At 42.0% G+C, this 63,035-nt stretch overlaps 1 long non-coding RNA gene across 1 annotated transcript; it reads left to right on the top strand.

Moving 5' to 3' along the window:
* Positions 1 to 13,494: 13,494 nt before the first annotated feature.
* Positions 13,495 to 48,514, top strand: LOC125427015. Its single transcript, XR_007243624.1, has 3 exons — positions 13,495 to 13,548; positions 47,061 to 47,148; positions 48,384 to 48,514. It is a non-coding gene; the product is annotated as an uncharacterized LOC125427015 (long non-coding RNA).
* Positions 48,515 to 63,035: the final 14,521 nt, after the last annotated feature.

Below are 63,035 nucleotides of genomic sequence, written 5' to 3'. Positions count from 1 at the left end.
GCATGCATGTATATGAGTAAGTGCATGACCTCCCTTTTTCCCCCTTCCCTTTTCCCTTCTTTTTCCTTCCCCTTTTTGCTTTCTTTGTCCCCTTTGTGTTTTGTCCATTGCCTTTTTCCATTATTCCTAGTTTCTTTAATTAATTCTGCCTTAGTTTGGAATTGATTTTATAGTGCCATTGGGAAATATACCATGGAAATGGATTGCTGATTGCTGATTTCAATTATAAATTTCTGTTGTAAGCTGCCCTGAACCCACCATAGAGAAGGGTGGCCTATAAATCAAATTATATATTTTCTCATATATATGAAAATACATTAATTGACCTTGTCCACTCACTCCTAGGATCTACCTGAAATCTGCAGTCAGGTATTTCAATGAGATATCTTCGAAGCTACGATAATACAATATAAGAAAATTTTAAAAAGAGGGGAAAAAACAACATGTGCGTGGGATTTCCAGGAAAAACTAACTTTATTAATTAATTTTATACACTGAAATTATGCACAGATGACCTGCAAGCAGAGAAAACTCTGTGGGAACATTCTGTAAATGGCTGTGGCAGCACCGAGACTCTTGAAGAGGACAGAAAAATGGCAGGTGCAAGCTGCTCAGAAACTGAAAGTAAGAGCTGGGGGGAGGGAAGGTGGGAAAAATAAAATGTCTCCTTCTCTCTACACACCAAGTAGCAGACATTTTCAAAGTGACTTTAGGAAAAAAAATCACTAGCTTAGCATTTTCATTAACAGCCAGGTTGAGCTGAAGTAAAACATCCTTGGAGAAAAACTGTGCAGAGTTCTTCTGCAAAATCCTTCTTTTAACACCCTCAAGACATTTAATTTATTTTGTGCAGAAAGGACCAAGAGAATCCTTTCAGCTTTACACTTTGAAGATATTTTGTGGAAGGAACCAGAGAGAACAGATTCGGCTAGGCATAGAATAGACATAGGATCCCAAGGGCTTATCCAGTGATCCCCTTACAGAATAAATGGTAAGGTGCTGGCAGATGTTTGGAAGGAGGTGGAAGAAATGTTGAGGTTGGGAATGATCCAGCACTCATTTAGGTTTTGGGCGGGCTATGAAACTCAATAGTATCACAACCCCCATTCCACAGTGGCAATTGAAATCTATGTATGTGCAGCTATTTTTGCTTATATGCATTCCTGTCTTCTTCCTTTGTTGCCTTTCCCACTGTCAAAATTTAGATTGCAACATCTGTGGGGTAGGGATCTTCCTTTTTCTATTTATGTAACTCTCCACAGTACCAGGTGCAGTGACAGTGTTAGAGAAATGATTTTTTTTTTGCCATCAAGTCACAGCAGACTTATGGTGGCCCCATAGGGTTTTCAAGGCAAGAGATGTTCAGAGGTGGTTTGCCACTGTCTGCATCTGCATCACATTCCTGGTATTTCTTGGAGGTTTTCCATCCAAATACTTTCCAGGGTCAACACTGAGAGTGTGTGACTGGCCCAAGTTCCCTCAGCAAACTTCCATGGTAGAGTAGAGATTTGAACCTGAGTTTCTCAGATCTTTGTCTGATACCTTAACCACTACATTACGTTGGCTCTCGATACCAATTAATAATATTCAAAACAAGTGTGGGCTGAAGTGAGGAGAGAAATAACAATTCATAGCATGCTTGATGGCTTTGGACTCACTCTCTTCAGTTATCATTTGTCGAATGATCACAAGGACCATAGTCTTAACTCCTGCAGGGTAAAGAACTCCACTCTTATCCAGTCTGAAACACACTTTTGGTAAGGAGATGCACACTTTCTTTTTTCTTCACCACAGAAAGGAAACAGTGGTTGGTGAGCTACATTAGAAAGCAGAGTGGCACATAAGAGGGAAGGAAAGCATCAACAGGAGATGGTGCACAGAAATAAGATAACAGGCATGAGGTGCTGTGAAGGAAATTAGGCTTATGGTGTCGCTTCTAATAGCAAAAAACCCCAAACAAACATGTGCTGTATATGAGGCATATCCTGCAAACAAAGTATTTAGACGAACTGGAGAGTGCACATGCTGTGACAAGAAATGGCCTATACGTGCTTCAGTTCCTTAAAGAGTTGCTTTACAGGGCAATCCTAAGCAGAATTACTTCAGTCTAAACCCAATAAAACCCAATAGGCTTAGACTGGAGTAACTATGCACAGAATTACAGTTAGAAATTCAAAGAGTCATGCATTTTTCCTTGGCCTTTTGGGTATAGCAAAAGTAGGTTAACAAGATAGAGCTAGAGGTTCCCTAGAGTGAAGACCTCATGTTCTCTAATAAATGAAGAAAATTGAGAGACCTCCCTAAGGTAGATTATTGGTACAGAATAAAGAGGAAGGGAGGAAGCTGGATGATACAGTTCCTGCTGATGGTGGATTAGGTTGGCAATTGACACACCAGTCTTCTATGAGGCTATTATGTCTACTCCTGCCTTGCTGTTGAATACACCCACTCCACATGGCAGAAAACCTCCTCAGGCCTGAAACATGATGCTTATTAAGTAGATAAGAATGAGTTCACTGGAAACACACATTCACTGGGTGACCTGGGTGGCGGTGGAGAGGGGGAGGATGCCACTATTGCCCTCAGTTCCACATGTACAAAATGTGAATATTAACAGCCTGTCTTAAAAGAATGAATGAGGTTATGAGCTGCATAGCTCCAGGATAGTCTAATCTTGTCAGATCTCAGCATCCAAGCAGGGTTAGCCCTTGTTAGAATTTGAATTGACAAACTCCAAGGACTACCAGGGTCATGACATGGGGGCAGGCTACGGCAAACCACCTATCAGTGTTTCATGCTTTGAATCAGCTGTGACTTGACAATACATCAACTGTGACTTGATTACACACACTGTAGAAAAGCTGGCATGCTAGAAGTGATATGTGTCAACAAACACATTTCTGACTATGACAACTTCTTTCAGCATGGGTGACCTAAGTGTTTTTAAGCTACATGAGTTCCTCAATAAAACTGGTATTTCTTTTTATTTGGGTGACTTTAACCCTGGCACTAAAGAGACATCAGCTTTTCACTCAGATAGGAAATCTATATTATGTATTATTGTAGTGTTAATAGCAGAAGGCTAAATCAAAGGTGAATTGATTTCTTGAAGGTGAATAGACTATCAGCCTTAGCAGATAAATGGCTTCTAGTCAGTGAAGGAATGCCCCTTTCAATTTAGCTCTGTTGCTGTTGATGTAAATAAAATTGCTCATGAAGCAAATTGCAGCCCCTTACTGTATGTGCTTGAAACCATCCAGTTCTTGATAATGGTCATTTATGTTAGCAATGGAATTAGGGGACTGTATAAGTGCTTCAGCCAAATGCAAAGCACAGTTTACTTTGAAGGTCAGTTGAGCATCATAATGGGGTGCTTAAAGATTTCTGTGTCACAGCTAAAAGTGATCCAAATATATCACCTAAGATTAATCTCCAGCATTACTAATATAAAGACTACCACATATAAAGAACCAAATTCTGCTCCCAAGTAAGGGCAAAGAGCACATAACAATGGTTTCATAAGTTGTTACTCAGCATGCTTGAGTGCCATTGTTCACACATCATCTATTGGCTATCTGCAGATCATGTGAGACATCAGATAAAGTGAGTGATGGTACAGTGACTAGGGATGAAATCAGGTGAGGCTGATCATTTGGCCGCTTCCGCCATCATCGGTAATCGCGGAGAACGGCTGGGTCGACGCTTTCCCAACGCCGACCCGGCCGACGCTGGGACCGGCCCGGCCAAGATCGGTGGATGGTCCTGGAAAGAGTACCAGCAGCCGGGCGCTTCATCGGAGCGCCGGCGCCCGGCCGCACCTTCGGGTGATGTCCCTCGGCTCTTTGGCGTGTCGCCGAGGCCTGGGGACACGCCCCCCTGGCCCTGCGTGCCTGCTCCAGGCGATATATGGGCGTGATATATGGGCGTGTCCCCAGGCCCCGGCGACGCGCCGGGGGCCCAGGGACAAGGTAAGTGCCGGGTGGGGGAGGCATCTCGCCAGCTTTCGCCGCTCGCCGGCAGCTTAAGCTTCGGTGGCTGCTGCTTCCCCAACAAGAGCGCTCCGAGGGCTCTGGGAAACGCCAGCTTCGCTGGGCGGTCGGGCGTTGCGCGAGGCGAAGCTGCCGCATGCAGCTGCGCTTCTCCTGTAGGACCGATGGCCCTGGAGACGGCATGTTGCCGCCCTCTCCAGGCCGCCATTAAATGCCTGTGCGGAAACGGCCTTACAGTTGGGAGATAGCCAATGCTTTTTATGTGCAATGGTTGGATTGGAGTGCTCAAACACCTCTTGCTCTTGCTATTGGCTGTGGGGATTTTCCTGTAGTAAGGCTGTCCACTGCGCAAGGCTCAGGACCCCATGTTTGAGTGGAGTGCGATAATGTATGGGAGAAAGTAGCTATACCCTCCCTATGGAGAAATAATAGAAGTGATTGCCTGGTTCAAAGGGACAGTTGTATAGAAAGGGGGATTATGACAGATGTACTTAGTCATGAAGGAATGAGAAATACTGCAGATTTTGCTTAGGGTTGCTATCTCCCAGGTGGGGCCTGGAGATCTCTAGAAATGATAGCTGCTCTCCAGATGACAGAGATCAGTTTCCCTGGAGAAAATGGCTAATTTGAAGGGTGAGCTCTGTGATGTTATACTCAGCAGATCTTCATCCTCTCCCCAAACCCCACTTTCCCCAGGCTCCACTCCCAAGATCTCCAGGAACTTTTCAAGCAACTCTAACTTTTACTATGCACCTTATAAGGAAATAGAGTGAAGCAGTGGTTAATGTGTTGGAGGAAGATGTTGGCAGCCCTTTCCTAATTTCACCGTCCACTAACTTCCTTGAAACTTACTGGGACAATAACTCCGCCTAAGAGGGCTGTTATGATAGAGGGGAGAACTATGAGCTTCTTGGGGAAGGATGGAATAACCAACATATGATAATTACAGGTTATCTTCTGCATTTGGTCACCCTGAATAGGCTGGAAGTGTGGGATTTGCTGGCTGACAGGGATTGTAGATGGACTGATAAAGATTTGATCTTTCACAGAGAAGTGAGCAGAGTGTTTTCCCAAGCCCTGTTCTGTTTCTTAAAGAGGTTTTGGTTTTTTTGACTGGCTAGAAGAAGCATTTGAAATGAAATAAAATGGTTTCCCCTTTATGTAAAAAAGTCTAAATTATCCTTTACTGTGCTATCATTGAGTGAATGAATTATTTATTATGGTTAAAGACTGGCACAAATTGCTCTCCTTTTTACTAGTGCAGCTTTCTTGAGGCTTAAAAGCTATTTATGTTTTAAGTTTCCTTTGGAAATGTTTTATTTAGAGCAGAGGCCATAAGCAAAGTCTCTTGTCATTTTTCAGGATGAAAAATTACAGATCAGAATCCACATATTACATTCGACCATACAATAATAAAAACCCATATACTCAGTGCTAACCAGATCTGTTGACCAGATGAGTTCATACTGCTCATACATTCTAATAGTTATTTAAATAATTGTTCTCCTTACTGAAAGAAAATGAGGTAAGAGATGGAACAATCATATGCTTTAAACACGTCTGTCTCCGTGTCAAGGAATTATTTTTTAACTTAAACCACAGTGCTAAATTTGCTTATGAAACAATGTCTTAGTGAGCTGATGTGACCACAGACTTTGCTGGACACATTTTTGTGGGTATTCAGAACTTGTAGGGGCAATTCTCCATTTGCTATATTTTCTAACTGCCAGCAATATAGAGTTGTTTCATAATGCTCAATTCATCCTGAGGATAAAATTTCATGCTGTGACCTTGAAGGTCCAGGCTAGCCTGATCTCAGCAGCTAAGCACAGTCATCTCTAGTTAATATTTGGATGGGAGAATACCATGGAAGTCTATGGTCATTATATAGAGGCAGGCAATGGCAAAATTCCTTAGTTTATAACTAGACTTGAAAGCCAAATGGATGAAAAAGCCCACAAGGAGAACAGTGGCATACAAATATAATAAAAAAATTTTTAACAATTAAAAACCCATCCCCCAGAGACCTGCAAAAATTCCCTATAGTGTATAATGGACTCCAAAATATTCAGTTTTCTGGGGAAAAAGCCAGAAAATGTCTCATATCAATAGGAACATTCAGCTTTTTCTGGTTTCCACAAAAAATAAGGCTACTATACCTGAATTTTAAAAAAAATTGAGCAAAGTTCAAGAACATGCAGTGTCACCATTAGCAACTCCACAGACACCATCACTCTTTTCTTGACCAGCTGACAGTCAGAAGGGAAGTGTGATTCTCTGGTTTGGGCTACAAATGGCTGCTGTGCTAAGTGCGGAAGGAAGGAAGGAAGGAAGGAAGGAAGGAAGGAAGGAAGGAAGGAAGGAAGGAAGGAAGGAAGGAAGGAAGGAAGGAAGGAAGGAAGGAAGGAAGGAAGGAAGGAAGGAAGGAAGGAAGGAAGGAAGGAAGGAAAATGGCCCACTGCTATACTGGTGAAGAGTTTTCAAAAAAATCACAAAGGCCAATCACAAAGGCATGATTGAAGTCCATGAGGTGCGGAATAATGCAACCAGTCATGTAACAGGGTAAGGTACTTCCTGTAATGCACCAACAGGTATGACATTTGTAGAGATATACAATCTCAAACCAGTACAGGGAGGGATAGTTTAGGGGGTGGGTGGGTGCATTGCTTTTAATTTCAGAATAGTATCACTAGAGTATATGGGCAAAGGAAAAGGGATAAGTGGTCCAGAGCTGAGACACTATTGACTGCAACATCATTGGTGCACAGCGACCTCCCTAGAAACTCCTAATTATTTGGCCATATGCAGAAACATAAACTGAATGCACAATACAGATGTCTATGGAGAGAAAGTATATGTTCAAAATCATCTGGCAAAGCCAAATCTAGTACTTGTAAAATAAGTGTGAGTAATAGGGCTTTGTATACGTGAAATATGCATGTACATGCAAAGTATTATCATCAACAGCATCATTATCCTAAAAGCGTTATCTGGCTCTGAGGTATTCATAACACTCAAATAACCAGCATCACCCAGAGGGCAAGGTCCTCCTTCTCAGCCATCACACCACTATATCTTCAAGAGTATGCATCCCACTTTTGCCTTTCCAGCAGGCCAGCTTGATGCCTCCAGTCACTTCTGGGCTTCTGAGAGCAGGCACTGTCATCCTCCAGTGTCCACATCCTCCTCAGCCTACCTTGAGCTGTCAACACCCAGCTCTACCAGAGGGTCCCAGGCAGGTGGCCTGCATGTCTGCCTGCTGTGTAGAATGACTCCATGGCTTTGTGAATAGAGGAAAAGTCCTTCTAGGTATGGGGGATGTTGCCATAGCATTCCCAATGGTTGCTGCAGATTTCTGTGGGAAGGAGTGTGGCAGAACAATAATATTGTGCAAGTCCAGTTTCCCATGAGTGCCAAGTAACAAAACTTTTACTGTTTTAAACTATTGTAGCACTTCTGTGTACTTAACAAAATGATAGAATGACTTCCTTAGTTAACTATAAATCCTTTTAGCCTCAGTTTCAAGCCTTCTACAGCCTTGTGACTTTGGAGAACTGTCTAATAATATTAGCATGCATCCTACGAAGTGCCAGCATAAACTGAAGGAATTTTCCCTCCAGTTTCTTTCAGCTTCCAGATAGATTATTCATGAGTTGTGGGCTCAGCACAAATGAACAGCTGCACTGATTGAGGGATTTTAGGGAGCAGGAACAACAAGGCACAGATTGCCCCTCCTCTCTCTTCCATTGGTGGAGCTTGGTTGATGGAAGAGCAAGGAAGGGTGATTTTTGTCCTCTTATTCCTCCATATGTGATGGATCATTTCTTCGTGTCAAGTCACTGCCAACTTATATGAACTAAATGGGTGCAAAAAAGCTATACCTCACAGGGAAGATGCCAAAAATACTGGCTGTTGTGAGTTTTCTGGGCTGTGTGGCCATGGTCTGGTGGCTCTAGCTCCTAACATTTTGCCCGCAACTTTGGCTGGCATCTTCAGAGGTATGTCACGGTGAGATGTGTTTCTCTCGGTAGCACAGTGTGGATGTGGTGGGTATTTGTTTTGTCCTCCTCTTAGGTGGGAGTGGAGGTGCATTTGCAGGTGTCCAGGTAGTTTATTCGCAATTACTTTTGTATGTGTCCTGATAGTTTGAATGTACATGACTCATCTTACATGACTCATCTTAGAATGAGCTTAGGTGGTGGTATGGATGGCAGGAAGGGATGGAATTTGTAATATATTTGTTGGATTGTTGAATGGTGTTTGAAAAGTCCCCAAGCTTGGGTGGTTTTTTTAGTACCAGTAAGCAGACTGCTGATTTTCAGACTTTCTTCCTTTTTGTTGAAACTGTTCTGGTGTTTGTGGATTTCAGTTGCTTCCCTGTGTAGTCTGACATAGTAGCTGTTGGAGTTGTCAAGATTTTCTATGTTCAGCTTGGATAGAGCATGTTCAGCTACTGCTCATTTCTCAGGTTGGCTTAGGCTGCAGGAGACAGAACTCTGCATTTTGTAGTCACAGCTGCATGGTATACAACAGACTCCAGCAGAAATAAGGGGGTCTCTCTTGTCCTTTGCTGACTGTAGCATTTGAACATTTGTTGCATTTTTCTGGTGGGTCTAAAGACTGTTTGAAAGTTATGTTTTCCCAACAGTTTCCCCTTTTGGTCAGTCATTCCCTTGATATGCGGTAGAAATACCTTCCCAAAGGGGGTGGGGAGGTTGTTTTTCCTCAGTAATATGTTTTTCCTTTGGGTTTATAGCTCTTCTGATTTCTGTTGTAGATTAGCCATTTTCTTGCAGAGACTAGTCTAGGTGATACAGTTAATCAGTGAGAAGGTGAGGGTCACAGATCCACTTTACACAGTGAGCTTTTATGGAGGGAAACAGGACCTGATCCACGCAGGCAATAAACTTTGCAAAAATAGGGACAAAAATATGTTAAAAAGTCAATGTTGAAAGGAAACAACAGATTTTACTCTGGAGTGGAATTTAAAAGAAAAAAATATTTCAGTAAGTTAAACTTGAGAAAATATTTAACAGGTCACACACAACTGGCAACTTATCCTTGTCTTTTGTGTTGAAGAATCTTCAGCTACCAATCTGTGTGCATACAACATCAACAAAACCTTCTGAAAATGAAACTTATCCTTATACTGAATGTGATAAATGTTTCAGTGTGAAATCATCATTGACACAGCACCAGAGAATCCACACAGGAGAAGGGCTGTATTGTTGCATTCTCTGTAAAAAAAAAAGTTTTTTTGTCTTATCTGTTTAAACAGCATCTTAGAATCCACATGAGAGAGAAGCCTTACCATTGTGTTCAGTGTGGAATGAGGTTCTGTACCAAATTAGCATTTGGTCAGCATTGGTGGACCAACTTGGGAAAGAAGCCTTATCGTTGCCTTCCTTGTGGAAAAAGCACTAGGGACAACTTGACCTATAGGAACCATCAGTCACAGAGGAGCAAAGCCTCATCAGTGTCAAGAATGTGGCAAGATCTTCATTGACAAATTGATACTGAAGTGCCATCAGAGACAGCACACAGAAGAAAAGTCTGATCAAGAATGTTAAAAAAATGCTCTAAAATATTAACAGTTATATCCCAAAAGATTTGCAGTTAAAGGGCCACATCACTGTCCTCGGTATGGAAAAAGGTTCAGTAAGAAAAGGTAGTACTTTGAATTAATGTATTCAGTGTAGTCTTAAAAGTGTAATCTTAGTATTCTACTACTTGAATAGTGATAGAATCTTAATATTACATTAAGCAGTTAGGAAAGTTTTACTGGACCTTAGAAGGTATACTTAGAAGACAATAGCTTATCAGTGTCTTCAGTGTGCAAAGAGATTACACTGATATTGACAGCCCCTCATTATTGCAGAAAAGAGGAGTAATCCACAAATCCCTAATGCTGCAAAAAGTACCACATTCCAGTAAGCAATGGCACAAAGTTTCTATCTGTCCTGAAGCACAGTCACAAAGACTATCAGAACATACACTTCTTTGCATTGACCCTTGAGAAAGATTGGAATTTAATCTTGTAAGGAAAAATGCTCTCCTGTATCAAGTAACAGTTTAAAAATCTAAATAGGATAAGGGCATTTTTGGGCAAGGCAATACTAAGTATAAACACTAGTTCAAACCCTATAGAATTAGTTATGCAGTGACTGGCAGAAAAAAAATAGTGAGCTTTTGAAGTTTTCTTTAGATGTAATCATGACAGTTTTTCCAGCAACTGTGCTGTTGCATTCTGTGGAGGTGTTATGGTTGAGGTGGCAGGGCTTTGATGAACCAATCAGGAATCACTAGGCATGGGGGCCAAGCCAAGGGTTTGTGACTGCCCAGGGCAGAGAGGGACAGGGCTAGGAAGCCTTGTTTGCTGTCAGTGGAACCCCCCTCCTCATTAAAGGGACAAAATTAAGTCACAAATGCAGCATATAAAACTTCAGAGGGAGCTTTGGAAAGCCCTTTTCACTGCTGACAGGGGTTCTACTGGCCATCCCCTGTGTTTCTCTGTGTTGGCTGGCTAAGGGTCAGAGGCATATGGCCTATAGGGACATGGGGTCACCCATGTTCCCTGGTGCACACCTTTCTGTCATGTGGGTGGGGGGTGCTGGGCACCGGGCCCCCCATGTGATGAAATGGCATGCGCCCCCACTGCACCCCACCGAGCCCTGCCCCCTGCCTCTGTGCAGGCCAGCTTTTGCCCTCTCCAGGCCCTGGGGATGGCAGGAGCCAGCCTGCAGAGAGGCAGGGCGCTCGGTGCAAGCCAGGACCCACCCCCAAGTGTGGGGGGCAGGGGGTGGGGGTACCTGGAGGAAGTGTTGCCCCCAGGCGCCATTTCCCCTGGATATGCTTCTGCTCAGGGTAACATATTCCTGGTCAGGGGCTTGCAGCTACTGAAGACAGTGTACTGGTTCATGTCTTTCACCCCACCAATGAAAACCTCTTGCCCATGTACCTGCAGCCAGGCTGTGTAGGTAACAAGAGAAGGGGACATTGATGAGGGTGGGGCACCATAATCTGGCAGCAAATGTCATGGCTTATGCCTTGAATTTCCTTGTCTGTCACCTTGGATATTATTTATTTGTGTACAAAGAGGTATGATTGTTCTGGAACAATTACGAAATAGCATTTAGAATAAAAATATTAATGAAAAACAATAAAATAGAGGAACAACAGAATAATAAAATCCTGCAGCAGCAGTTCAGAAGAACCTCAAAAGGTAGACAACTACCTAAAAGACTGCTCTATAGGGGGGAAAAGGTTTTCATATTTTTATGATTGTGTATCATAAAAATATGAAAACCTCATGGGAAGAGGTGTTCCAGGGGTTACAATATAGATTACACAAGTGGGAGCTGGTGAAACTGATGTACAGGGAATCCTATCCCCCACCCCCCAGCTGTTGTCCAGTTTGGCTACAGCAAGGGTGTGTTGCTGCTGTGAGTTGGCTCAAAATGGCTCCCAGGCATCATCACAGTTGGGTCTGAGAGTGGCTCTGGGCTCTGCCACCACTGTAGGCGAACCTGGAATTGCTTACAGACTCCATCTTGACAGTGTCTTGGTAGCTGAATGTCCTGTGCCCTGATGAGGTAACTGGAGTTGGAGGCAGGTGATCTGAGCCCAGTTGGCTTCTGGGGATCAGGAGGGACAGAGAAACAGCTGAAAAAGGTAGGTTTGCAGAGAACACTTTTAAAAAGGTATCTGTAGATTTAAGTATCCATAAATAGGAGACACAGTTGGAAATTTGATATATCAATATAAATACTCTCCCAGCTCACATATGTTTACACTAATATGTACTAATTACATCACTAGTTATTTCAAGTTATGCTGGCTGTCTAATAATGAAGTATTTGCAGCCAGATTTGGGGGAATTAAATTAAGCATCTTGTTCTCTTTACAGACAACTTGGGAATTGTTTGTATCTCCCAGCAGTCCCCTGCTTCCAGGAGGTACTGTTAACAGCTGATTCAAGAAATTCTCAAAAGTGACCTTTTGTTACTTGTGTTCCAAGCAAATTTCCAATTCTCCAAGTGACCTGCTGAGATTTGCACAGCAGGAAGGCAGTTTGAATCATCAAGGGTCAGTTTGCACATATCTGGCAGGTGAAGTGTTAACCAGTGGGTGGCCAGAGTTGCTCCTTAGCATCCAGTTGTCATTTCATCAGCCTGAACCTGATGAATGGTTCAGATGCCCTGACAGTTGCGGTCATGCTCCTTTGGACCTTTTTTTGCTTGGATTCATTTATCGTACTATTGGTAAAAGAACAAGAGGGGAAAAGAACAAGATGACAGAAATTCATGCCCATATGAACTTGCTGGTTTCCTAAGTCAAAGAACGAAAAGAAATGACCTGCAAAATTCTATAAACACAGGCCAGAATTGTGCCCTAAGATTTGGTTTGGATCTGTTATAGAAAAGTGGTTATAGTGAAATCTAGTGGGTGAATATGGACTCTTGTCACATTTGACTTCTAAGTTCAAATCAAAGGCTGGGGTATCTCTTTATTATAACATGCCCTTACAAAGTGCATACCTAGGACGTCCCATTGAACTCAGTAGGGTTTATTGCTCATTAAAAAATATGGCTCCATGAAAAAAGCCTACCATCATGAATGTCCACACAGAAAATTGTTCACATGGAAAACTGTCCACACTTTCCCAGCCTCCACGAAGCACTGCAAATGAATGCTGGGGCTGGACTTCAGGCTCAGCATCCAGTTGCAGGGCTGTGTTTCCCAGCCTCTATGCAGCGCTGCAACTCAACCCTGGGGCTGGACTTCAAACCCAGCATTCAATTGCAGGGCTGTGCTCTGCTTCCCAGCCACCACATGTCAATCCATCTCATGCTCGGTCTTCCTCTTTTCCTGCTGCCTCCAGCAGTGTTATTGTCTTTTTCAGTGACTCTCTTCTTCACTTTATGTGACAAAAGTACAACAGACTCAGTTTAACCATTTTAACTTCTTGGGACAGTTCAGGCTTCAGTTCAGTTTCAGAAAATCCAAAAATATTTGGATTTACTGAATCAGATGTTTAATTAATTCAGCTTTAACAATAATTGTAAAGCCAAATAAAGCCGAATCTGAATTTTGCCGATTTTTTTCGGTATTGCTCAAGCCTAGCACCTCATTATATCTGTCTTCATCTGGGTCTGGGTCTAGGTCTAGGATCATGAGAGAGGCAAAAAGAGAGACACTCGGTAGGGCACATTTTTGGAAAATGCCTCCCCCCAGCCTTACAGTTTGACAACACTAGCTGTGCGCTGCCAGAGAGATGCAGGGCAGCACAAAAGGATATCTGGATATATCCTTGGTCTAAAATACCAAATTTTGAATTTGTCATAGGCATATATTTCCTTGTGGGCATTCTTCCTGTGAGTTTTTTTTTCAGGAGGGGGGGGGGTGTCAGCTAAAAATGCATACATTTGATTTGATTGCATTTATGAACTGCACTGTAAGAACGTGCAATATGGTGTTTGTTGATTATCTGTGACATGTTTTTCAGATTTCTTGTCTCCATTGTAATTGCTACACTGATCCACAAAATGCTGAGATTCAGGTAGGCTTGTATTTGTGACTGTACTATTGCCAGCAAGCTCAGTCTGTGAGATAAGCTTTGAATTGTTTATGTAACCAGTGGGTTCTGTAAATTATAAATGTGGATTATGGAAGTGGATTTTTTTATTTTTGAGGCTGCCCAGTCATTTTGCTTCAACAGACACAGAGTTTATCACCTCCAGCTTACTAGTTAAGATAGATCTCCCACACCCTACTCTCTGGGCTCTTGTGTGAGAAGACGAGGTGATTAGGGCATTTTCAGTGACAGCATCTAACATTTGGAGTGTTCTTCCCATTGAGGTTTGTCTTGCACCAACCATACAGTCTTCTAGCTGCCAAAACACTTATTTCTTTCCCAGTCTAACCACAAATTTGTATTATTCCAGCTGTTTTAGGGTCTACTTTTAGTTTGTGGTTTATTTTATGTCTATGTTTGAGATTGCTCAGTGGCTATATTATTCAGTCTGCTCTTTTTCAACTTTTTCAACCATCCCACCACAGCCTCCAGATACCTGGTCAAATCAGGGGTGGTGGCTGGCTGAGTGTCATCAGCATATTGACAGATAGAGCTGAGTGTCATCAGCGTATTGAGGGCAACCCAACCCAAAGCTCCAGACCAACTGAGCCCACAAAAAAGGGGGAACCGCTGCAAAATCTGCTCCACAATTGCCACTCACTGTCCTTGGCCAGGGAGGAATGAAGTTAAACATTTTATGGCTGTACCCCGAATCCCACTGTCAGTGAGGCAGTGAGTCAAAAGATCACAGTTGACTGCATCAAAAGCTGCTGTTATACATTCTACTGTCATGCAATTTGCAATTACTGAAAAAAACAACCTCTCACATTGCACCCAAGTATGCTTAATGGCAGATATTTGACATAGGGCTGCTTCAACCTATATACGTCCCCACAGAAACTAACCTGAATGTGATAGGTTGGTAAAAAGCATGGACAGAACATGTAGAATGTTCCTATTAGTTTGAATTTATCTCTTGCCTTTCCATTAGCATTCTTTAGACAGCTAACATAATTAAAGTTGCATAAGACAATTACACTAAATTAATACAAAATAATAGGAATTTTTATGACGAGCTGTAATGTGGTAGAAATTGAGGGTTGGTCTCTGTCTACCACTGATAATTGCTTCATAGTTAAACGGGAATGGTAAATGGGGTGGTGGTGTTAGTCCTTTGTCCTGCCATCTGCTGTGGCAGTTGATATTTCCTATGTCAGCCTTTGATATGAATCTCCTTTTCTGGTTTCCCCAGGAAAAAATAGGGAGCTTTTTACATTATTTCACCTCATACCTGTGTTCTTGATGGACACTGACAATATTTTCTTGCTGATTTCGATACTAAATAATTTCTATTTCATATTCAACCAGTTTCCATTACTGGGATCTCCATTTTTCTGCAAAGAGGACCAAGCTTATTCCTGTATTTCCATCACAAGAATTTTCATAACATTTGAATCTGGAACATTAGGAATGCATGTATTAATTTTTCATAGGACCCCAAATGGGGGTATGGTGGTGGTCAGAAAGGAAGACTGGATCTTCACTATTAGCTTTGCTAGAGGCTCTGATATATTTCTAGGCTTTAGTCATTGTTTTATCACAGTGCCTTTTTGTTGTGTCAGTATGACCTTTTAAGACACCTTATATGCAAATTTGTGTTTGTCACAATATAGCTTGTGTTTTATAGCTTACTGTTTTATAATGATGGTAGATGGTTGTTGTAAGGTCTGCTGCTCCATAAAACATAGTCTATTTACGTGCCAAATGTACAGTTAGCCATGATGAGATTAATGCAAATTGAAGATACTCAATCTATGCTCTGTAAATGATTGTGTGGGACCTTAAGGAAGGTAATGAGTTCTAGTCTCTAATGTGAAAAAAAGATTTCCCCAATACAGCTGCTTTTGTTGCCTTTACATGGAGCGCCTCCTTATTTGGAGGTTGTGAACCTTATAGCCATGATGTGTTTCTGAGTGAGAGAGAGCAAGAGACAGAGAAAGAAGATAAATCTGCACTGAATAGTAAAAGGCCACAGATGAAATGTCTCATGGAAGCTGCATTTTTCCTGTTAGTTCAAAGTGTTCAAATATAACACCCTCTGTTTTTTTAAAAAAAGCATGTATTGTATTGTAAAAAGCATGTATGTATTTTTTTAAAAAGCATGTATGTATTGTAAAAAGCATGTATGTATTTTTTTAAAAAGCACCCATTGAGGATTTTGGCTATAACAGTGCCATCTATTCTCTATTGATTTTGTTCACAAACTGTTGTCAGAATAGGTCAGTTCTTGATATACTGCTCAAAACGTCTACTGCAGAATTCCATCTAACACCATATAGGAGCATTAGCTTGGTTGCACCCATTCCTTTCAGAGCTGCTGCAGGAAAACCATTGTTATGGAAGTATTTAGCAATTTCAATGACATTCATCTTGGATATCCCTCTTGGATATGGCTGATCTTGTCACTCTGATACATGTTACTGTAACTTTGAGGCTGGATTAAGGTAATGGGCTCCATATAGACCTGGCTTTGAGGATAACTTGGAAACTTCTATTAGTATGGAATGCAGCAGTAGGGTTGCTGGGTAGCAATGGCAAGTGGTGGCAGGTTTCAGTGGTAGGGGCATGCGAATAGGCATTGTTACATCACTACATCACTAACGGCACTTCTGACATGACCCTGACATCATCACATTGGCATGATACTTTGGATTTTACCATAGAGTTTTGGTGGAGTCCTACACTATCACTTTGATGCAATGACATAGTTTCTTGGATCACACCAGAACTTCTGTAATGGTGTTGGAACGATGACATCTGTTACCTCCCCCACTGTTCTACTGAACAGTGATGAGAGACCAGGTCTACCAGATGTGGTTTCACCTGGCAGCCCTATGCAGAAACCTATGAGCAATAAACAAACAAACAAACAAACAGAATATGGCTATAGAAAGTTGGTGGAAGTTAATGAAATTCCTTTTCTTTTTAAAAAAGAGAAAAGAAATCCACATCATCTTTCAATGTTGCCTAAGAACAGAGATATTTTTACAAACTGGATTTATGGTACAACACTTTGTAGAGTTGTTCCATACTGGGACTAGAGTAACTATGCATGAGTTTGCACTATTCATCAACATACCAATCTAGGTGCCTGCTCTTTTGCCTACAGTTCTCTTTCCCATAATGTTCAATAAAAAGCCCACTCTAAAATATCTAAGAAAGTAATTTACAACAGAGAAAAGTGAAGCAACATTATTTGATGCAGGGAATAGAGTTGGATGTAAGGTATAAAAAGAGCAAGCAGATTGAGGGGCGCACAGTGAAAAATGACTTGTGAGTGAAAACTAGATACCATTCAGCGATATGGGGGGGGGGGGGGTTCAGTCAAGCTTCACCAAATGAACAATTTAATAAATTATCACTGCTGGATTTACATACAATACTCTGCTTTCTGAATTTGCTTCATTGTACTAATCTAAAAAGGGTCCTATTGTGAAAACTATTAATTCTAATCTTTGCCATTCACAGTTCTGCAATGAGCCACAAAAATATTAAATTGAGCAGCCAGCTTTAGTCTGTCTCTCAAATAATATCTCATTCCTTTTCAAAATAGAATGAAAGTACTTTTTGATGAATAGTTACTGCATTCTTATTGCTGAGGGGTTCAAGCATCAGATCACTGTTGTTTTATTCCCCTCTCCCACAGTCCTTTTTAACAGGTTCCAAAATAGCCCATCTTTTGCTTTTATAGTTAAGCCAATTCCTTAAGACAACATTTAATGTGTATTGGTGAATCTTTTCTTGCCTTGCCCACCACTAGATTAACTTTCCCTCTAGTTATTTTTAAATAATCTGAAATACATCGAGTCTGACCTTATGTGAAAGGAGAAAATGAGAGGGCTAAGGGAAGTGAGGATAAAAGGGAATAATCCTGGAGCAATAAAAGGTGTGTGTGTGGGGGGGAGAGGTAGCCATATTCTGCCAGATCTGCTAGAATAGGAGCAAATTAAATAGTTTATTTTATTATAAGTTGTGGCCACTGCAGCAGCTTTTTGTTACAGTCTCTTCTTAGACAATGGGGAACACATGAATGCACTCACTCTCACCTGCCACCAAGATGGATATTAAAAGAAACTCGGGAACTCTGGTGTGCAGCATGCAAGCAGATAGCTGAGGGGACCAGATGTTTCCCTAGATCTTTAATTTATGAAGACTGGCACATATTAGTGTGGCAAAGAAGAGAACCTGAATTTCCTTCTGGAATCTAATAGTTTTGTTTTTCTGTTAACCCTCCCTCATTCCTCCTTCAGTTCCCTTTGTTTCCTACCTATTCCACAAATCCAATCTTGCTATTATTCTAAGACATTATTATGCTTACTATGGCCCATCAAGTGGACTGATCCAGTTGGAGAACATAAGGAAATGTCTTTTCTGCTCATTCCATACACAAAGTAATCCTTCCTTCTTTTATTTTATTCAAACCTACAATTATGTGGACCAATTTAGGCTTGAGCACAAAATAAAAAAGGTAAAATTCAGATTTATTTGGCTTTAAATTTATTGAAAAACCCGAGGAACTTGAAAATATTTGGGTTTCCCAAAGAAACAAAAAAATTGGGGTCTGTTTAACCTAATGGGGGAATTTTTTGGTGTTTTTTCAGTTTTCCGCCTGTAGATGGCACATTTTTCAAGGTAGCAGCACCAAACGTTTGGGTGGTTTTTGGAGAAAGCTTGGTGAAGTTTGGTTCAAGAAATCCAATTTTATGAACTCCCAAAGGGGGTGACCCCATCTCCCCATGTTTTCAATGGTTTCTAATGGGAGATGGGGCTACCCTTTTGGGAGGTCCATAAAATTGGACCCCCTAAACCAAACTTCAACAAACATTGGTGCTCTTATCTGAACAAACATTGGTGCTCTTATCAGGAGGACTGTGACTGTGTAAGTTTGGTGCCTCTACCTTAAAAAGTGCACCCCCTACGGAAACCCCCAGAAATCCCACAGATTCTTCTGGGGGAACTGACTTGGCTCCATTGCAACCAATGGGGAATGTCTGTGTGTGTGTGAAGGGATCACATTTTTCAATGCAGAGGCACCAAACTTTCAGGGTGGCTTTAGGAGCCCCTTCTGGTAAGAGCATCCAGGTTTGGTGAAGTTTGGTTTGGAGGGGGGCAATGCTATGGGTTTTCAAAGGGGTAGCCTCCATCCCCCTGAACCAAACATCACCAAAATGGGGTGCTCTCACCAGGAGAATTTCACAAAGTCACCCTGCAAGTTTGGTACCTCTACCTTAAAAATGCACCCCCTGCAGACACCCCAAGAATTTCCCCATTGGCTTCAATAGAACCAAGTCAAGATCAAAGAATTTGGCAAGCTGTTCCTCAACTATATACAACTATATGTCCTCCCATAGGCTTGCATGGTTGGGAAAAAAGTAATTATCATAGATTTACATGGGTTTGCTGTTGTGCCATTTACAAATGGCAGCAGTCTTAAAATTGAGCAGACCTATTATGCAAAGCTAATTAGGTTAGGCTACCTCTACTCTCCCAGGCCCCTCAGTCTGCACCAAAAGCTACTTGGACAGTAACAGACTAGCTGTTCTATCTTTGAAATAAAAGTCAGCAATAATTCACTTTTGTGTCTAACCTGATGAAAAAAATAAATAGGGGTATTGTAGCACTTTAAAGATAAACATATTTTTATTGTAGGAGAAGCCTGGGCAAGATTTTTTTAAAAAAATGTGTTCACCTTTCAAGAGCCAAAAGCTTTCTGTTTGGTTTTGCTGCCTCGATGCTAACATAGCTAACCCTTCAGAACTAGTTAGCCTGAAGAAAATGTCTGTTGAATTTGAAAGTGTGTTCTCTACTTTGTGATGCTTTAGATGGTCCAGATACAAGCATCACTCCATAGTTGCTTTTAGCTATTTTCTCATGACCCAGCATGGCCACTTTCAATGTCTATCTATATCAAAAAATAACTGCTAATTTCCCCCAATGAAACTGCATTGTTATCCGTTGGTACCAAAAAAATCATGGTGATGTTAGGGTCTGGCTAAACCAGCCATCCCAGAAGACAGTTTTTTGCCTGCACATTACATATCTTAGCCTGAAGATGAATATTACGTTGTTGATTTCAATTAGGGTAGAAGAAAACAGTTCCCTTGACAATAAGCATTGGCAAAAATTGTTGGATAAGAAATGCTGGCATGTACAGTGTCAGAAAAAATATTGCATTGTCATTAGATATACATTTGTACAATTAAATGCTTGAATTACTTACATCCTGTAAGCATCTTAATAAGGGTACCTTTTAGGATATGTTAATGCTTTTTCAGAATATGGCCTTTTTTGCATGCAAAATTTAAAATATATTCAGACAGAAAATAAAATGTTCCCTCATGGATCCCACATTGTTTTTTTTCTCTCTCTTTGGTTCCAAAGCAGCTTTTTTCTCCATTTTTTAAAAAAGCCTGGCCTTTTCTACACAAGTCACTGAATGTTTCTGGAACATTTTTTTATCACTTTCCCTTTACCATTATTACCACTAACCAAACATTTCATGGCTGCTGTGAGGGGTTTTTTTAATCGATGCTCTATAGCTCTGTCTAACTGGTGCTTCATTGATTCAACCAGAATATATAAAAAAGAGGGGGGGGGTTAAGGGGAAAAGGAGTGAGTGAGGGATGCAAAAAGCCAGCACTGCCGAGGGGGAAGCTAGGCAATGGCTAAAGTACTGGAAGGCCTTTTTTTCACAAGTTATTTAAAACATTTCCAGGATCGTAATAAATAATTTCTTCCATGGTGTTCTGCACTTCATTTCCCTCCATTTGACTGGAAACATGTCATTTCCCCTTTAATTAATCATATTTGAAAACCCTTTTACAATTATTCTTTTTGTTGAAGGCTTTCACGGCCGGATTCAACTGGTTCAACTGTAACAGACTTTCCTCTGTGATACACCTCTGAAGATGCCAACCAGAGATGCAGGCTAAACGTTAAGAACAAGATCCAACAGACCACGGTCACACAGCCCGGAAAACCCACCAGAACCAATGATTCTTTTGTCTGAAAAGTTTCCAAGCCAGTTTCCCTTGCAGGGCAGTATTCTCGAAACGTTTTCAGTTTCCCATCAAAAAACTGGTCCATTTCTCAAACCCCTGTGCCTTCACTCAACTTTCTTCATGCCCCTTGCCTCACTTCTCCCCTGCCCCACCCCCACTCTCACCTCTTAGTTTTCATCATTTCATGCATTTTATAATTTTGGGCTGTTTTTCTCACTCCTCCCTTCATCACATTTTCTCTGACACAGAGGTAAACTTACTCATGAGTAAACCCAACATTACACAGTCACAATTCAACTGCTTTTCTTCCTGCAGTTTTGGATCAGCAAAAAAATGAAAAGAAAAAAACATTTGGAGGAGGTGAGTGCAGATAAACGTAACGGTAAAGGGGGGGATTGAAAATGTTCTGGAGACATTTTTGTGTAAAAGGCTGAAAACAGCAAAAAAAGGAAAAAAGTGAGGGACAAAGGAGTGAGTGTGAAATGCAAAAAAGAAAAAAACAGCGCTGAGGGGGATGTTGGACAATGACACAGAAGCATGGAGAATGATAGTGGGAAAGATAAAACGTTGTAAAAATGACAGTACAACGAGGGAAGACAGGTTGGAAATGTTTCAAACAAAGAATCATTGTAAAATAGGTTTCAAAGAAACAGAGAAAAAACTGCTTAGAAATATTTTCAGAACTAAAGGGGGAAAAGGCAATGCAGAACCCAACAAAGGAAGCATTTCATCTCCTGCTTGAAAATGCTGTAAATAGTTTGTTTGGAAAAGGCACCTTTTAAAATGACTATTTGTCTGAAAGGTTTCCAAGCCATCTTCTTTTGTTGTGAGGTTATAGCCTGATTCTGCACAACACAAATAAAACTTTTTCAAGTCTCAAGATAAAACCTTTCTTGCTGGAATTCTGCATGGCTTTTTCCTCTAAACATTGCGAGAACTGTTTTACAATTTTCCCTCTCAAATAGACCATATTTACATTTTTTAAAAAATCTTTCCCACTCTGTTGCTCCCCTGTTGGATGCTTGCAACTCAGTTTACTTCCTGTCTTATTAGTGAGAATGAATGCAGATACAAACCGGTTTGGGAAAAACCAGGACCTTTTCAGCATGGTTTCAGGGTCCCCACTGCAGCTTCTGCCCCACAAATGATCCTTATTCCCAGAAACACAGCAGCAATGAAGGATTCCCCACTGAGGTGAATTGATCATGCAATCCGCTCAGGGGCTATCCTGATTAGCTGTTGCGTTGTGTTGGGGCTGGAATTTTTTTTCAAGCTTCCGAATCCATGTCTCTGTGAGCATGCGCAGTATGACCCTATGTGGAGAAATGGGTGATTAAAGCAAAGCCCTGTTTCCCTGCGCCTCCATGTAGTCAGATCCACGTGGATATGACGTGTAGCGCTGCTTTGTATTGCCTTTTACTCAGTCAATCAATCAAAACCGGCCCCATGTTGCTTCATATCCACATGGATCTCTGGTCCGCAATTTTTTTTTTAAAAAAATGAGCATCGCGCACAGCCCACTGCGTTCTTATTGGATGGGAGGCTCCACGTCACTACCAGTGCGGGAAAAACGAATCCGGATTTACCCCCCCCCCCCAACTTCCCCACTGTTCCAGATTACCCACATGTTTTTGAAAAGGTCTACTTTCTTGCAGGTTCTAAAATAACACATGCTGGGGGGGGGGGGGGAGCGCCAGAACCGGAATGAATCTGTGTTTGGCGGTTCAGCAGTGGGGAGTTCTTGCTGAAACCTTGATATTTTGCATGACTATCATGTGATTAATTGATCGTGGGGAATCAACTGTTCTGAGCCTCTTTGCTCTTTGTCTCTGTTTCTAAAACCTTCTGTGGCAGGTCCCTTCACCATCCTATCTATTTGAGGCAGGCTCCTAACTGTGCGGGTCAGGTTTTACTGCCTTTTCCAATGATTGAGCTGTTTTAAAGGTAATGTATGAAGTGTTTAAAGCTTACCTGCTCAGCCTGAATAACTCCAGAAAGGTGAAGAGAGCCTGATTTTCCCTTATGGCAAATCCCCCTCTTCAAGACACCAGAGAACTGTGGAAAGTTCAACAAACAAATGTAAATTTTTTTGAATAAACTAAATGAGACCAAGAGATATTTCAAATGGATGGAAACCAGGCAAGAGTTATCAGGCAACAAATATCCTTCTTCCCTGGATGATCATTCGATGGCATATGAAACAGAATTACATCTTGGAAAATGTAGGGGGAAAGCAATTTTGAACTGAAAATGTCTCAGAACTGCAGCTTTCCATGACTATTTTTCATTTAAAACAAATGGTGGAACATTTCACGCAGGTCTTAGCCGTTAATAATACAATAAGTAATTTAGTTCAACCTACCAGCTTTGGTAGGAGTTGAATCCAGTGCTCTCCCTGAAGAAGCATGTGGCAAAACAGGGAAAAAAGCAAGTTTTGTGTTTGTCCAAATAACTAGATGAAAGTTACTAACACCACTGAAGGCGGATAAATAGCCTCCCTGAGCAGACTGCCTTTGGCCACATTGTGGAGTCTGGCAGGGTTATGGCAGTATGAGAGCACTTTGTGAAGGATCAGAATTATGTCATGACTGGTATTAAACATTTTTGAAGTCAAGTTGCTTTTGCTTTGGAAAACTGATGCTCTGTTGTTGCATGCATGTATGTACCTATTTATGTTGCTGTGCTCATCCTGCAACTGAATAGATTATTTGCAACTGAATTTGCAACTGAATAGATTATTTTAAAGGTCTAGACCAGGGGTAGGGAACCTTTAACACTCAAAGAGCCATTTGGACCCGTTTTCCACGGGAAAAGAAAACACTTGGAGCCACAAATAATTTTTGACATTTAAAATAAAGATAACACTATATATATAGGGTTTTTTTTAACCTTTTACTCCGCTCATTCTGAGATGCACATGGATGCGCCCGGCAAGGTGAAGCCGGCGGCTCGGCCTTGCCGGCCGCTGTGAAAGTGCCCACCCCGCTCCAACGGGGTGGGTGAGAGGGGAAGCCCGCGGCGTGGCCCAGCCGACCGTGGGCAGTTGGTGTGCCCGCCCTGCTGCCTGCAGGGCGGGCAAGGATGTGGCCGGCGGCTAGGCTCGTGGAGCCACAGTGCAAGGGCAGAAGAGCCGCATGCGGCTCTCGAGCCGCAGGTTCCCTACCCCTGGTCTAGACCATTTGGGCCAGTCCAGGGTACTTTGCTTGCCAAAGCAAGTCCTGAGTGGTATGGGTCAAGTGGAATGGCCAAGGGCATAGTTCTGTATCACCAGCAGCTGGGATGATGGTTAGCCTTAGAGACACTGTCAGCAGATCACAAGCACTAGAAATGAAGGGTATAAGTGTGCTTGGTGTTTCTTCCCACTATGTTAGCGCAACCACTACAGCTCACCTTGGGCCTAAGAAGTGGCAGGTCAGGTCGGAGAGGAATGATAAATACAATTCCTGGCCATGGCCTCCTTCTACACAGCTGTTCTCCTGAAACTGTGGTGCCTCAAATGGCTGCTTGAGTCATTGATTCAATAAATCAGCCCTGCATGCTGTCTTCTCACAAAGAACTAGCCCTGTTAAAGGATGCTCTTAAAAATAACTAGCTCCAGGAATGTTATGTTACCCAAGGCTGAGAAATTATAAAACGTGACATTGCTTTATCATCTGAGCCATTTATTTATTGGCCCCAGTCAAGACCACTTATCATATTCCAGAATCTTTGTACAGGTATCAGCTTTCAAGATGCTTCACTTGCTGAGAACACACAACAGGAAACTGGTCAAGCTTGTCTTTGAAATTTCAATTCATTTAATGCTTCCTTGCTTAGTCACAGTTGAAGCGAACCCGTGACACAGTTATATTTGGAAACCTTCCTGAGAGGGTCTTCCTGCACAATGAAAAGGAAGGAACTAAGCAGTAAATTGAAAATAAAAATGAACATTACTATGCAAGTGGTACTTGTTTGACTATTGTAGACTCCATCCCACATCAACAAGCCCTGCACGCTTTATTCCACCATGAAGTTCCTGTGTTTTCTTTTATTAGTTTGGTTAGAAGGCTTTGAACTTGAAAGACCCGCTTCCCTCTTGGGTAGCATCAATGCATTTAAATTAGCTTGAGACAGGGAAGGAAAATGAAACCTTTGGCTCTCTTACTCTCTTCGGTATTTTTAGCATGTAATTTGTTAGCATGTGTTGCTGCTTATGGCGGCAGAAAAGGCCCCATTGCCATGGCAACACAAGTCTCCCATTTACTTTCAGGGAGTGGAGGCAGCAAGAGTCTCTTTGAAATGGTTGCTAAGAGTCTTAACCTGCAGAGAAAGTGAATGACTGCATGTTGGAGAGATGGATGCCTTTGTATAATTTTGTGTAACATCTCTTTGTTGGTTGGCTCAAGGTTGTCATTGTCCTTATGCTTGGAGCTTGCTAGACTAAGCTGTGAACACAAATCTGTCCTATTTCCATTGTATTTCTGGTGGGTGGATTGCCAACAGATTTGTGTTGGTAGGTCATACTTTGATGTGCTGGGCATTGTTTATGTGGGTTTGAGTTGTACACACCAGTAAAATACCATTGAAATAAATTGGGATATAGATGTAGATATGAGCAAGTACAAGATGGCTTTTTCAGAGAAGCAGGTACAGGATGACTGCCTCAGAGAAGCAAGCAACGTGATGTATGTATTTAGCATCTTTGGCTGTTTGGGAGTGCCAGTCATTTAAGTACTCCTAAATATTCTGCATTTTTGGGGCAGTCATCATTACAATAATCATGTAAAACAAAATACTGTTATTGTTCCACAGAAACAATGCTGAGTTTGTGTTAACAGATATAGTTTGCCTAAGGCTCCCCGGTGATTCCATGCATGAATTGTAACTTGTAGCTGGGACTTGCAGTTTATAGCTCATGCTCTCATGCTGTCATTGTTTATTGGCTAGCCCATTCTGTTGAGTGTATTTGTCTTTAGGATTGCCAGCTTCCAGGTGGCGGCTGAAGATCTCCCACTATTACATCTGATTGCCCGGCAACAGAGATCAGTTCACCTAGAAAAGATGGTCACTTAGGAAGGTGGACTTCATGGCATCGTACCTCACTGAAGTCCCTCCCTTCCCAAAGATCATGTCAAAATAGAATACACACAAACCCAGGAAGGGGGGCAGTAACAGATTTTTTGGGGTGTGTGTGTGTGTGTGGGGGGGGAAGTATGCAAAACAGAATGAAAACTTCTTCACCTGTGGGCCAGAGGCAGCAATATCAATCATCCATCTTATTTGAAGGAGCATCACATGCTCTTTGTAACATCCCACAGACTGGTTCTGGTGGGTTTTCCGGGCTGTGTGGCCGTGGTCTGGTGGATTTTGTTCCTAATGTTTCGCCTGCATCTGTGGCTGGCATCCCACAAACTGTTCCATATGATAGCTTTCACAGCAAAAGAACCTCACAGAACAGATACTTCCCTAGCAGTTAATTTACCCTCCACTGCACAGCACGCCGTGGGACATTCTTCTCACTATAATGATTTAAATACAAACAGGATAATTCTAGCTTAGAGTGGATATTTCCTGCAATAATCTTGGGAAGCAGAGACTAATATTTTACAAGAGAGAAAACATGTTAAACCATTCCCATCCAGTTTTCCTCCCCTCCATAATCTTCACCTGCTTGTATCTTCTCTAACAGTCTCAAACATCTATTTCCTAGATCTTTCTTTTCCTGATATTGCATCATCCTTCCATCTCCCCAATTTATCATTAATTTCTTTATTATTTTTGCAGCAGGGCTCTTTGTTTATTTTTTTTCCTGCAAAAATGATCATGCCCTTCCTTATCCTCTGTGCAGATATTTCAAGAGATGGCAAAATTACCTTTTATTCTGCATGTAGCAACCTGGAGTGCTTGACAATGAATGGATTTTTTAAAAATGAAGTTATTGTAACGTGCATACTTTGCAAATACAGTTTGACATTTGTATCCATGTTGGTTTGAGTATATTGAAGATAAGGAAAACAGAATTTTCAGACCTGTGGCCTCCTTGCTTTATTCTTTGACAGTCAAGCACCAAGACAGTTATAGTGAACAGAGCCAGTCAGATAGAATTAATCACCTGTCACCAGATAATCTGACATTTCAAATTCAGGTGAAGTGAAAGATCTTGCATTTGACTTTTCAGCTGAATTCTAGTGTAAACCTAGTGTCATTTTCATTTTCATTTATTTTTTATTTATGAGCAGATAAAGTTAAATTGCTGGAGCCCTGTGAAGACGACCCTAGTTCCTGGCATAATCAGTGGGCAAGTAAGAATTCACTTACAGAATAGATCTTTCTAACCTCTCCCTTTCTTCTGTTACAGCTTGCTCCACAAAATGTCGCTATCAAGGGCCAAGGGACAGTTAGGAGCTGAGTGGATGCAATGCAGTAAATACTACAGTAGGTTGAGGAAATCTATAAAAATTGCCCTCCGCTAACAAAAGTGCCCTTGGCGCCAGCCATTCTGCATGAATGAGCTGGACTGGGAATGGGATTATACCCATATCCACCTAATATTATCCTGGAATGAAGGTCATCTACGTAGAGACTGAATGTTCCAGAAAAGAATCCATGATACCTTTGCACAGAAAGCAGGGAATGGGATTTGATAAACTGTTGAGCAGTGCAACCCTAGGTTTGCTTGAGCAACCATTTACTCATTGTATGTCCTGCTTGTCATTTTGAGTAGGGAGCTGTTCAGTTGTCAGCCTGTTCAAATGCATCCAAGTGAATTGGAGGTGTCCAATTTTCACTATCTTCTTGTATGATTAAATTCCTTTGTTTCAGACACTGGTTGCCCCCACCAAACGATCTGCTGTTACAGCCACTCCCAACTTTCAAAAGGTACATAATTAAATACAGAAAAAATATGGAAATTCTTGAGTTGAGAGATTTACTCTCAGGTGTCTCTAAGTAGTATGATCCCAGAATATGATTTCATTACAGGAGATGATTTAGTTCTTGGGCTGGGCAAAAGCAGCTCTCAGCTACAACATCAAATTGGCAGCTGCACAAATGCAATGCAGCTTGGCAGGGCACTATGCTTGAAACACATTTCCCTAAAAGACAACAAGGTATGGTGGAACCTCGGTTTTTGTCGTCAATGTGTCCGGGGAACCTCAGTGAAAACCGAAACCGACGAAAATTGAGGCTCCCATTGACAAGCAATGGAGCAGCAGGGAGTCGCAATTTTAGCGCACGCGTGCCAGCAAAAATCAACAAAAAGTAAAGCAGACGAAAAACGAGGAAAATTTTTCGCTGAAAGAAATGGCAAAAATTGAACCCAATGAAATCCTAAGGTGACGAAAACTGAGGTTCCACTGTACTTTCCTCACATCAGGAGCTCACCTTGCTTGAATTAGAAGAGTTTCAAACAGCATGTTTGAATGGTGATTGTGTTCAGAAGAATGCAGCATACCTAGCTTCAGCTGGACTGTCTACTGATATGTCCCTATTACACCAATATGAAAGCAGTAGCCAAATCTCAATTCAGGGTGTTCGTGCTAACCTGTAAAGTTCTTCATCCACATATCAGAAGCACTGCCTCTTCCCATATGAATCTGAGTACCAAGTCTGTTCAGTCCAACTGTTTTTTCTAGCAGTGCCATTGCTGCAACTGGCATGCATCACTGCTGCCCACTCAAAAGCTGCTTCCATTGTAGTTTCTTAGGGCTGTTTTACTGCCCAAACAGTTTCTTGGAGCACCAAATAGGCAGAGTGTGGCAGATGGCTGTGAGTGACAGGTGTGACTTAAGTCTGTCATCATTTTCTAGACCCTGTTGCTGCCAATCTTCTGCAGTCCACCTAAGAGTTGGTAGGATAAGAGGTGTGCCTCCCTTGCCAATGTACTGACATCACTTGGATCCAGGTTGCATCCCTTCTTGGTGTTTAGGAAGTGTAGTAGCATGGGAGGAGAATACTTTGGATGATAACGTTCATTGTGCTGCCCCTGATACTCCTACCCTCTGGTATGGGATTGTGTTTTGTTATGTTCTGAGCCTTCAGTTGTTCTCAGAGGGCTCTTGACATGTTTCATATTTGGAAGACTGTTGCTAGTTTGTTGCAGAAACTTGGTTCTGTCATTATGCATGGTAAGTCAGGCTAAGCTGTTTTGAAAAAGATGTTTTGAAAAAACATCTCTATCTCGCCCAAAGCCACAGGGATATCATGGCAGGGCATGTCAAGTACATGACAAACTCTTTAAGAACTAGAGTAATATGTAGATGCATTTTGAATTAAGCAGGATTGGCTGTTGATCACTTTGTCAGACAGTGGACTTGGTCTTGCTTATTGCAGATGGTGAGCGTTTCTCACACTGTGCATGAAATATATGGTTTCTTTGCTTCAGTGGCCATGCCACCGTGGTGACCTGCAGAGTGCACCCCTTCTGTATAATAAAATGTCAAACATTACTTATCATAATTTCTTTTCCTTAGAAAATTGACCCATTTCACATTTGCATGACTTGTTTTGCATTGTAAGAAGGTTGCATTTTAGAAATGTCATATGTACTGACTTTTCATTGAAGGCAAATTTAACTTTAATTGTGAGATACAAAATCACTCAATTGGAATTCATTTGGAGCAATCCATATAACTATTATTAACTGTGAGCCTGTGTGGTATAGGATTGAGGGTATTGGGCTTAGATTAAGATGGCATGATGTTAAAGTCGGGTTGTCAGCCATCAGCTGCCAAACAGAGGGAGAGGGTGGGATGCGGAGAGAATGGTAAAACAATAGAGTATGTCCCAGAGCATTAAAAGTAGTGACATGACAGCACTCCACTCCACAGACGGGTAGCCCCATCCAAGAGCTGGGTCATGGCACCATGCCTGGCCATGACTCTCAAAGAGACTTCCTGTTGATGTGGGGAGGCTTGAAAAGGGAAAATGCCTCCCTGCCACCAAGAAGCCTCTATGGGGCTTAATAGACTTACACCACCCAAAAGGGTGACTTAAGTCTTAATTCTTGGGTGCCAGTGTAATGTGCTGAATGGCCAGGAGGGGGCTGACTAAGGTCGACTCCTCCCCATCCCTGCCCCCACTATACCGGCAATGATGGCAGGGGCATTGGAATGCTGGAGCTGCATCCAGAGCCATGTCCCAGAGCCAGGGTGGGGCAGCCACTGCCACACATTGGCAGAATCACCCCTCCACTGGGGTAAGTGCCCCACGGTGCGCATATCCATCGTTGCAACCATTTGCTGCTCCAACTGGCAGATTTTGGCCCCCTCTGGATCGGGGTCCTAGTCATAGAAACCAAATCTCATTGTCATATACCTGGTAGAAAATAAAAATGTTGACTTGCCTCCAGTTGATCAAGATAAGCCTCCAGAGGTAAGGAATTGCACAAAATTGGGGCAGTCACTAACAAGCCCTGGTCCTGGTGTTACTTGAATTGGTCTGTTCTGTTCCTTTGATTAGTTGGGAGAATTATCAGAAAACAGACAAGCATTGTGAAAGATAGATAGATGATCTCCAGGAATATATACAGAGGTTGATTCCTCAAGAAATCTGCTTAAAACTAGAATTGAAGTGGAAAAGAATTCAATTTTATTAAGGGGTCAATAATAATATAAATACACTCACAAGTATACAGCCTAAGAAATACAGAGATGAGTGATAGCGGGAATAGATTAGGGTGTTGGTATTTCCAGAAGTAAAGAGGTCCGAGGAGAATGAGGGAGAAATGGCCAGTGCTTCTCGCCAAGAAATCAATGTTAGACTGAAGGAAGAAATCTAAATAAAAAGAGCCATAGATTTTGTGGGGTCTAGTTATTGGAAAAAAACAACCCTCTGGCAAGGATAAGAGGGGCAATCTACCTGGGACAAAGCAAAGTTCCATTCCGAGGCACAGACAATGCTTCTGGAAATTATTTGATGGGATTAAAACCTGGAAGAGTCCAAAAATTGATGAGTTTGGGGCAATGGTGATGAAATTAAAACAAGCACATTCCATGTCTTAATGAGTTTGGACTGCCAAAACAAAGAAATTCTGCAAGAAGTTAATGTTTGGGGAAAGGGCAATACAGCTGCTCCAGGGTGTGGACATTTGCAAGTTCTTTTTGGAATCGGAGCCTGATGTGCTTTTCCAAGACTGGGCTCCAGTTAACCAAATTAGAGTAGCTGTGCCTTAGGAGGGGCATTGTCTGAAGCTCTGCATTCTTAATTCAGGAGGAGAAAGAATGATACCATGTGTCAGGCAGATCCCTATTCATATTATTGAATTAAGATTAGCATCCATTTAACCCTTGCTCAGTGTAATAGCACCCACTCCCTGATGGAAGACCATTTCCTGAGGGAGGATACTTGGATAGCTGACTTTGTTGGCCTAAGGCATTCCCCTCAATTCACGCACACACAGGCCTTTAAACAGAAATCCTGTCAGGGGACACTAAACTATAAATATAAAATGCTGCCACCATAAACTGAAGTAAATGGAACATATAGAGAGGCTCTTGAAAGTTTAAAACACAAAAACTGGATTTTATTTAATAAACTTTTCTTCTCAGGATGATGGTTCAGAGAGGCACATCAGCATTACTTTAGGCACATACTTCTTAGATGGCACAGAACAGTTTTCTTCTTCTTAGTTATTAGGGTTTCAGTTTCAGAACTTCTTCTGAGTTATTATGAGTTTCAATTTATTCACCCATGGGTGCCTTTTTAGGGAAAACTTTCCACCCACAGTCAAGCACACTCCTAGTTCACCTGCCCTTTTTCACAAAAGGGAATTTGGAAGGCCCCCCCGTGAAGTTTCCCTAATTCAGAGAACCAGGCTATCTAGCCTATAACAATCATTGTTCCTCCCTGACAGTCTGAGATTACTTTAGAGGAATCTGGCCACCTAGCCTTCCTCTCTCTGTCCTCTCTCTGTTCTCACTGCCACTAGACACGATCTCCAGACTGAAGGATCTGTTTCGCTGATAGGGTCTGACTGACCACCTGCCCCGAACTGTGACCCTCTACCCAGTTCAAGAACTCAGTTCCCAAAAATCAAACAGCTCCTTCTCTCACAAAACCTTTTGACAGGCTGTTCCCTGTTTTTATAGTCCCTAGCTCCCCCTACCTGTGGCTCTAGGCTAACTGTGTCTTCCCCAGCCAATCAGGAGGTGTCTACATTTACATTAAGTGTTGCTAAGGCCAGCGTTTTGGCACCTTCTAAAATTAACCCTTTAACCTGGGCCTAATCCATCACACTCAGCTTCCATGAGGCTAGGTTGTATATAATATCAAGATTATAACTGGTATTGCATGGAATCAGAAATGACCTGACTATAGGCTTGCCTGGTGGACTGGCTTGTATCCATTTAAGATGATAATCTGAGTTTAACTAACAGATCCTAAGGAACAGAAGGGTTCATACTGCAATAGAGAATCCCAGGGGTATGTAAGACCAAAGTGATCAGGACTTTAAAATATTCACTTGATTTATTCCCAGAAACATAAAGGCAGTCATTGTGGCTTCTGAGAAACCAATCCAATGGACTCTCAAATTGATAGACTCTCCTGCTGATTCCTGAAAAGATGGGCAGTAACATTTTTCATTGTATCTTCTGCACAGTCTTCAATGGCAGCCTCACAGAGGATATATTACAACTGACTAATCTGAAGTCACAAGGCATGGTCGTTGAGGGCAGTATTATTCAACTCTAGAAGTAGCATTGATTGAAACTCAGCTGGATATGACAAAAGTACTTCTGATCACAGCATATTTGAGATTCCTAATGCAATGCTGAATCTAAGATCACCCAGTGTTATAAACCTGATGTTTCAGAGAGAGTGAAAGCCCATTGCCAACCTATTATGGGACACCCTAAAATTTAGCTAATTGTGATATATGCTCACTCCCCCATCCCCACAATGGACAACCCTAACAGAAATCAGATACAACTAGTTAATTAATTTACTAATTAACAACACCTCTGTGCCTTGCTAAAACTCCCTGATTTCATTGTTATCTGCTGGACTACTAACTTGCTAAAAGCATGCCAGTGTTACAGACAATCCCATTCTGACTTGAAGCATGGAACAATGTTCATCTCATACCAATGGTAGGTCAAGAGAAACAGTTCTTCTACCATCCAGTGGTTCTCAACCTTCCTAATGCCGCAACCCTTTAATACAGTTCTTCATGTTGTGGTGACCCCCAACCCTAATATTTATCCATTTTACAGATGGAGAACACTGATGCAGAGAGTCTTAGGCGACCCCTGTGAAATGGTCGTTCAACCCCCAAAGGGGTCACAACTCACAGGTTGAGAACCACTGATCTACTCCATCAATGTCAATATTAGGGTTTCAAATGGAAAAGTCACACTTCCCAGTGGTTTCTCTTCTCAAGATCCTGCCCCAGAATGGTCACTCATGAGATCATTTCAGAAGCTTCCATTTATTATGAAATGTCTTTTGGAGTTATACAAAACACTATAAGTACTTGCCTGCATTATTCCAACCTACCTAATTATAGCTTAACCAACCCTAATAGCAATTGGACAAACAAATTTAACTCTTCTCCAAAGCCAATTTGAACCGCCCTTCTGCATTCCTGGTTCGCCTTGAAGCAAACAGCTAGTCCTGCATTGCCAACAAAAGAGGGATGGGAGGGTGAGAAACTCCGAAGGACAAATCCCAGATAATGGCAGCAGGTGATTCTTTTAAAGGCTGCTCATAAGTACCCCTTGATGGATTGATGGAGCTTAAATTATGATTTTGACTGCCCTTCCAACTTGGTGTTAAAGATACTCATTCCCAGAATAGCAGGGGCTGGACATGACAAAAAAAAGACATATTGTCAACCGTGCATGGCAAATGGATTCACTCCAGCTCTTTTTAATGTTTCTTTTTCTGTTACACAATATAGTTTATTGTGTTCAGTGATGACCATGCTTCATATGTCAACAAGTTTTTTTTAAGGCACAAACACAAACACACGCATCCAAGGTGTGCTGCTGTAAAACTTCCTTCTCAGGGTTACTGCTAAAGGCTCATTAAAGCTTAAAACTTGAAATTTGTGGAATATCTGATCCTGCATGTCAGTGTGAAACACAATGTGGAAGTTAAAGCAGAATTCCTAGGCTTTATGAATTTTCAGTTTGGAGCACATAAATTATAAAAGGAGTAAATGAACTAAAGGAAGTGCTGGTTAGAATTTAGATTAAAGGATAAATAGCTTGTCTGATAAATTATGTCTGACTGCCAGGGAGGGAAAGTTTACTTCTTTCATAAATGATGATATGGTACTCAAACTAAACTTTTCTGAAGACACTTTGCCTAAATAATTACTTTTTAATGAATGGCGTAGCTCTTGGGTGATGGGGATGTTAATGAGCAATGTATGCCACTGCTCCCCGGTACGGTGCCTGTCAGTCAGAGAGCATACATTATCAGCATCTTTGCCTAATTAGTGTCAATGCTACTTTTCAAGCTAACTCACTTGGAAGAGACTGAGCTCATCTTCCAGGATAGATTTGCAAACAGTGGGTATGGACAGCCGTGTTCTTATGGAAATATGTTACTGCATAACTGAACAAAATCAAAACAAGTTGTAAAATTTGGGTTTCAGTTTTGTTTTTTGTTTTTGCTTTAAAATTATCACTAAAGCTGGAAAACCTGAATACTGTTTTTGGGAAACCTGAAAATATTTGGGTTTCCCCCCACCCCCACCCAAATGAAAAAAATTCTGTTCTATTAGAGCTTATGGGGGAAATCTTTTTGGATGGGTTGTAGTTTTCCATCTGTATGTGGTGCATGTTTCAAAGTAGAGGCACCAAACACACAGGGTGGCTTTGGGTGACTCTCCTGATAACAGCAGCCAGGTCTGGTGAATTTTAAATCAGGGAGATACAATGCTATGAGTCCTCAAAAAGGTAGCCCTCATCTACCATTGTTTCTAATGGTTTCTAATGGGAGATGGGGGCTTCCCCTTTGGGGACCCATAGCATGGGACCCCCTGAACCAAACTTTACCAAACCTGAGTGCTGTCATCAGGAGAGTAACTCAAAGCTATGCTGCAAGTTAGGTGCCTCTATCTTAGAAACCACGCCTGCTACAGATAGAAAACTGTAATCCCTCCCCCAAATTCCCCCAAATCTTTCATTGGAATTGACTGAGCTCCATTGTAGCCTATTTTGGGGTGTGTGTGTGTCCAATTCTATTGGTCACCAAAGGGGTAGCCCCCATTTCCTGGGGGTTTTGGTTGTACAATTGGTGCTGTAGCCGCTTTTCATTACTGGCCTTCTTTTCCTGGCTGTGCTGATGGGGAGTCAGGGTCCAGGCTCTAAAAGTGAAGGGGGCGGGGGAAGAGAGAGAGAGGGAGGGAGAGAGAGAGAGAGAGAGAGAGAGAGAGCAGTTAGAACAATATAAGTTTTCCAGGCAATACATGAATTACTATTTCTTCTATTTGAAGCAGTGGAGATTTAAAGATATCTCTCTATCTTGTTGAGTGATGAAGATGGATTTATGTTTGAGGAGTGCTCAGTGCTGTGCTGCCCAATTCTGCTGAGATTCCTGAGGTCTTAACATATTTCCTATGAAATAAACATCAAAATTATGTGTTTATTAAAGTTTGCCAACTTTTACATGGTGTAAAAGTGATCTCTGAATAAACTGATAAATGAATTTTGAAAATACCTGGTGATTTGTAGTCTCTCGTTTCAGTGCTGTTCTACGTCCTTCTGTTATCTTCTTCTCCTGTCCAGAACTCAAAAAAAGAACACTGTTAGGTGGGGCTCAGAAACAGCTGTTGACCAAAGTCTTCACAGCTTGTGGCATTCCTCTGGGTTTTCCTGCACTGGTTAATGTTTTAAATGACCCATTCTTACTGGGTCATTCCATCTCCAACAAGATGAGGAACAATTTAGGTACAGCTGTCACTGAAGCTTGCAGTTTGGGTTTGGGTCACAGAGAGGGTGAGCCTGGAATCACCTCCAACATCTCCCTGCATTGCACAGCTGCTAGGATCCAGTGGAGGTTTCTAGGTTGAGGTGATGGCAGCAGGGACTGGTTAGGAGGCTGCCAATTGAACTAGGAAATTGCCCTTGCAAATAGTTTAATGTGGGAAGAGAGTTCCCTCAAACCAATCAGAACAGACTCTAAGAAGATGCAGATACAAGCACATGCTCACCTTAGTCAATCTCAAAGTTCAGCTCTGGGTAGTTGAACAGCTGCATGTTGACCTTGAGAAAGATAAACTGCTGGACTCCCCAGGGTTCCAGTCTGGAGTAAATTGGCCAAGTGATGTTGCCTATTATGAAAAGATGCACTCACTCTGAATATGAGATATATCACAGAGCACAAGGGAAGCTCCGTGGCCATGGCAGAAAGGTCCAGCCAGACTCCTTCATGACCCAATAGTTCAATGGATTAGTCAACTGCAACTCATAGGACTGACAGGTACTCAGAGGCGTTCCTCCCATTGGGCAAAGTGGGCAGTTGCCCTGGGCACAGCGCTGTGGGGGGCGCAGGTTTGTTTGTGGGATTTTTTGTATTTTCAGTGTTTTTCCATTTTTGGCCTGCAGAGGGCACAGTTTTTAGGCTAGCTAGCAGCACCAAAATTTCAGAGATGTTTTGGGAGACTCTCCTGATGCTATCACCCAGGTTTGGTGAGGTTTGGTTCAGGGAGTCCAAAGTTATGGACTCCCAAAGGGGGTGCCCCATCCCCCATTGTTTCCAATGGGAGCTAATAGGAGATGAGGCTACACCTTTGAGGGTCGATAACTTTGGACCCCCTGAACCAAACTTCACCAAACCTGGGAGGTATCATCAGGAGAATCTTTTACTGATACCACCCAGGTTTTGTGAAGTTTGGTCCAGGGGGTCCAAAGCTATGGACTCCTAAAGGGGGTGCCCCATCATCCATTGTTTCCAATGGGAGCTAACAGAAGATGGGGGCTACACCTTTGAGGGTCCATAACTTTGGACCCCCTGAACCAAACTTTACCAAACCTGGGTGGTATCATTAGGGGAGTCTCCTAAAGATACCCTGAAAGTTTGGTGATGCTAGCTTAACAATTGCACCCCTTCCAGCAGGCACCTCCCAAATTTCCCCAGATTTTCCTTTTAAACCCCCCAGCCTTTGACATGGATTTAAAGGGAGAATCTGAGGTCCCCAATTTAAACATTGCAAGTGATGCTGTTTCAGGGTGGGAGAGAATCAACCCCAAAATAGCATCACTTCCAATGTTGTTTAAACTGGGAACCCCAGATTCTCCCTTTAAGGTGGATTTAAAAGGAGAATCTGGGGTTCCCAGTTTAAACACCATTGAAAATGATGCTGATTGGGGGTGGATTCCAGCATCACTTGTTTAAACTTGGGAGCCCAGATTCTCCTTTGAAACATTGAAAGTGATGCTGTTTCCCCCAATTGGGGGTACTGGATACAACCCCATAAAATGTTTTCATAGCAGTAATAAAACATTTTGAAAGCATTTTGAAAATGTTTTCAAAAGATTATTTCTGCTGTGTGGCATGGCTTTTTGCTGTGCTCAGATTTGTGAGTTGGGGCATGTTCTATAATGTGATGTGGGTGGACTTTGAAAAAACCTGGTGTAAAAAATCTCATTGCTTGGTCACAGTGGGCGAGGGTGGCTGCCCATGGGGGGCGCCAAACTCCAGTTTGCCTAGATACACCACTGGACGTAGCTACAAGGCTGCCAGCTAGTTGCATTGGGCAATTGCGCTGGTCTGGGGGGGGGCATCAAATTCAGGTTTTGCCCAGGGCTCCAGTTTGCCTAGTTACGCCACTGCAGGTACTCCCTCACCATTGTAGCCAACATCTCTTCTCTCATGTGCCTCATCCTCCCAGAGGGCCCAACTGCCCATCTGATTATCTCCATCTCCAGGCTCATTGCAGCAGTCAGCCTTGGTCAGAGGAAAGAGCACCACCTGGAGGGGGAGCTGGGGGACGAATGGTGGCACAGCTGCTTCCAGTCTCAGATGCCCCCTTATGCTGCAACATTCCTCTTTGGGCATGCACTCACTTGACACGCTGGATGAGAACCTGTCTCCAATGCACAAGCTCCCTGGCTTGCTCAGCAGTGTTGCCCTTGATGCATAGGTCACACATGCTGGCCAACATGTAGACCTTCCTTTGGGCAAGAAGCTCAAGGTGCGTTTGCCACCACTTTTTGCAGCCTTTGCAATAGTGTGCACACTACTGGCTAAAGTAGTGTGACTATCTGGACTATGGGAATGATCAGAGCCAGCATCACCATGTCAGACAAAAGCAATACTATGAATTCCTTAAAGGGCTTAAGGACATGCACTGTCTGAGAGATGATCAACCACTCATCCTGGCTGAGCTTGCTCTCTCTCTCTCTCTCTCTCTTTGCATTGCCTTGTTTTCTCGGAACAAGACAGTGAGGGCTTTCTTCTGCACCACCAAGCATGGCATAGGTCCGTGGTGGCGAACCTATGGCACTCCAGATGTTCATGGACTACAATTCCCATCAGCCCCTGCCAGCATGTGCTCAGGCTGTGCTCTGGCACACCTGTCAATGCCTTCTTCTCACACAGTAAGTGGCTGTTCATCATGCTGCAAAATAAGTGACTCGTGTTGTGTCATCATTTCTGGAGGACATGCCAGAACAAGTGAGTCTCAGTGTCTATCCTGGGAGCCTCTGTAGACCCAAGGCTAGTGGTTAGAATATCAGATTGGAATTTGGGATATCCAGGTTCAGATCTCCACTCTGCCATCAAAGTCTGTGTGGTGACCTTGGACCAGTCATACGCTCTCAGCCTTATATACCTCACAGGGTTGTTGTGAGGATAAAATGGAGGGGGTGTGTGTGATGTAAGCTGCTTTGGACCCCCACCAGGCAGGAATGTGGGATATAAATGATGTAAAGGGCAGATGGAAAAAAAGGTTGGTTGGTGAGTGTGGAGAAGGAAGTAGGGAAAGGAACGATGATATCACAGCTGCCAGCAGATGAGAATGAGGATATAGTGTGGGTTACCGATTCCCTACTTATTTAAAAAATTGTCAGACACTTCAGTTTCCATTGGCATTTCATACTATATTTTTGTATGTCTTAGCTGTTCAGTTGTATAGGAATATTCAACAAGTAAAAGGGGTATATGCATATGATAAACAAGTCAGAATATCCTAGATTGGGTGGTACATGATTTGTTATGGTGAAAAAATGTATTCAACACTGATGGAATTATGTTGCAGATTCAGCTATGATTTTTAAAAAACTTTTTTTCCCATATCATCATTTAAAGCAGCTGGGGGTGAGTGGGTGGATTTCTAATTAGGATAAGGGGATATGACACAAAATGGCAGTAGTTAAATCTCCTTTTCTAGAGCTTCATTCCCCCATCTACACTGTACCCCATGACTCCTTTTCTGAGGTAATTTACATGGAACTCCGACATCACATTTAATTTGGCACACAGTGAGGTATGAAAGTAAGAATTTCAGCTCAGTAACTGCCATTGTATTCACGTATCAAAAAACTTTAGCTGAAGTGAGTGGCAGGCATTTGGTCTGCTTCAGTTCTAGATGACATTTATTTTTCTTTGCAGACAAAGTAAGACTAATTAGAAATTCCAGTAAAAAGTACTTTGAAGTTGTCTTGCTGATATTTCATTCCATCTTAAACCAAGGCACCATAGCAAAATCTGCTACATTGTAAATCTTAATCAGCCCACTGAAATCAGCAGTAAACTAGATTGTGAAGATAATTGAAGTTAAGAGTGAAGAGCCCCCAAGAAGTTCTTGTGTACCATTTATGTCTTTTATTTAGACTATTGTTTTAAACACAGTTTTATAGTACATAGTATGATAAAGCTGTAAGACAAGTCTGAAATATCAGAATTTCTTTTTCTCCCAACAAAGGGGAAGTAGAATTAGAGAAACAAAACCAATGGTCCTGTTCAGAAGTGTACCAGGGGTAAAAGGCACCCAGAGACAAATTGTCTCCAGGACACCCCCCAAGCTCTGCCCCTAGCTCCGCCCCCTGATGCCCCCAGGCTCCACCCCCACTGCCCTCGACCCCGCCCATGTCACCATGGACATGGGCAAAGTCTAGGGTGCCTACCTCCCCGCAGATTCCCCCTGCCGGCTGGGCTCCCCTCCGGGCAGGCCAGAAGAGACTGCAGTTCCAGCCTCGGAGACCTTTTTTTAATAGGTTGTTTCCCCATTTACCATCGACCACCCTTGCTGCACCGGTGCTACCTGCTCAGCACGCTGGCTCGGGCATGCTCCCTGGCTTCCCACTCCACCCCCCGCTGGTCTGTGCTTGTCGCCCCTGTAGTGTGGAGTTCCTTAAGGACCCTAACGCTACTTGGTGAGAGTAGCACACAGCAGATGGTAAGTGGGGAATCGACCATAAGCACTGAGGCCAGGGTGTGGGGCTTGGGGAGCAGGAAGGGGTGGAACTTCCTGCTCCCCAAGCCCCACCCTCGCCCTCAGTGCTTATAAAAGAAAGTATCCAAGGGCGGGACTGCAGTCTCTTCTGGCCTGCCTGGAGGGGAGGTCAGAAGAGACTGCAGGCTGCCTGCTGGGAGCCCAGTGGGGGGGGAGAGGAAGGGAGGAGGAAGTCCAGGGGGTTGAGGGTGCTTGGAGGCAGCAGGAAGTCTTTTTGTGTACATCGGCTGGGGTCAAGGCACACTAAAATGATGAGACAGCAGGACTTCCTGATCACATGGGGGCCGATTTTGTGCCCCCACATGACCAGAAGAGTGGCACCCGGGGACAAGGGGTACCCTAGGCAGATATGCCACTGGTCCAGTTATCTGCTCACTAGATTAATATATCATTTGGCACTCCTAGGAATATGGATGGAACATGGGCACACACAATACAACTTTATGAAATGAACATCCACCATAAAATACAGCCAGAGTTGCCAGCAGGTCTAGAGAAAAATGTTCTGTTCCTTTTTTAGAAGCTTCATATATGGAAGCTGGCAGCTGAAGCTAATTCATGGTAGTGAGATAAACAACATTACCTGGTGTGCTGTGTGGTTTCCGGGCTGTATGGCTGTGTTCTAGCAGCATTCCCTCCTGATGTTTCACCTGCATCTGTGGCTGGCATCTCTGAAGATGCCAGCCACAGATGCAGGTGAAACGTCAGGAGAGAATGCTGCTAGAACACAACCATACAGCCTGGAAACCATACAGCACCCCAGTGATTCCAGCTGTGAAAGCCTTCGACAACACATTGAACATTACCTGGTAATTAACATATCATTGAGCCTTTATTAAAAGAACAGAGCCCCCCCTTCTTGATAGCCCTAAGACCCAGTGCATTATTGCCTCTTGTAATATCGTTCGGGAGAGACCTTAACAGTCCAATCCTAAAAACACTTTCCTAGGAGTAAGCACCACTATGTAGCAGTCTGAGTGGACCTATTTAAGACTGAGCTCCAAGGCCTTAATAAAAATAACAGCACAGTAGCAGGGTGAGGCTTCAAACAAACAGCAGGAGTTCCATGTTGGAATCCAAAATTAGCCCTTTGTGAAGAAAAGACACCCATGCCCTCCCTTTAAAGTAGTGGTCAAAGCTCCTTGTAATGTAGTGTAGTGGGCTCCCGGGTGTTATACACAACTGGTGACAGTTCTGCTTTTTAAAAAAAAAATAAGGAGAAAGAGAGCATTTAAAGAATCACTTCTGGGATTTATCAGTAGAAACTGCTGCATGGCATTTGAGGATGATTAACATATCAGAAGAAGGATTGGAATTTAGATTCACAGGGTGTTTTGACAGCTCTTGGGTTGCTATCTCTGGTCTTCTTGCCAGTCTCCATTACTTTTAAATGATGCTTAAGGGAAGGCATCCATATGCTGGCAAATGTTGCTTTGAGTCAAGATTTGTATATCTGAAAGAAAGTAACAAACTGACTTCTTCTCCCTGTTTCTCTGTCACATACTATATAATCTGCAGTTACAAAGGAACTCTGGTGCTTTAATCATAAATATGACTCCTGCAGTGGATACATGCAGGGTATCACTGCGGGACTCTGATAGACAATAAGTTTGGAAGATTGTTGGACTTTGCTACCTATCCTAGCTTTTTGTTTGCATTGAAAGCTTTGTATTTTTCATTTACAGGCAGTGGATACAGAGCCCTTCGGGGGTTGGGCGGTATACAAGATTAATAAATAAATAAATAAAAATAAAAATAAGGCTAGGATTAAAGCTACTGTGGGGAAAAAACCCCAGATACAAATCTTTTCTCCCTGCCCTATGAATGCAGTCTCCTATAAAAACAGCCTCATCGAGGGCTTTTCCATACACACTTTTTTCGATATATCTTGAGGGCAAATTCTATGTATTTTTCCTGTGGACATTTCCAGTTAACTTTTTCTCCATTTTTCCCCCCTCAAACACTTTTGCTATGATGTTTTTGTCCAACCCATTTCCAAGCATGAGATCATAATGATTTGTTGTTTGTTTCTCCACCCTGCCAAAGCCCTGCATAGTTGCTCAACCTTCCCTTTAGCCATTTTCTCCTCCCCCTATTCCTCCATTCTAAGGATGGATCAGTGTTGTCAATTTCATGCAGCACTCCCAAGGTTAACATTCAAGTGGTGAGGCAATTGGACCAGTTTTGTCCATTTCACACAGAACATTCTTCTCAAGGCAGCCCATCCCCCCTTTCAGCCATTTTCTCTTTCCCTTGGTCAGACATTTCCTCCTTTCCTTCCCTCCTTCCATTCCCCTCCCTCACATTTTTTAAAAAATTTCAAATTGAAGCTATCAATAGAGCAGTGGTGCAAATGGATGAATGAGTACTAATTTAATGTTGCCAAAGTAAAAGGCTAGGATCATGAAGAGCTCCAGTCATTCAGCCATTTCTCTTACCCTGCACACTTATTTTTTCTTAAGGACTGGGTTTCTGGGGAGGTTTTTTTTTGGGGGGGGGATATACAGATGTGTATTATGTGATTAAGTCTTGGCTTGTGATGCAAAATGGTGGATCACACCATTTTGAGTGCAGATTTTTCCAATTTCAGAGGGGCTGAAGAAAATGCATTGAACATACTCACAACTGAATGATTCTCCAGCATGCATTAAAAATGGTACTCTTCAGAGAATCTTGTAGAAGAATGAGGGCAGTTTTTCAAAAAGAGAACCATAGTCACGGTGACCAATCAGCACAGAATGAGCTAGGTCACATGGATGTGTCAGAAATAATATGATAGGTCACATCATCACTAGAATGAGTGTGCAAAAAATAAAGAAAAAATTAAGGTAATCATTCTTCATGTCATGACTGAGGTGATGTCCCTTACTCCAAGTAAATTATCTCCTATGCAGACAAAATGAAACTGACTAAACTGAACAAAAAAGTGTTTGGAAGAGAGGCATGTGTGTTATGCAAAGTGGTGGGAATCTGTCCCTTTTAGAGTGGAGAATTAGCAAGAGCAGACTCTTGGATTAACAAAAGGTCAGGCAAGCTCGAGGTATTGGTTGCCTATGTATATGAAGATCAGCTTTTGCAAGAAATTCCATAGGGGAGCAAATAAAGTTTGACAGTTTTGTTAAAGGATAATGGGGGTACAGAAACATACAGTAATCAAAAACAGCAGAACACACAGAGAGTCCTAGGATATGAGCAGTTTTGAGTGGATAAGTTTGGAGTAGATAAAGGGAATTGAGGCTGAGAATTAGTAACTGGCCTAAGGTCACCCAATGAGCTTTCATGGCAGAACCAGAATTTAAACCTAGAAAGGGCCCGGCCTCCTCCTCCTGACTTTTACTGACAGAAACCAAAGTTTTTCATTGCCTAGAAATGACTACTAAGGGCATCTATTTCTTAAAGCCACAGTTACTGCTTCTATCATTATGGAGGTTACATAGTTAACCCTCTCTATATTTTGTTAAAGAAAATTTCAGATTTTTCAACAATCCTGGGGCTTTTCTCAGGTTTGAGAAAATATTTGACTTGTCTTTCCATGGCCCTAACTCAGGACTTGTATCCACACTTGGGGTCACATTGGGAATGAGATATATCTATCAAATGTCAGAAGTAATTAGATTTTGCTGAATACCTGAATGCAGGTTGGAGTGCCCAGTATGTCACAGATAGGCTGCTACTAAAATTTTCCATCAATATGTTTGACAGATTTCTCTTTGCTTGTAACCTTGACTGTATTTTTTTTTGTTATTCAGCAACTCCGTGCTCGCAATGGAAATGTGTTATCTCAATCTGAGACTGGAAGTGAGCCCAGGATTTCTATTTTCCTACTTGGAACTATGTCCTTGGTTGAAGAACTTAAGTCAAAATCAGAGACTAGGGAAAACGGAGCCCAGGGCAAAATCTGAGTTTTCCGCCCCCCCCCCTCTCCCCATATGGACAGCTGCCCTCCCCCACCATGACCAAAGGCCACCCTCCTCCACTACAAGCAAACAATGATTTTTTTTGCACAGGTCATCTCAAAGCTACTATCGTATTATAGAACATGTCCCAACTCACAAATCTGAACACAGCAATGGGACATGACACACATCAGAAATAATTTTTTTACATTTTTTTCAAAATGCTTTCAAAATGCTTAACAATGTTATAACACTTGTGAAAATAAAGTGTTTTAAGTGTCATATGACTTAAAATGCTTTCAAAATGTTTTATTACTGCTGTGAATAATATTTTGTCACCCTCCAGTCATTCCTTTGCATTTCTTCCAAATATTGCCAGAAATAATAGCCAATTTGGATTAATATCAAACCTGCCCAAGTAAGGCACAGTACAAGGAAGCCTGAATTTCCATCTCTTCCTCTGAATGCCTATTTCACAATTGTATCAACAAGAATGCCAAGCACTGCAGATTCGTCCTCTAATTGCTAAGGGTCCAGCCCAAAGTAACCCCTAGATGACCCAAAGGTTCTTTCCAGAGAGGGGGGGTTATGTATTGTTTTGAATTTACATGATGAGCATTCATCAGCCTGGGTAACCAAGGCCAGAAGCTGCTGTGGGCACAAACTCAGAATCTACTTTCTTGACTTGCTCTTGAAAAATCTGTCTTGACTGCTGAAACTGTGCAGAACTTCCACATTCAGAGGCAATAAACCTCTGTGCTAAGAGGCAACATCAGACTTTGGCCTCTATGCCTCTTTGTTGAACCTCAGGGAGTTTATTGTGGGGAGTTTACTCCAAGCATTCCAACACATCATTCTCTACAATCCCAGATGCAGAGAAATTATGAACAGCTATGTGTTTGTGTCCCCTGCTCTTTCTTCTAGGCTCCTTTGTTTACAATTTAGACATGACAAACAAGCAGTGGTGGGATTAAAACATTGAAGATATAGCTATTATTGAAATATGCAACATTGTGCAGAACTAGGGTTGCCTGCTCCAGACTGGGAAATACCTGGAGATTTTCAAGGTGAAATCTGAGGAAGAGGGGTTCAGAGAGAGGACATTCTTCAGTGGGGCACAATGCAGAATCTACCATACAAAGTTGCCATTTTCTTCTGGTGAACTGATCTCTGGATCTGGAAATCATTTGTAATTCCAGAAGATCTCCAGCCACCACCTGGAGGTTGGAACAATACATGACTTGCACTCCTTAGCAAACTATTATGTATCTGAAATTCATTCCACTATCTATAGTGAAAAAACACATTATGCACTTACTTTGAGTGACACGGTATTATAAAATTATATGCTAAAAATTATATACTAAAACCAAAAAGGCTTAAATATAAATCTTTTTCAAGTGGAATCAAGTATGCAACACTTACATCACATACATGTATCTGCATAATTTTTTTAACTGTCTGGCTTATGTATAATATAAAAACTACTAATTAAAACTTTGCAGGTTCAATTGTTCCGGTTTCATGGCTGGATGCATTCTATCATTTATGAGATTATTTTGTAAACTCTGAAGATTCTGAATCTCCAAAGTTTATGCTGCCTATGTGCTGTTTGCATAATGCAGTTTTATAGTGCTAAACCGTTACCTAGAGAGGAATTATTTTCATATTCAATGCATTAACAATTTCGTGCAAATGCAATTCACAGATATCATACTGTGCTTATGCTGGAAGATAACAGGTAAAATGTCTTCTGATTAGCCACAAAGCTCTCATTAGCCCCCTCATGAGGCAGAAGCCTCTCTACAAAACTGAAGGAAATGGTCATATTTTCTTTTCAAACTTACCAGTGCAATTTTCAGAAGGGCCTGCATAATCTTTTCTGCACTACCTGGCTGGCTCCGTCCCAGTCCTTTTGTCAGTATACTCGCCCCACCACTTCATGAGGCAAAGCTGAAAGTAGGAGCCAATGAGAAGAAGGGTCATTTGCATGCAGGCTCTGAGGATGCTGGGGGACAGTTTGGAGGGAAAAAATTTTTTGGAGGGGCAGAAAGGGATGAGGGCAAATTACAAAATAGTGCTTTGCAGATGCCCTGACGATGTTGGGAAACTGGATAAAATGAAATTGAGACTCACTATAACTTGAAAGGTTTGCTGATTGTGGAGACATAAATGCCAAGCTGAGTGAGCTTTTTATATATATAGACAGAGGGAGCAAGAGAACACAGGCAGGCAGGCAGGCAGGCATTTGGCGGGGGGGGAGGGGGATTGAGTGATTTTGTGCCCTCCACATGACTTCCACGGTGGGCGCCTGGGACAATTGTCCTTGGATGTCCCTGTGGGAGCTTCACCACTGGTCAAAATAATACTTGTTACTGTATTGTTGTTCCATGGGAAACTTTTGATCTTATCCTTACCTACACAAGAGAGGACTATGGTGGTGGAATATGCCATCAGGTCACAAGTACACCACAGCATTTTCAAGGCAAGAGACATCCAAAGGTGGCTTGTCATTGCTTGCCTGCATGTTGGCTGAGAGAGTTCTGAGATAACTGTGACTAGCCCAAGGTCACTCAGCAAGCTTCATGTGAAGGGGCAGGGAAACAAATCCAGTTCTCCAGATTACAGTCTGTCACTCATGTGGAGGAATGGGAGATCAAACTTGGTTCTCCAGATTAGAGTCCACCTGCTCTTAACCACTACTTAGGGTGCCAAAAATCTTTGGGCCAGCCATGTCAAACAATAGAAGCAAAATATTTTGTGCTTTCACCTGATGCTGCAGTTTTGCTAAATAAATATAAGTCCAGGCTGAAGATTCTTTCAAGAAGTAAAATCCTTTCTTAGTTTTCAGACACATAGAACAGATAATGACACAGGTACAGTGCAGACCTCTCTCCTTGTCTCCAGCAGACCAAGTGTGCAGCAAAGGAAGGAATAAACTAGAAGAAGAAACTTCTATATGCTTTTTCACTGAAAGATAAAAATAGAACTGTATATTAATCCTCCACATGCTGGACCTTCTTTGTTGTAGAATCCTCCACCTCGGTTCTAGTGCCTGCCTACTTCTGTCCCCACCCTCCATTCCAACTCAAGAATAAAAACTTTTTAAAATGCCCTCACAAGTTTACATACAGGACTATATAAATTTTCTTGCAGAGCCTCCTGGGTGATTGGGCCTGGCCTCTCTTGCCAGAGCACACCAGGAACATGGGGGCTGAGCTCCACACACCTCGCACACTCCCAGGTAAGAGAAAGAGAGAACAGAGAAGAATGGCAAAGGACAAAAAGGAGGCTTCCCCTCCCTACAGCCATGGGTTCAAATGGTAAGACAATCAAAGAGTGCTGGGATAAGTTCTCTGTGGAGGCTTCCTGTGTGGTCAGGGAAAGGGTGGGAAAGATGTGGTCGACAGAGGCATTGGAGATGTTGGCCATGGGGACAAATGACTCAGTTTGCAAAAGGCAGGTATTGCCGATAGTAATTTGATGCACTGAAAATGCTCTTGTATCAAAGTACCATGTTTAATAATGCACAAAATAATGGTTTTGACAAAGGCAGCACTTAAAAATGAATGTTCATTCTCATATTCATTCAGGACTCTTTTCTAATGTGGAAGCACTGAACTTTAATCTTTCAGTGGAAAACGGTATAGGCCCCAATTAGTTACTAGGCAACATCAGCTCCTTTATATGTACTGGATAATTTTGCAAGTATATCAAACCTTTAATTACGTTTCCACTTCAGCGGTGTGTGATCCCTTGCTATTACTATTCTAACATTACCCTCTTTAGATAATTTTGTTCCTCTGGAATTTCACAAGGCAGTGACCAACACAACAAGTTGAACACATGAAGCTTCCTATATGGAGTCAGACCATTTTTCTTTCAAGATCAGTAATATCTACTGTGACTGGCAGCAGCCCTATCTCTGGTAGAGCCTTTTCATGCCACCCGCTACCTGATTCTTTTAATTGGAGATATCAGGGACTGCGATTGGAATATTGGGAATATGCAAAATGGATATTGCATGACTATTTCATGCTGGTGAGGGTTATCTAAATCCACAAGGAATTTACACCTGCTGTACACAAACAGCTGAGGTAATGGAATGAGTGAGGCTTTTATTCTACTCTACAAATATTCCTGCCATCATCCTTATAAGCTAAACATTAAAATTCAACTTTTCCTCCATTTTAGCTTTATCATGAGATTTTAAGACAACAGTACAAAACTATACTTTTTAAAGGTGGCATTTGGTTTGTCAGGCAGGCAATCCTTTGGGGAAGCTTTTCTTTGACTTTTACAGGGGAAGAGAGTTTTATTAGTCAGAAGCACCTAAATAATAAGAATTATGATGAAACGGATAAACTGGAGTATGTAATGATTTTCTCTGCTAAAGTCAGTGTTGGAACTAACCAGAAATCTATAAATCTGCTGTGAAGAGCAATGTCTAACATGGACTACTTTCATCTTTATTTTTAGACTCTCTGCCACTGTGAAGAAAAGAAAAGAAGTGATTCCATTGAGACAGCAACACAAGAAAGGGAGTTGAATGATCTATATCTCTAGTTCAGTCAAGCCTTGTTGCTACATGACAGATCCTAGCTACTGAGAAAGATGATTTCATTCATTTTGAATAAACGTTTATTTGTTTAAGGAGATAAAGGACTGGCTCAGGGATGGTTTTGTTCTATCATTTGAGCTCCACAGAGGTTTCAACACAGTACCTGAGTGGAGACACAGAATGTTTTCTAATTGGCAAGTGTGTCAGACAAGAATGCATTTTATCTCCCTATCTGTTAAATCTATATGCAAAACATATTTTAAGAGAAGCTGGATTAGATTTAGGTGAAGATCTAGTGAAAACTGGTGGAAGGAACATTAACAATTTGAAATATGCTGATGACACCACATTACTGACAGAACATAGTGAAGACTTGAAAGGTCTACTGCTGAAGGTTAAAACAGAAAGTGCCAAAGCAGGATTACAGCTGAACAAAATAAAAGTAATGACTACTGGGGAATTACACAACTTTAAAGTTGACAATGAAGTAATAGAAGTTATTCAAAATTTTCTTTTCCTTCGCTTAGTCATTGACCAAGAGGAAAACTACAAAAAAAGTCAGAAAAAGATTAAAACCTAGAAGGACAACCATGACGGAGCTAGAAGAGATTAAGTATCCAAATTCAAATCCAGACCTTTATTAGGCATTAAGTACAAACACTCAATCTAGCATATTACAGACAACCCCACCCACCAATCCCATACAAAATGTACCACCATTTCTGGACTAATAAGTTAGTCTAGTCTCTCAACAACAACCTAGTCTAGTCTCTCAACAACACAGGAATACCTTTATATTATTAAAATAAACACCATAAAATTATTGTGGAATACTACCTTTCTGGATTACATGTCGGTGAAATTTAGAATTCAACTCTTCCTTGTTGATAGTGTTCTTGCCTTAACTACTTCAACCAGAAATGTAGCTACAGTAGTGGTTATTTAGTAGAAAGCTCAAAATGTTTTTTTTTTATTTTAATAAAGGAAGTATGTAGTGGTTACATGGACTTGCATGTGTCTGGCATTCTAAAATGACATGATGTACTGAGTCAATAGAACTAGAAGAGCAGGTGCAAAGCTTCTCTTCAGATAGAATTCTTTGTTATCTCCCTCAGGACTTTGGAAGGAAAGGCATTCAACCAAGCTAACATGAAAGCTCTGTGATGACAATGCAAGTTATAGAAATACTGTGCTGTTTTCCTCCAATACAATGCCAATTTCAATGAAGCAGGAGAACAAGTAGGTGGGTTGGAAGGATTTTTTTTTAATTCCAGATCGATGATTCTTTGTTTTAATAGTCTAACTATATGGTTCTCATTTAAAGATTCAAAAGAATTGATGGAAAACCAATTGAACTTATTTTTATTTCTATGCCAGAGAGCAAAGAGACACTAAGAGGGTTGTTTTAAAAGAGAATTCGAAGTAGCTCTAAAGTGAATTTTTAGCCAGAATCTAAATAAAATTAGCCAGGCTTTTGTTTCTAAGAGATGTTGGCCCAGCTCTGCAAAGATAACAGAGTTGAGTAGCCACTTAGGAGCTCCTAGAATTTATCTAAAGAAATTGGCCTGAATCCTCTCAATGTTACTGTCAAAGTCTTTTATCCATAAAGGAATTCCATACAGTAATTGAGAGAAAATTGTTTGCTTGGAAGATTGTAACAGCAGCTGGGACAAATTGATTGCTTTTGAAGTAATTTTTTTTAGAATTGAGGCATACACACATTTTGCTGATCTAATTATTCTAGTTTTGTGTATAGACCAATATAAATTGTATTGGTATATAATGCCTAGGTAAAGTTTTTGACTTGGTTTATTGTTTACTGTCCATTTTTTGGGATTCCAACTTTTAGAAAACACTAAAAATTATTTTGAATGGTTGATGGTAAGACAGTTTTCTTTACAGTAGTTTTGGAAAGCGTATAAGTATCTCAAAAGTCCTATTCTGGAAAATGAAACAATGGTAGTATCGTAAGCAAAAAGCATTAAAGGGGTATCCTGTGAACCTAATTTAGGAGGATGACCATTGATAGTTTTAAAGGATAAAACCAAATCATTTAAAAATAAGTTAAAGAGATGGGGAGCCAGGACGCATCCTTGTCTTACCCCATTGGTTATTGGAATTCTTGCAGACAACTCACCTTTGAAAATTTTACTTATTTTATTTGAGTATTTTACTTGGCCAAAGTTATTTAGATGGACTTTTTAAAATGAGATATAATAACCTGGGTCCATATTCATTGTCTAATTTTTCCCAAAGAATTCCTCTACGGATTGTATCAAAAGCACCTTTTAAATCGACGAAAGCCACATATAATCCTTTTGTGCCATTTCATATATTTATCCGCTAGAAAAGCGAAAATAAAACAGTGGTCTAAGGTGAATTTCCCCACAGTGAATCCTATCTGCTCCGAACCTGTAATCTTGAGTTGAGTTGAGAAAAATTTCCTCTCCCTCATTGAATCAAGCAAGGTTTTTGAGATTAAAGGGATCATATCTACTTCCAACTCCTATGAAGAGTCTATTCTCAATTATTGTAATCTGATCAATCTTCTTAATCAGTTGGGGAAACCCTTCTCTTATTCCACCCCAGCAGCTCCATCATGGTTTGACGCTGAATGTAAGACCTCTAAAAAGTTATTATGATCTTTCTGCAATAAATTCTGTAAATCCAATAGTCCAAAATCACTGGAAAACTATCTAAAACATAAAATTCTATATCAAGGAAAAATTCAACAAAAAGAGATTAAGTATAAAGATGTGTAGCTGGTGAACATGATAATTCATACCATATTATTCCCTAATACTATGGGTTTGTGTGAAAGTTGGACAACGAAGAAAACTGACAAGAAGACAGTTGATTCATTGAAATATGGAATAGGATGAAAATACACAACCAAAAAGACAAATAAGTGGGTTCTAGATCCAATCAAGACTGAACTCTCACTAGAAGCTTAACCTCAGATTACTGCATTTTGGTCAAATTGTGAGAAGACAAGACTCACTTGGAAAAGTTGAAGGCAGCAGGAAAAGAGGAAACTTCAAGATGAAACAGATTGATTCAATCATGGAAGCCATAACCCTCAGTTTGCAAGACCTGAGCAAGTCTGTTAGCAAAAGAAAATTCTGGAGATCATTAATTCATAGATTTGCTATAAATTAGAAGCGACTTGGTGGCACTTCACACACACACACACACACACACACACACACACACACACACACATGGATGTCCCCTTTTTTTTCAGCAAAGCATGTAATAGAGTCCTAGCATCTTTTCTGACTACCTGTAAAGGATCAGCAGGAAGTCCCATTCACAAAATGTAGATACATTCAGTAAATGTATGGAAGGATTGGAGCAAGACTGTGCCTGCCTCCTGACTTCTGTGGATCCTGCCATAGGTCAAATAAGGCCTTTGCATTTATGTAACTATAAGCATAGCCTGCTATCATGTGATTTACAAGATTTCACAGTTCACCACAAGGGCTAATAGGGATATAGATCTAGCCTAGGCTCCACACAAGATCTTTTCAGAGAGCATACATATATTTATGAGAGATGGAGGGGGAATTGTGACGGCAGATCCCATCATGGCCCATGTGCTTTTGAAAGTTAGATCAAGTTGCCTGTGAAGCTTGAGTCTGTTGTATAAGGTAATCTTGCTGTTTCCTGAACCAGAAATCTTAAACTGAGCAGAATGTTGATATCTCTTCAACTGATGTTAACAGGAGGTGATCAATAGTCTTTAAAAGGGGGATTGTTGGTTTCATGAAACATGAATCAGTTAATGGCTATTAGCCATTAACTGAAGTGAACCTCCATATTCAGATGCAGTGCCAGTGCTAGGAGGTAACATTATGGGAAGGCCTATGCCCTGTTTGTTGGTTGCGACAGACAAATTAAGTTCCACCTTTCCCTAAGAATCAACAATGAGAGCTGATAAAATATGGATGAGGGAGAGACAGTTGAAGACAGCTATTAATTCAGTGGGGAGCAAGTATGGCTGAGTGAAGCTGTGGAGAACAGCAGCTTAATGCTGACTGGGAAAAGGTCAGTTTGTAAAGAAGAAACCCAAATACCTGAATAGGGATAGAGTTCAAAAGTTTACCTGTTAAACAACTTTGTAACCTCTACTGAATCTATTCCAATTATATGTTCATACCATAAATAAAAGTTAATGCTTGCGGGCTATTTGTCTCAGGCCCGCTCCACATAGCCTGTGAAGCGGCGGCACACTGGCATACATGATGGCGGGGGAGCCCTGGGATCGTTCACACGCTCCTATGCGAGTAGTCCCACAGTCACCACAGCCTGCAGAGGCACCTTCACATGGAGGCGCCTTCATTTTGTTTGTAAACTTCCCTTCCCTTCCCCTGTGGAGGTCTGCAGGGATGAGGGGACATGCCCTCGTGGCCATGGCAATGCCTCGGGGGTTGGAGGGCAGGAGGTGTGTCCCTTCGTCACTGCAGAGTTGTGCAGGAAAGAGAAGATAAGTTTACAAACAAAATGGAGGCGGCTGAAAGCGGCGCCTCTGACCCAGTGCTGTTCGCTCAGCACCAGGTGCAAAATACCGTTTTTGAAAAGACTTGCTCATTGAGCGAGTTTCAAAAACAGTGTTTCCCTGCCAGTTTGGGGGGGGGGGTGGTGGTGGTGGGAAGCATGGTGCTGCCTCGTTTCAGAGGTGGCAGCTGTGCGAAGCACCCCCTGGAACAGTGTTTTTACCTTTCCAGGGGTGCTGTTTTTGGCTCATGCGGAGTGGGCCTCAGAGAAAGATACATACACAGACTGAGATCTCAGTGGATGACAAAGAGACCCTGAGATCTGAAATGGTTATTGGTTTCCATACATTTTAAAAGAGTCAAAATGAATGGCAAACTGTGAGTGCCTGACCTATCTGTAACCCTGAAGCTGTGGGACAGAGGGTGGGGAGGATGGTAGGCACTCTGTATGAGTGAGAAAAGGGTTGTCACAGTGGTCTTCTAGGTCATCATTTGGCCACTGCGTGAAACAGGATGCTGGAATAGGACTATTCTCGATGGAATAGATGGCATGTTTTGATCCACCAAAGCACCAGTTTATGATCTAACAAGCAGGGGGGAAACAGTGAAGCCAGGTCTGTGAAGGGCAAAGACTTGAGAATGGAAAAACAGAAGGGCAAGAAAGGGAGTAATCTTGAAGTGGCTTTGGCTATGTACAGAAGAAATGTTTTCCAGTGCTAGAGCTGCAAATGAGCACATTTCAGAGAAGTCCAGAACCATCTAAGCGAATGTAAAAGGATCATATAGATCAGAAAAAGTTGTGCAGTCATGCTAATCCACACAGCATCCACAAACAAAATCCATGTAATACTTTTTAGTGGACCAACCAAATTAGCACAAAACTCTGCAAGGGTTTTGAGTTCACCAGAGCTCTTTGTCAGGGTGGATATTATAATTTTTTTAAAGATAGAAGGGTAGCAGGCAGAATCTTCAGACCATGATGTTTACGTATGATCTTACAGACATCCTTTTTGAAATACCACTAAACAATTAGCTTCTTCACTTCGTTGTTGAGGTAGAGAAGACAGCATGGTTTCTGAGGTAGGGAATACAGCATTCAGTTAAAGTCGTTGATTCTTTGTTCTGTCATTGAAGTACAGAAACGCCAAATTCCACCACCTCAGATGACAACTGAGAGTCACAGTTCCCTAGCAGGATGAGAACTGCAGGAAGTACTTAAATTGGCCCTCATTTTCTGTAAGTGTGGTTGGCTGGATGACAGTTGAATCTTCCCATAATCCTTTTTTTGTTTTATGGAACACTGACAACCTTCTGCATTGTCAGTATTTTGGGGTTTTCTCACACACACACACACACACACACACACACACACACACACACACACACACACACACACACACACACACACACACACACACACACACACACACACACACACACACACACACACACACACACACACACACACACACACACAAGCAGCAATTAAAGGAAGCTGAAAAATCAGATAAACAAAAATGCCATCCGGCCTACCACCTTAAAAAAACCCTCTCCTCCCTCCCTCCCTCCCTCCCTGCAGCCTGGCTGGATGTGCACACAGTTCAACACTGGACCCAACCCCCTGAGCCCACAGTTCCATACAGTTTTATATCGTTGGCTCCACCTTCAAAGATCACATATACTTTGGAGGGAGAGCCAACAGTATAAAGCTGACCCAGCCAGACCCAGCTTGCAGTTTAACACTGGGCTTGGCCTGGCTGGGTCCAGCTTTAAATTGCAGGTTTAGGAGGAAGAGCCTGCAGTTTAAAGCTGAGCTCACAGTTCAATGCTGGGCTTGGCATTTTAAATTTGTTTCAAAGGTATTACTTATCAGTTTTTGGGTATCCCCTCAGTCCAGTTCTACACTGAACATTAAACAGATTTCCCTCCCTATTCACTTACTGCTTACTGGATGACTTTATATTTTACAAGAGAAAATTTGAAAACAATATTGAAGAAAATTTTCCAGAGCCCTGGAAACGACTCACTGTTGTTTTAATAAAATAAGCAGAAGGATTTAGGCTTATGTTTCAAGTATACAAGGACAACACTCACTTATTGCAGGAGAAGGGATTCATCAGATATAAATGAAAATTGGCCAACACTCTTAGAAAAGGGGACAGGAAGCATGTCAATCTTCCTGATATGGCACAGTATCCTATTGATCTCCTGTTCAAAATTCATGCTGGGTGACTCTTCATCATAAAACATTCAGTAGTCCTAATCAATACAAGATATGGGACATTGTATCTATGCCTTCAATGTCATAATTAGAATGGAGGAATAGGTGTTACTAAACAAATCTAACTGGAACATTCATCTCTATTGGACCCAGCCTGGCAATTTTAACTGTGGGTATCTATTTCCTAGATTTTTCTTTTTGTTCAAGTGATTGGCATAGCTGCAGAGAGATGTGGATTGAGTTCAGCAGCTTGACAGGGAATCAATATTATCTCTTCATACTCTAAATGTGAGACCCTAAGTGAAGGAAATTAAGCCAATGATGAAATTTGCCTTGGACTGGAGGTGATGTTGGTGGAATGGACAAGATAAACTCAGCAATACTTCCTTTCCTGTCAATAAAAATTGTCTTGAGCTGTAAGGAAAAACTCTCATAGAACATTAGAAGGTCACAAGATCTCCAGATTTGGCGATCTGTTTCTTTAATAGATAAACATTTCTCCTTCCTTTCACATTTAAACAGAAACACGAGAAGGAGGAGGTGATGCAGTGTTGGAAATGTTAATATTATTTTCACTTAATAGGTGCTCCATGTGGTTAAAGAGTTGACATTCATTAAAATATCATCATTTTATGCATGTGGGGGTCAGAGTAGAAAGGGGAATAGATTGGTATGCAGCCATCCATTTTATCAGTCAGAAAGCAGCAAGTGGGTAAAATGGAGGATTCTAATGTTTCTATTGGCTTTGCTAACATTGGAACCTACATCACAAATGGACAGAGTAGTCCAGCACTGACCAAGGGCAAGTTCTATCTAGACAGAATGGACAGAAAACATCAACTGGGGAAAAAATGGAAGGTATTTATAAATTTCAGTGAGGCCCTACAGTACTGTGTGAAAATGTCCCTGAGTTTCAATTTTAATTTAAATTCCTCTTTGAGGAACAGCCATAGATTGCAAACCAGTAAGAGATGATAAAGGACATTACATGCCACAGAGGAAACCAGAGCCTCCAACTGTAGGCCGAGATCCAGAAGCACCCCAACCTACACACCTGCTCCTTCAGGAGGAGTATAACCCTTCATGACAGGGTGATTCTGCAGCCCCCATGCAGCTTCTCCAACTCAGTCTTGTATAAATAGGTTTTCAGTTTACTAGCCCTCATCCATTCCATTACCTTCTCCAGGCACCTTTTCAGGACATCCTCAGATACCCCCCACCCTTGGCTTAGCTATTAAAGAGAAAAAGAGCGTGGTGTTGTCCACATATTGGTGTCTCTTCACTCCAAATGTCCAAATGACCTTTCTCAGTGGCTTCATGTAGATGTTAAATAGGATTTTTTTTGGGGGGAGGCCTCAGATTCCAAACAAAACTAAATGAGAACGGTCATTGTTTAATGGCTTTAAAAGAGGGATAGATACATTCATGGAGGATGGAGCTATTACTCATGATAGCTAGATGGAACCTCCATGTGCAGTAGCAATCTGATTCTGAATATCAGCTTGGGAGGGATAGAGAAGGACTATTGCCTTCATGTCTACCATGGGAATTTTCAAAAGATATTTAGCCATTGAAGGCAAAGTATGGGAATAGAACGACATCTGCTCTAATCTAGCAAATCTCTTCTTATATAAGTGGTCCCATGAATATATTCTTCTGTCAGGACTATTCTATTTCTAAGGGACAAATCCACATGGTTTTTATTCAAAGGATCAGTTGCATGCTATTCCACCAGGAGGTCAGTATGGGTAGCATTGCCTAAATTTACTTGCCTGAATCCTTTGAAGACAGTGATCTCTGATCCATTTCCTGTACTATTACAATTTATTTTCACCTCTTTATAGAATCTCTTCCTATATTGTCATGTTAGAAAAACACTATGTTTTGTGAAGCCCACTTCCTTTCTATTTGCACTAAGCAAACTAGCTTGCTAGCCAAGTTCATTCCCTGCAAACATTGAGATTTAGCAAGGGACAGGAAAATCTGACACCCATCAAATGGATTGTCACGTTAAAGATGACAAGAAATGTAGACACTTTCTCCTTCATTCTCCTGTTTCCTGTCAGCTATAGAGGAGATTGGGAATTTCTCAGGTTTCAAGGTCATGCAGAATGCAATGTTTATTCTTTCTAAAGCTTGTGTTAGCTGGCTGTTCGTGCATCTTGCATGTACATAAGGATCTAGGAAAACATCACATGCAGCTACGTATAATGAAGCCTCTGCAACTGCTTCTTGTAATTGAAAGCAACTTTCAGGAGAGAGCACTTATTACCAGAGAAGTTAGGGAAGGGTGAAAGTTGCTTACTGCTTTTTCCACCAGCCATTTCACACCAAATTCTTTCCCATTTTGCAGGGGTCAGTGTGTGTGTTTACACTTAGGGACAAAGTACATGATAACATGTGATGCGAGCTGGGTTGGGGATTCTTCAGCCCAAATTGCTCTCAAACACATATAACTGGAGAACTCCGCTTCCAAAGTGTATCACTCTTTGAAGTTGCTTGGAAGGGCAGCAAAGTGGTGAGAAGGGGCTTCAGGCCTCCCTCCTGTACCATTTTCCTGAGTGGAGACTGCAGCAGCGGCCATGTTTGCTTCATGTGTATTCAAACACATAACCCCAGTACATGTGGAGTCTCGCAGTGGGGCAAACAGGCAGCAGCTCTGCGGCCTCCCAGCTTATAGCTGTTGTTTTTAAAATAACAAATCTCAATTATTTTTGTTATAGAAGTTAGATTTTTCTGCAAACCAGAGCTTTCCTGTGTAGTCAGGAAAAGGTATAAGCTGCAGAATCTAAGTCTGCTGCCAGGCTATTCCAATGTGCATTGGACCATGAAGGGCAGGCCAAGGTTTTTTGGTGCCTTAGGTGAACCATGACTTTGATGCCTGCCTCATTCAATAGACATTTTACTTCCTGGGCATTCAGAATGAACAATGCTCTTCAAAAGCCTTCCATGCGCCATTATGGCAACTACGGAAGATCAGTGTCAACAGATGCAGGGACTCTCTAAGCCAGTTAATGCCAAGCTTTCTTTTAAGGGGCCATGGCTGTCTGGAAACAGCTAAGTCATCCTGTCTATTTGGGTGATGGAAATTGTACCCTTCCACCAGCACTAGTGATTATGCCTCCAATAAGGCATATATGAATGATGGGTCTGGAGCAGCTTTGGGAGGGAGGTGGAGATGCACTGGCTGGGTGATGGAATTTATTATTTGCTTTTATATTCTAACTTTCCTCCATCATGGCCTTCCAGACAGCATTCATGGTTTTCTGTGAAAGTGTGAGTCTTCCTTGGCTCTGCTCACCACGCCCTGGGGCATGGGGGGAGATGCAGGGACCGAGACTGTATTGCTGCAAGAGACAGTCAATGCTACTACAGAGGGAAGCTGCTGAGTCTTAGGAGGAGCCATCCTCACTGTCTGAGCTGCCTGAACTGAACAGCAGCTACTCTCACTGCTATCACTTACCTAAGACAGGAAGTTTGGGCATGCACATCTGTTGAGGGGAATGGTGCACTGGGGATATGGCTTGTTGTCCACAATCTCTGGGGCAGCTGGTAAAGTGGGCTTTACAGGTTGATAACTTCAGGTTGCTGATTTCTGTATTTGGGACAAGCACAGAGGGACTATCCCTCTTTTCCTGACTCTTTCTCTCTGGTCAGCTTTATTGGTTCATTTAGCTATGTGTATTCTTTCTGGTCATCTCATCCATACCAGTAGTAGAGACTGGACTCTGCAGCTCCTTCTCTTTCAGATCTGTGCCCATATCATTGAGTGGGAGCATGACACCACTGAAATCATAACTTGGTTGTTTACTTGTCTGCAAGTGCTCTTATTCTGGGTAGCGATGCTCTCTGACCTGGAAGTACTTTCCCTTACACCCATGTGTCTGGAGTAGCTGTACTGTTTTCATTCTCAGTAATTCAAATTTGTAAGGAGCAGTAAGAGTTCATAACATAAAGTGAAAAACAACCAGTCAGATCCTGATATAACCTTAGGACACAAAATGTTTCCCAGTTGCATATGCCCAGTATTAGTTTTCCAGTATATGCTATGGATTAAATGCTAAATGCAGGCATGCTTATCTGGTCTTGGCCCACCCACCTGAAGGGGAGCGAGGGGGAGGGGGAAGGGAGGGGGAGGGCAACAGAAAGTGGCGCCACTCAAAAGAATGTGGACTGCAGTCAGTCTCTGCTTTCATCTGGCTGGGGAGACCACTAGCCGCCTGCCACAGTGTGATGGGATTTGCTAGCACAGTGTGCTTGGCAGATGCAAACAATGATGTGAAATGAAAAGTGACAGGAAACTCCAGGCCTAAGCATGAGAAATATTTCATGCATAGTGCGAATAGTAAGAATGGTAGGAAAAGTCAGCTCAGGCCCAACAGGCATAAGTCAACCCAGACAGTGTAGACACACAGTGATTCACCTATTAGACAGGAAGCTGCTGGCCCGGTAGATAATATGGCAACATGGCAGAAAATAACGGCAACTTACTAGGAATAAATACTTGCCCTTGGCTGACATAGGGCCATTTATTTGGGGCTAATATAAGTCTTTTTGCTCTTCATTGGTAGCAGAGGGAGCATCCATCATTTTATCCCCAATACTAGGGAATTGTGTGTCACAGTGACATCTGGTGGTTCTTGTTGGAATAACAGGATGAGATGAGAATTCGAGACTAACAAACAGAAATCCACAACTAAGATGGTGTGGGAAGGGCATAAGACTATAATTAGATGAGGTGATCCTGTTTACCTGTCAGACTTAATTCTGCAAATGAACTGCTTGTCGTTGTTGAAGCCATAAAGGGTTTTTACTGTACACTGTGAAATGCTAATGATATCTCATAATGGAGCAAATTTCAGAGGACTTTGAGTGCTTAGATAATTGCAGGACTTCCAATCTTCAAGTAGGGCCCAGAGAGCTCCCAGAATTACAACTGATTAGACCACATAGATCATTTCCCCTGGAGAAAATGACTGCTTTGGACAGTGGACTCTAGGGCATTTTGCTGGCTGAAGTCCCTCCTCTCCTCTCCCCTCCCCAAATCCCACATTTCCTAGGCTCCATCCCAAAGTCTTCAAGAATTTATCAACCCTAGATAGGTGAGGTATGTTTGTATCTGCTAGTCCCTGACAATGATTGGGCTGCTGTATTATTTCCAGGGTGTTTTAAAGGGTGGTCCAACACAGAGTAAATTTCAGTAATCAATGGGCCTTTCCCCACTTACCTTAATCCCCCCTATGCCGCACGCCCAGGCGTCCCCATCACAAGGCGCCATTTAAAAGAGTGCCAGGGATGCCGCGCGCTGAGGGGGCGCGACAGCGGCAGAGTCGGGGCGGCTGCGCTGTTGCCGCCCCTGTCGTGGGGAGTACCGGGGGACCCTGCGCTACTTTCGGAGAGTAGCGTGGGGCTTAAAGTAAGTGGGGAAAGGCCCAATAGCAAAAGTTGACTCTGAAAGGGGCTGAAGGCCCTTCCAGACATGGTGGCTGACTTGAACTATGTGCTGCAATGAACGATCCAGCAATATCTGGCATTGTGGAGGACCAGTTTTTACAGCACATGAGCCAATCACTAGAGTTGCTGCTAGATTGTGAATTTTGCCCCTGCAACTACCACTGCCATGGCTGCTCAGCTGCAGACATGGGGACAGGCCCATGATCTAGTTATTAGTTCCTGTGATAGAACATGAGACATGTCATAAGCCACATTGATTTAAAACTGCTTAAACCTGTTTGTTTCCTTTCCAGAGACCGTGCGTGTCCCCTTTACAATCCTCAAACATCCCTCTCACAATAGCTTGCGCGCGCACACACACACACACACACACACACACACACACACACACACACACACACCCCGGATGGGTAGCCATGTTAGTCCGTAGCAGCAAAATAAAGCAGGAGGCCAATAAAGATTAATAATAGTTATTCCATACTTTATTTATTGTCACTCACAGAAGCTTATAATGGAATAATTTTTTTTACTATTCAAGGTGCCACAGCAGACCCCAGTTTCACCTTGCCTGACACAGTTGATCTCCCCCTGCAATGTACAGACACAGCTCTGAACGTTCTCACTCAGCCATTGAGTGCCCAGTAGCAGACAACACGCCCCCCCCCCCCAAGGACATGCCCAGAATCATGTGCAATGTGCTGTGCTTCTGGGACAGATATCAGTAGACAAATGAATGTGGAAAATCAGTGTGAATATCACCAGTTTTGAAACCACTGCTCTGAGTCATTGAACTGAGGCATAGACCTGTGGCTATGATATGAATGAAACATTTCTGCATCACTTGCTCATTTTAACCAACATGCCAAAGTGACACATGCCTGCTTAATTTCTTTGAGCCGACACCAAATGTAAACAAGCAACGATGCTATCCATGTGTTGAATGAAGAAAGTCTAAGATTAAAAGATGCTACAGGTCCCTTAAAGTGTGGCAGGGGAGATTTCTTCAGGGCTACGATGGTGGTGGACTAATGAGGGTGCAGAAAGCCTGGCATCGCTTTGTGCCCAGGAGGAATTAATGACAGTCAAATCAGTGATTTATGGATAATGAGCCTTGTCACCCGTGCACTCCTGTCTGATATGAAAGCAGTCAACACAGCCAGCACAGAGCAGAAAGACAAAAATAGATTTTCCCCGTTTCATTTGCTGCCTGCTGATCTGGCAGGGCATGCTAGTGTGGCCATCTGAATAACCAGCTTTGTGTCAAGGGATGTTCTGAAAATGAATTTGCTAAGCAGCCACAATAAAACATGCTCCCAAATTAGATGTTGATGACCAAGCAGAGGTTGAGGGTAGTGAACTGGAGTGCCCAAGCTTATGATAGAAACAAGCAGTGGAGAGCTGATAAATGAGGACTGGGAAAAGAACCTTTATTGGTGGTGACAGAACTGTACATCCTTTCCACTGATATATACTTCAAACACTATGATGGAGGAGGGGGCAGATATCTAATTATATGTAGGTATAGATATTTGTTTCCTACTTTTATCCCAAATGGGGACACGAAGCAGCATATAGCTTTGTCGTTCCCCCACCCCAGTCTCTGGTTTTTAACAGCAATCCTGTGAGGTAGGTTCAGCTGAGAGACAGTGATTGGGTTAAAGTTACCTAAGCAAGCTTCCATGACAAAGTGGGGATTTGAACCTGAGTCTCTGACACTCAAATGACTGCACTGCACTAGGTTTGCCTAAGAATTTTAGGCAACAGCAAATGCAACACGTACCAGTTTCATATACACTCCTTAATAATGCTTTTGTTTGTAGCACCAGCTGACAGTAAAGTTGCATTCCAGTGGGAGGTTCCTGCGCTCTTGCATTAAGTGGTTTTCTGCTGAATTGTAGCACAGGAAATGACTAATACGGGTATCTTTTTAAAAAAGTATTTTTTGTGCAGTTCTATGGCCCAGGGCACAAATATATAGCTGAATTTGGAAGGCACATTAGCACAAACTCCAAAGTGCTGGTAATGGATGAAGCAGGCACTCAGGAAGAAGTACATACTGCCCTGTTGATCCTGTCAGCCATTTTCTCTGAGAGGTGCATGAAAAGAAACAAGTGACTGAAGGCGCTGGACATCCACTAGATGAAAAGTTGACTCCTTTTCATGTTGGGCAATGAGGATTCTGTGTGCAGAGCGCATTGCTGACAAAAAAGGGGGGGAGGGAAGTTTGGTGTAGCCAGAGATATTGTAGCTGCTTTTTAATCTGAATATTATTTATTTATGTTGCCTCTTCAAAATCCTGATCAAGGAAGCTTAAAATTTAAAACCACAATTAAAAAAGCCATTACACATAAGCTGCATAAAACGATCCATAAAAACAGACCATTATAAAAGCTGAGAAG

This window comes from Sphaerodactylus townsendi, linkage group LG02, assembly GCF_021028975.2.
Source record: "Sphaerodactylus townsendi isolate TG3544 linkage group LG02, MPM_Stown_v2.3, whole genome shotgun sequence".
NCBI lineage: Eukaryota > Metazoa > Chordata > Lepidosauria > Squamata > Sphaerodactylidae > Sphaerodactylus > Sphaerodactylus townsendi.
The sequence above is the reverse complement of the archived record's forward strand: the minus strand, read 5'-3'. Positions and strand labels throughout refer to the sequence as shown.